The 71,567-nt window shown below is 47.3% G+C and overlaps 1 protein-coding gene and 1 pseudogene across 1 annotated transcript; one reads left to right on the forward strand and one right to left on the reverse strand.

Annotated features, from left to right (window-relative positions):
* Positions 1–11,237: 11,237 nt before the first annotated feature.
* CRABP1 (cellular retinoic acid binding protein 1) lies at positions 11,238–18,195 on the forward strand. Its single transcript, XM_065906633.1, has 4 exons — positions 11,238–11,417; positions 11,958–12,136; positions 14,152–14,265; positions 17,923–18,195. The coding sequence occupies exons 1-4, from the start codon at positions 11,348–11,350 to the stop codon at positions 17,971–17,973; spliced, it is 414 nt and encodes a 137-aa protein (XP_065762705.1). The 5' UTR covers positions 11,238–11,347; the 3' UTR covers positions 17,974–18,195.
* A 9,591-nt stretch (positions 18,196–27,786) lies between these two features.
* On the reverse strand, positions 27,787–30,007 carry LOC136146947 (POU domain, class 5, transcription factor 1-like; annotated as a pseudogene).
* Between the last annotated feature and the right edge of the window lie 41,560 nt (positions 30,008–71,567).

The raw sequence follows: 71,567 nt of genomic DNA on the forward strand, positions 1-71,567 counted from the left end.
AATAGTCCCTTGATATCTCCAGTTTTATTGAACAGATCTTTAGTCTTTCCCACTCTATTGTTTCCCACTATTTCTTTACCTTCTTGAATGGGTAAAGAAGTTGTGGTATATATACACAATGGAATATTACTCAACCATAAAAAGGAATACATTTGAGTCAGTTCTAATGAGGTAGATGAACCTAGAACCTATTATACAGAGTGAAGTGAATCAAAAAGAGAAAGACTCTAACACATATATTCAGAATCTAGAAAAATGGTACTGAAGAATGTAATTACAGGTCAACAATGGAGAAACAGATATAGAGAATAGACTTACGGACATGGGGAGAGGGGAGGAGAGGGTGAGATGTACGGAAAGAATAACATGAAAACTTACATTACCATATGTAAAATAGATAGCCAACAGGAATTTGCTGTGTGGCTCAAGAAACTCAAACAGGGGCTCTGCCTCAACCTAGAGGGGTGGGATGGGGAGGGAGATGGGAGGGAGTTTCAAAAGGAAGGGGATATATGTGTACCTATGGCTGATTCATGTTGAGGTTTGACAGAAAACAGCAAAATTCTGTAAAGCAATTTTCCTTCAATAAAAAATAAATTAATTAAAAAAAGAGAGAAAGCCTTCTTATCTCTCCTTGCTATTCTCTGTAACTTCGCATTCAGTTGGGTATATCTTTCTTTCCCTTCTCCTTTGCTTTTTGCTTCTCTTCTTTTCTGTTATTTTTAAGGCTTCCTCGGACAACCATTTTGCCTTCTTGTATTTCTTTTTCTTTGGGATGGTTTTGGTCACTGCCTCTTGTACAATATTAGGAACCTCTATCCATAGTTCTTCAGGCACTTTGTCTAACAGACTGAATCCTTTGAATCTACTTGTCACCTCCACTGTATAATCATAAAGGATTTTATTTAGGTCATAGCCAAATGGCCTAGTGGCTTTCCCTACTTTCCTCAATTTAAGACTGAATTTTGCAATAAGTAGCTCATGATCTGAGTCACAGTCATCTCCAGGTCTTGTTTTGCTGACTGTATAGAGCTTCTAAATCTTCAGCTGCATAGTTTGATTTCAGTATTTATCACTTGGTGATGTCCATGCGTACAGTCATCTCTTGGGTTGTTTGAAAAGGGTATTTGCTACAACCAGTTTGTTCGCTTGACAAAACTCTGTTAGCCTTTAAGGCCAAACTTGCCTGTTACTCTGAGTATCCCTTGACTACCTACTTTTGCATTCAAATCCCCTATAATGAAAAGGATATAAATATATGTGTGTATGTATATATATATATATATATTAGTATATATATATATATTTTAGTATTAATTCTACAAGGTGTTGTAGGTCTTCATAGAACTGGTCAGTTTTAGCTTCTTCGGCATCAGTGGTTGGGGCATAGACTTGGATTACTGTGATGTTGAATGGTTAACCTTGGAAATAAACCGAGTTCATTTTGTCATTTTTGAGACTGCACCCAAATACTGCATTTCGGACTCTTTTGTTGACTGTGAGATCTACTCCATTTCTTCTAAGGGATTCTTGCCCACAGTAGTAGATATAATAGTCATCTGAATTAAATTCACCCCCTCCCATCCATTTTAGTTCACTGATTCCTAAGATATCGATGTTCACTCTTGCCATCTCCTGCTTGACCATGTCCAATTTACCTTGATTCATGGATCTAACATTCCAGATTCCTATGCAATATTGTTCTTTACAGCACTGGACTTTACTTTAACAACCAAACACATCCATAACTGAGTGTCATTTCTGATTTGACCCAGCACTTCTGTCTTTCTGGAGCTATTCGTAGTTGCCTTCTGCTTTTCCCCAGTAGTATATTGGACACCTTCTGACGTAGGGGGCTCATCTCCTGATGTCATATCTCTTTGCCTTTTCATATTGTTCATAGGGTTCTCATGGCAAGAATACTTGGGTGGTTTTCCATTCCCTCCACCAGGGGACCACATTTTGTCAGAACTTTTCACTATGACCTGTCCGTCTTGAGTGGCGCACAGCATGGCTCATAGCTTCATTGAGTTATGCAAGTCCCTTCACCACGACAAGGCTATGATCCATAAAAAATAAATGGATACAAATAAATAAAAACATTAAAATCTGATGTCCAAACCACATCCTAGAACAATTTTATCAGCACTTCTGAGGGAGGCACCCAGGTATTAGCATTCACTTGGAGCCCTAGATCTCGATGCATAGCCAGATTAAGAACCAGGGCTTCTTAACCTTGAAAATGATGCCTGGGAATCTTGTTCAAATGCAGACTGTGATTCAGCAGGTTACACTGGGGCCTGGGATCTGCATTTTCCAAAAAAGCTCCCAGGTGCTTCTGATGCTACCGGTTCTCCGACCACAGGGCTCAGTCATTTAGGAAGTCCCTTCAGGCTCAGACGATCTAATGAGCTCATTCCCTTCCTTCCAAGGACTGACTGTGAAACCTCACTCTCATGATGGCCCACCAGGGTTTTCCATCCCTCCGCACCTTCCCAGTGAAGTAGGCTATGCCAGTGTGTCCTCAGAGGCCCTGCATCACAGTGGGACAGACACTTGGGCTGAAAGACCGAGTCTCCACCTCCCCCATGGCAGGAACCAGGCCAGGGCAGGGACCAGACAGGGCCAAGGGACGGCTCGGCCAGCATTCATTCTCAGGCTGCTGTAACAATGTACTGCCACCGGTGGGCTTCAACAATAGAAATTTGCTGGGCACAGTTCTGCAGATGAGAAGTCCAAAATCAGGTATCGGCAGGGCTGGTTCCTTCCGGGGACTGTGAAGGGAGAAATCTGCTCCAGGTCTCTCTCCGGGGCCAGCAGATGGCCATCCTCCCTGTGTCTCATCACATCATCTTTCCTCTGTATGTGTGTCTGCATCCAAATTTTCCCCTTTTATAAGAACACCAGTCATCCTGGATCAGGGTCCCCCTAATGACCTCATTTTGACTTCAACATATGATTTCAGGGGAACATGATGTGTAACCCACAACAGCCTGTTATATAAGAAGTCAGCCCCAAGTTACAAAATCATTTGAGTTTTCAAGAGGAGCCAGAAGTCTGGATTTACGTGTGAAATCTTCTGATTTTTTAATGTTGGCAATGTCTTTGATTTTAGAGCAAACTGTGGGGACCTCATGGTCTACATCTGTATGGAGCATCTGTGCCTGGGCTGCTCACCTTCCCTCCTGTAGAAATGATGCCCCAGGACAGGCTGCAGCACCCTCCAGCACCTCCCTGCTGCCCTTACAGTCTATCTCCCAGCTCTCAGCTTGCCCTGCTCCCCCACCACAGCTACAAGATTCCCTCCTCTTACCCACCTCTCCTTTCTTTTCCTTCCCTTTGTTTCTCTGCCTTTCAAGCCACCAGATTTGTGCTCTTGCAGTTCCCTCTGTCTGAAATGCTCTCCTGGCAAATGAAGTTTTAAGCTTCAGCTCAGGGGGTCATCATTTCTCCAAAGCCTTCCTGGACTGCCCCTGGCACCATCCTCCCTTCCTGATCCTGAACCTCTTAGAACCGCCCTCTGCCCCGCTTCTACCATTGTCCCAGCTTCAGAGCACTTATTAGGCTTGCTTGCTGCTCTGTCTTCCCCTTTCCCCTCTATTCTGTGGCACCACGGGAGTTGGGAACCAGCCTCACTCATCAACTCCTAGGAGGTTCAGGCAATCACAGATTCAATTTCTGGCTCTGCCTGGCTTCAGTGACCTGGAACAAGTTACCCAACCTCTCACCCTCAGTTTTAAAATCTATAAAATGGGTATAACAAAATCCACAGCATTATTTTGAGAGTTTCAGAACCTGGTACATAACAGGTACTTTAATAAATATTTGATAAATAAGTGAAACAATCACTCTAAGGAGAAGCCCTCAGAGCTCCCACTGGGGCTGATGAAACACTAGGAGTGAGTTGAGTATAGATTCTAGTGGCCAACAACTGTTTCATCTTTTGAATTTCATAGTAATTCATTTTGCATTTTACAGCAGGTGTGGTTGGTATTCTCCCTTTCATTTTACAGAGGAAGAAACTGAGGTTCACAGCATTGTGTCACTCCATCTTGCACAGCCACTCCATGGAGATCCAGGACTAAAGCCCTGGTCGATAGACACACAGATCTACCACACCTGTTTCTCCTGGTCCCGGTTTTAGGCAGAGTTGTTCTCATCAGCAGTCATCTGGCCAGACATCCCAGGCTGCAGACAGTGCCACAAGCCCAAGACCCCTGGGGCTGGTGGGCCAGGATGAGGGCTCCAGCCTGCTCCACTGCTTGACCTGGGCCCAGGCAACCCTCTCTGGGCCTCTAGGTCCCCATCTGTGCAATAAACCAGCTAGCCCACGTGGGTTCACCTCTCAGGTCTATCTTAGCTAGCTCAGTGACCTTGAACATGGTGCTTCATCTCCTGTGCTTCAGTTCTCTCATCTATAAATCAGTACCTCTCACAGGACAGTGGCAAAAACATGAATGGTCATGAAGCACTTACTACAGTGCCTGGCTCATAGTAAAAGCTCAGGAAATGTTAACTACTTGTCTTTATTCTGTTGTGGGTCTCCACGATCCCCAGCACCCCTTCAGCCCTGGCGCTGCCTGCTCTCTGACTCCCAGTCCACTGCTCCTTCCACTCCATTAACCTAGAAGAAACCCGCCCAGCAAGGCAGGGGCAGCCCCACCCCCAGTCTTCCCCAGGAATCCAGCTCTTCTTTGTCCCATTCTGCTGACTCCCAGATCGTCCTGGCTGAGCAGCCCCAGCCCCCACTAAAAACGCTGTCCTGAAGACCCCCACTGGGACCCTGTCAGAGTCCCCAGCTTTGGGGGGTTGAACTCTGACCTCCATTCTTCCAGCATGAATTCAGCCTGCCTAAGGGCATGGGGCTAGGCCAGCAGGGCCCCTGGGAAGCTGAGGCTCTGGCATGACTCCAGGCAAAAGAAGCAAAGCTCAGCAGAAATACCCCAACAGGGATGCAGGTCAGTGGCCTGGGAGGAGCTGGCAACAAGGGGTCTGCAAAGGCAAGGGCTGCCAGCCAGGGAACAAAAGGGTCTTGGAGAGAAGGCCCAGGCTCCAGCCCCGGGTCCTGAGAAATCTACACCAGAGAGGAAAGGCCAGGAATTGGCCATATAGCATAGGCAACTTCAGGCTGCTGATGATGCCCACTTTTAACCTGGACTCTGGGACCCCTGGATCCTAAAGTGAGGCCATCTGCCTCTGAGGGAGAGAGACCTGTTTCCTACTGGACCTGTAAGGGGCTCAGGGCGCTGCTTGGCTCCAGCCCTTTGCCTCTGCTGTTTCTGCTGTCCTTCCCCCTTTGTCTGCCTGTTGAAATCTTCTTCACTCTTCAGAGCCCTGCTCAGCTTAATGCCACTTTCTCTGGGAAGTTCAGATGCCCTAGAAGTGAGATGTCCTCACCTGGGCTCCCAAAGTGCCTCCCCTCCCTGCTTCAGAGCACTTACCACATTGTCTCAAACTTTCTTGGGTGCCTTTATCTTCCCTACCAGACTGTGAGTTCTGGAACGTCTCTTCACCTCTGAACCCTGTGCCTGGTCCACAGTACTCTCTCCAAAGAGGCTGAGTGAATGAATCTACCGATGGGTCTTATGTTCCAAAAGAGTCTTTTTGCTCTAGAGATTCAAAGATCAAAACAAAAAGAGGACCTTGACTGTAAACACATGTGTGTGAACATGCAACATTTACACAGGACACCCTGGGAATTTGCTAGAATCCCATAAATAAAGAATTGACCAGCAGGGTGTAGCTGTGCTCAGCCAAGAAGTCACCTTTGTCTACCTGCCAGTGCCAGCTGAATCTCCTTGGACTAAGGAGTAAGGAGCCAGAGTTTGACCCCCTTTCTTGGCCACCCAGGGAGGGCACTGCTCCCTTCCCAGATCATTTGTCACCAGAATTCCATTTGGAATTCCAGGCCTCTGTCTCCTGGTCTCCTACTCCCCCAGCAGAGATGCACTCTGAAGCCTGAAATTCAAATATTGTGATCCATCTTAACCCAGACCTTCATCTCTTGTCAGGCTGTCTCTCTACCCCAGAGCCCCTACACTATGGCAAACCGAATTCTCATCCTAGAGGCCTTCCCAAATGCTCCCTTCTGTTGCTTTAATGGAATTCCACTTCCTAACAGTTCCATCTGCGCATCCCCATGAACCTCAAAGCTTTTATACCATCCAAGGTAGAGGTCAACATCCTTCCCATGAAAATCATCTACCACAGTCTGGATTCAGGCTCTCACCTTCCACGCCACCTCTAAGCTAAAAATCCCATACAGATATATCCTTCTTCAGCCACCTGACCCTACTAATTTACCTTTCTAAATATTTCTCAATTTGCTCCCTTCTCAGGCTTGAGCCCTCTTTATCTCCTGCCTGGACGGTTATAGTAAACTCCTCATTGGCTTCCATGCATTAGCTCTCAGTCACCTTCGACTCATCCTCCATACAGGTCACCAGGGGATCTGTTTAAAATGCAATCTGACCAAGTCACTTTTTCCTTAAAAATCTTCCATGGCTCCCATTGCTTTCAGAGGAATTGATCCAGTGGGTTTAGCACCACACCAGTCCTGCAGGATATTTCATAGACATAAGATTCAGGAAATGCTGTACACAATGCCCCTCTTTAAGATCCATAATGTACATTAGCATCTTGCGGATGGCTTCAGGACTTCCCTGATGGCTAAGAATCCACCTGTCAATGCAGGGAACAAAGATTCAATCCCTGTTCTGAGAAGATTCCACATGCCATGGACCAACTAAGCCTGTGCACCACAGCTACTGAAGCCCTTGTGCCCTAGAGCCCATGCTTTGCAATAAGAGAGTAGCCCCCACTCACCACAGCTAGGGAAAGGCCACAAGCAGCAACGAACACTCACTACAGCCAAAAATAAATAAATAAAAATTTAAAAGATGGCCTCATCGTCCTAAACTCCAGCATCTTGCTCTCTGACCATGCCCACCTTCTTGCTATCCCCCAGTACACATGTTCTTCAGCTTCACAGGACATCCAGAACTCAAGCCCTTCCATTTCTCTCTACCCCAGTCCTGTTAGACCTCATTGGAACCTTGCCTCATGCCCAGCATCACTTCTGTGCAGCCTGAGTCACCTCTCGCATTTTCAGAAGGGGCTCTTCTAAGTTTGCGGAAGACCATCTCCTACTTATGGGGCAAGGAGAGAACTTAGGAATTCCCTTCATGTCTGGCTCCCTTTCCTCCTGCCTCCCCCTGAAGGCAGACATCGCCACCTACATTCTGCATCTCATCCTCTTTCCCCTTTACCACCTGTATCCATCTTCTTTCGCCTATATCTTCTACCTTTGCTTTAGTCTCTACTTTCAGCCTATAAACATCAAACTCTTCCGTCCAACATGCAAACGAACCCCCCCAGTAGTCCTTTGAATGCCACCTCCTCTCATAACTGCTAATCCCTCTCTCCCCTCCCCTGTATAGCCTTACTTTTCTAAAGAAGAGTCTACCTTCTTCACTTCCATTTCACTCTTTCCATTCCAAACTCAACCCACTGCAGCCTTTCAGATTCCACCACCTTCTGAAACTGCCCTGGCTGCAGTCGCCTAGAGTTACCTGACTCACCCATTCACTGCCTTGCCTTCACGATCCTTCCTGGAGCAGCTGACACTGATGGCCTATCCTTTCTTTTGTACACGGCTGTGTCCTAGCTGGTAGGACATGAGCCCCTGCTTTTCCTCCCGCTTCCTTTGACTCTGCCCTGCTCACCTGCCCCCTACACGCTGAGAGCCTCCAAGCTCCACCTTGGTCATCTGCTCCTCTCTATGTGTGCCCTGTCCCTGGGCATCTCATCCACACTCATGTCTTCAACTGCCCCCCAGCATGCAACCACCCCCACACACACCCCTGTCCTCATCTCAGACCTCTCTCTGGAACTCTGGGACCACACTGCCCACTGTCTCCTGCGTCCTGGGCGTCCCAGACAACTCACAGCCAACACATCCTGAGAAGGACTCATCTCCTGCTTCTGTGCTCCCCCAGCAGCAAATGAGGCATCAAGTGCACAACCCAGACACTAGGGTCACTCTGGTCCCTTCCTTCCACTTCTCCTTCCGCTGCCAGGCATAGCTGGTCATACAGTATGGCAGAGCCAACCTGACTGTACACAGGAGAAAACTTGCCAAACACAGTCCCAGGGGCCCTACCCTGACTTACTGAATCCAAAGCTCCCAGGCTGGGCCTGGGAATCTGAGTTCCTAGCAAGCACCTCCAGCCTGCTGGGATGCCTGGCTCAAGTCCCAGACTGGCATTTAGGAACCACTCTTCTCTGATTTGTCCCCTGCCAGTCTCCACTGCCAACAGCACCTCTGCTTGCCCCATCTGATCCATCTTCCACACTGAAGCTAAAATGCCGTAGGACTATGGCTCACCTCTCCTAAAACCCTTCTATATGCGCCCCCCACCCAGGAGCCCTTCTTCATAGCCATGTGAACTCAGTGGAGTGACTTCTGCTCACCTCCTGTGTCACCTCCAGCCTCACACCTTCTCCTCAGATGATGCACTCCTGCTGCCCCAAAGGATAATTAGTCCCCAAATCCACAGCCCTGTTCTACAGTTCCTGGCTTTGCACACGTTGCTCTTTCTAATCAGACCTCCTCACTCCCTCAGCCCCTCTGGACTGACTCTTACGGCTCAACACAAGCTGGGCTTAGGCATTGTTAGCCCACATGGGGACTACAGATTTCCTAAGATTCCCCCCTCCCAGGTAAATGGTGGGCCCTCAAGACAGAGCCTGGGCTGTGATTGTTCACCATCTCCAGAGCTGAACCCAGCAAGATTAGTGGATGGAAGAGTAAAATAAGAGAAGGAATGGGAGAGAGCAGAGAGGCCCAGAGGAGTCAGGGTGATTCTGCCTATCTGTCCTTCGGCCCAGGCCACCAACTGACCTCTCCTTAGCAGGGACTCTGCTCTGGATCCTGAGGCTGGGTTCTCAGAAATACCACTCTTGTGGGGTTTGAGCTGCCCCCCCAGGCTCTGATATTCCCCTAGTAGCCAGATCGGAGAGGGAGCTGCATTCCCCCCTCTCCATGTGCCCTCTGATAATGTTTGGGGCATCTAAGAAGTCTTAGCTCCTTCTATCTGCCCTGGCCACCTCTGAACTTCATTAACAAGGACAGCGAGTTCACAGGACCCCAGGACCAACCTGACTCTGAACTTGCAGTCCCCTCCTCTTCCTGGACCTTCTCCCACCCTTGCTCAGTGCCTGGGCAATGCACCACGACTTCCCCATCCTCTTTTCCTTTCCCCCTCTTTGCCCATTCAGTGCCTTCTCTACAATACCTGCCAGTCACTTCCAGGCTTTCTCTGAGGCTTTGACTCCCAACTTTACTGCCCTCCACTGTCCTGCTTCGACCCCTCCCCCAGCCTGGTCTGAAGATGGCAGAGGCCATGTTGGGGAGGAGAGCTGGATGGGGACAGAGGTCTGCGTTAGTTGGATGGCACCCCCACTTTGCCCCCTCACTGTGCAGACACCAGACCCTCCATCAAGTGGGCTTGATTCTGTGGCAGCCCTAGCCTCTGCCTCCCACACTCAGGATCAGGTACATAATTTGTGGATCTGGTGCAGCATGAAAATACAGGACCCCTTGCCCAAAAGCGGTTAATAATTTCAAGATGGCAGCAGGAGAGCACTGAACCAAACACCAAGCCCTCCTAAATGCATGGCTCTGTGTGACTACAGAGGTCTCACGCCCATGAAGCTGGCCCTGCCCACACCCTTTCCCAGCTGGGGACAGCCCCTCTCCCCTCTGCTGTCCTCAGCTGTTTTCCAGGGCAGCTCCTCAGGGCCTGAGAGCAGGACCCCAGCCCCAGGCACCCACAGAGGCCAGAGCCCTGTTCAGCAGGCACTTAATTCCTGCAGTCCCTCAGGCAATCATCGCCCCCACACTACCTCTGGGCTGCGGGGTACATACACCCTCCTCAGATCAATGCTTATTGACTGAGCCCCACCTGGCTAAGCCTGTGGAAGAGAGCACCAGTTGACAAAGGCTCAATCACTGTCCTCCAGGAGTTCAGTTTAATAGCAGGATTAACAAGAGCAGGACCAAACACAGAATTCAGTGAGTTCAGAGAAAAATCTTCATATTTGATTAGGAAGCTGAATTTCAAAAGAGATGGCCTAAAAGTGGACTTCCATGAGTGGGCAAGATTTTATTTACCCGAGGAGGAAAATGGCTTTCCCCGAGCGCATTAGAGGTGGGAAGATGCCTGGCAGGTCCCAGAATCCTGCGTTGTGCAGCTTGCCGAGGCATATTGATGGCAGAAGACTGGGAAGAGACTGTAAGGGAATTTTAGGGTCTGCGTGCAAAGCTCTAAGAGCTGTGGTGAAGTGTTTGTACTTTGGTAGCGGAGGCACTGAGGGGGCGTTAGGTTTGGGCCGTATTTCGGATCAAAGGGAGAAAAGAGGCGATTTCCTCCACGTGGCCCTCCCAGCTTGCCGGCAAGTGCAAAGTCTCACTTTTCTGCAAAACAGGCCGCTGATATCCAGGATTCTGGAGCTTATACAGTCCACCCTTCTCTGAGCTACCCACAGGGGTGCAGCGGCTTGGGCTCCCTCCCGCCATACCACCGCGGAGGACCCGCAATATCGCGCGATCCTGGGTTCCCCGCAGCAGAGCCGCCCCGTGTTGGAGAGGTTTGAGGCTTTTCCGCCACTTCCTTCCGTGGTCCTGCTCGTGGTGGTGGTGGTGGAGGAGCGGAAGTTAGGTGGGTCGGTGGTGGTTGCGGAATAGGATCCAGGACTGGGAGTGGAGGAGACCTACTGGGCGCATCCAGAAGGCATGCCTGGGAGTGAGGACAGGGTGTCTGTCCTGGTGGACCTACTACCCACTTCTTTTATCTTTATATTATGTATATTCTCAAACATATACAAAAGTAGAGAGAGTGGTATAGTGATTTCGCCAAGCCCCACCGCCGAGCTTCAATAATTTTCTCCTCTTGGCCAATTTTGTTACATCAAACCCTCTCCCACCACCCACTTTAAAGAAGGATGTGGGTGGCCTGGGGGTGGCAGAGGCGCCCCCCACCCAGAGTTGTAGGAGAGCTGGTACCAAGCTTGCACCCCTGGCGAATGGACCGCCAAGAGGCAGAGCGCGGGCACAGTCGGGCTGGGACAGGGGCTCACGCTGGGTAGAGGCCGCGGGGGGCGGGGGCGGGGCTAGCGGGGCGGGGCTTGGAGCGGCGAGGGGGTTGGGGGCGCTCTCCCGGTGACTCAAGGCGCGTGGGGCTGGGCGCAGAGCTGCAGTCTCCGCCTTTGCAGCTTGGAGTGTGCCCACTGCGCCGCAGCTGTCCGTGCCTGCCGCCGCCTTCCCGCCGCCGCCACCTCTGCCACCATGCCCAACTTCGCCGGCACCTGGAAGATGCGCAGCAGCGAGAATTTCGACGAGCTGCTCAAGGCGCTGGGTAAGCTGGCCGGGCAGCGCGCCCCGACGGAGAGTAGCGGCCGGTGGCGCCCCGGGGCCCGCGGGGAGTCGGCTTTAGGGACCCACACCAGGCAGGAGGGAGCCGTGGGTGCCTTAGATCGGGGCGAATTCCAAGGAGCATCCCATCTAGAAGTGGCGAGGAGAGCCCGGGATCCACTCATCCAGCGAACGTTTGCTGGATCCTTGGCGCTTTCCCCGACGGCTCAGCCTTTATCTCGCGCTGGATCATCGCGAGGAGATATTATTACTGAAATCCTGGGAGGGTCAGGGACTTTAAATCTGGGGGCTCATTTTGAGACCAGGCCCTACCACGTGCTACAGAGGGAAAGCCATTTACCCTCTCTGAGCCTCAGTTTCGCATCATGAAAATCAGGGCGAGAGCGGGGGAGGACTGGTTTAGTTGTAAGTCCCTCTTCTATAGTCAGAGGGTTTGGGAAATGCCGGGCCAGTTCTGGGACAGTGGGCGGGTGACGAGACCCCGTGACCCGAACCCGGGTCGCCCTCGTTCTTCCCGGGGCAGGTGTGAACGCCATGCTGAGGAAAGTGGCCGTGGCGGCTGCGTCCAAGCCGCACGTGGAGATCCGCCAGGACGGGGATCAGTTCTACATCAAGACGTCCACCACGGTGCGCACGACCGAGATCAACTTCAAGGTCGGAGAAGGCTTTGAGGAGGAGACCGTGGACGGACGCAAGTGCAGGGTGAGGTCCCAGAGTCTGGGCAGCGTTCCCGGATCCCTGCTCCCTACCCAGGAACCGCTGCAGCCAGACGAGACCCCCGTCTCCTTTTGCAGCCTGTGGCGCGCCTTCCTTGCAGGGCGTGTGCACCGGCTGTTTGCCCAGAGGATCTATGCAATGCGTTGCCCTGGGCTCGGGAGAAAGTCCCACCCCAGCCCCTCCCAACCTCATCCCTAAATTGCCTCCCGGGGTGCTAACAGCCGCGCTTAAAGCGCGGGCTTTGGGGTTACACCGCGTTCCCTGCAGGGGTTTCTGCGGCATTTTGCAGCGATCCTCGCGCGAGCGCAGGCGGCTGGGGAGGAGGAGGTGGCTGGGCCGGGTTGCCCGGCCGTGCGGCTGCCACGTTTCCTGTCGCAGGTGGAGCCGCAGCTCTTGGCGTCCCGCCCTCCCAGGTCCCTGGGCCCTTGGGAATGCTCTGGATCTAGTTTCAGCAGTCTTGATGGCCCCGGTACCTCTCCTGCCCGCCCTCAGATAGGTTCCTTAAAGGAAAAGACGAACTCTTTCCAAAAGCAACGCAGATTCTGCCCAGAAAATGGACTGAGTGCCCTCTTTTAGTCCTCAGGGGCAAGAATTCTGTTTCCATTTATCGGCCCCTGGGATGAATCGGTGGACTAAAGCAAGGGGTTGTAAATTCCTTTTTTAGATGGGCAAAGTCGCATTGGTTGGTCTCTGGAATAGAATGGAAGGTTGGCTACCCATGTATTTTGAGGACAGACGGAAAAATCGCCGATGCTACCACTTATTTAAAAAGTGACAAAATGTCTCCCTCCTCTCCCCCAAGGTTTGAAAAAAGAAAAACTCATAGCATTCCAGAGAGTGAGAAATTGTTTTTCACCTTTCCGGAGCCCTGCCTGTCTGATCTAGAGTGAGACTCTCTGGGCATCGGATTTGGGAGGACATAGAAACACAGCCCCCCAGAAGCACCCTGGCCCATGAAGCAGTATTTGACCCCCAGAGTTGGCACAGCCTGAAAATGATATCTGGGCTTGGAGCTGGCAAGATCCAAGCCCTCAGTCACCGCTCTGTTTGCAGAAACAAAAGAGCAGGACATCTCTTCAGCGTAGACGGGAGTCTAAGGTGAAAGGCCTGGCAAGAGGCAGGACTCAGTTTGGGCACATCCAACAGTGGGTACTGCTGGAGGCAGTAATTCTGATCAGAAATCACAGGTTCACGGGACAGCCTGGGGAGCGGGGCTTTATCCATCCCCACGATGACTAGGGAACGTGTCCCATGTGTTAGTTAAAAAGTCAGTATGTGCACATTCAGTACAGCCGCCTCGCCCCGCGGTACAGCATTTGGCTTCGTGCAGACACCGGGGAAAGCTACAGGGGAATCCCTTCTTTGCCTCCTACCTCCGACAGCATGAAGACCTTTCAGATCTTTAAAAAAAATTTTTTTTTTCTAGAGAGATGTAACCTGGGAGGTGGCAGTGTTTTTATTCTCAGAGTCAGAGAAACTCAGGATTATCAGAGCAGGCTGTGTACTGCATCTGCTGAGTGCAAACAGAAAGAAAGGCATTATCCCCAAAATCCGTGCAAGGAACAGCTCCTGATTTGCTGACTAGATGTGGTCACAAACATGGTGTCAACCATTCTAAAATTTTGTATTTCTGTTGTGAAGCTCTTTGCCCTGAACAACCAAATTGCTTGAAGGGGGTGTCCATTTTGACATAAATGAATCATTGTATGATCTCAATTTTATTCCTGAAGATGTAAGGCATGCCTGAGGCTTTGCTGCTTCTGTGTGTGTGTGTGTGTGTGTGTGTGTGTAATATAAGGTATATTTTTACTCCCATAAAATCTGTGGTCAGCCCTCTGAATTTGGGCTTGATAAGGTGCAACAGAGCAGGTTCTGTGCGCTGCTGACAGGGACCATGTGTTGCTTCTCTGCACAGCAATTATTCTCCCGTGCTCATTGTTGTCTCTGCTCCCCGCTGCCAAGACTGTAATTAATGTCACTAATGGTCTTCCTGCCCGCAGAGCTTACCCACTTGGGAGAATGAGAACAAGATCCACTGCACACAAACTCTCCTGGAGGGGGACGGCCCCAAAACCTACTGGACCCGCGAGCTGGCCAACGACGAACTCATCCTGGTGAGTGAGACTGCCCCCCCAACCCTGAAAGGAGAGCGGAGGTTTCCAGATGCTGCCCGCAGCGGGGCCCACCAACATTGTCTTCACTCTCCCATTCAGGGAGAGACACTCTATGCCCTGGCTTAAAATGTGAGCAGAAAAGCTCAAAGTGACAGTTTAGGCCAGAGGAAATCACTGTTAGATGGTTGGCAGGAGAGCGGAGTGGCTTGGAGAGCGGAGTGGCTCAGGGGGCAGAGCAGGGCCTAGAGACATGCTGCGCTGCCGGCCACTATCCAAACCCTCACATCCCGGCGGTGACCTGCTGACTTGCTTAAGTCAACCTCCCCTCCAGTTGGGCTCAGCGTGCGTGGGCTCTGCGAGACCCCAGAGTTCACTCTGCGGAAGGGGTTTTCCTCACCTTACCATTCTCCACTTTGCTCTCTAGGAAAGATTTCAGAAATTTCAGTACACCCGCAGTGGAAGTCTTTTTATTCCCCCCCGCCCCGACCCCCGCCCTGGACTTACAGACTCCAAAGGCTTTCTGGGAGACAGACAAGAAATGCTAATTTAAGACAGTCTGAGGGTTAACTGGAGAGGGTAATCAGGGAATCAGATTGAAGTATTTTAAACATCCCTGGCCATGCAAAATATACCTGCTGAGGCCAAGTTAGAAACCTCTGTAGTTAAATCACACACCTCCTTCCCTTTTATTTGGGGGAGCATAGGAAGTGGGGGGGGGGCAGGGGTGAAGGACAGCTCCCTTATGCTCCCTTTGTGTTTCAGAACAGACCGAGCTTTCCTGACAACAGCCTTCCCTGCCCGCCTCTTCACTCCCCGCAACCACCCCCACCCCAGAAAACGGGAAAGCTGTTGTGGGTAGCCAGGAAATGATATCCTTTGTTCTCCATCAGGCCTGTTGTTAACATCTCCCCTCTAAGACTGCCTGCTTGTCCCGTCTTAATGAGCGTCACCCTGAAATGCTGGGAAAGGAGGTGGCAAGGAGTGCTAGGACAGGACTCACTGTGTGACCCAGGCCTGGCCCTTCCCTCCCCAAGCTGTAAAATGAGGGTTTGGACTAAAGCCTGGTTCCCCCCCATCCAGGTCCCTCTTGGCCCTTGAAATTATACGTTTATTCTGTAGGAAGACCCTCAATTGAGCTGTTTCTGTTACTCCAGTGGAGGCCACTTGATCTCACTCTTGCTTCTTGTCCTTCCCTGAGATGATTTCCCAGATTTCCTCCTTTCACAGAGAAAGAACTGGCTTCATTTGCAACCTGGTTAATGTTGTTTCCAGGGCACAAATACATTGATGGGGTTGGGGGAGCAATTTGAGGCTGAGAGATGGAAATTTAAGAGAAAAAGGGACATATTCATTGGGACCAGGGACAGCAAAGAGGGAGATGATTTTTAGAGTTCTTGAGGGTAGCTGAGGGTTAAGTAGGCTCGGTGTGCTTGGTGAGAAAGTGTGATTTTATTAATCTCTGTAGTATCTGAGCAGCCCGCACACTGGTTCAATTCTGTTAGGAGATTTCCCCAGCTCCCCCACTGCATCTCCACCCGTGCCTCTCTCCCTGGCTCAGCAGACATATACATACATACATACGAGCCTCAAAGGGAACATTAATTCTTGGCATTTGGGATCTAAAATATGGGCTTTTGTTCCAAGGGTTATTATCATTAATAAATCCAAACGTAGGGAGATGCCATCTCTATAAACAAGAGGCAATTTATTCTAATTAACTTGAAATAAGCTCTCCCAGCAACCCCGGGCTGTAACTTGCCTTCTTTTGAAAACTGAGTAAAGTCCCTTAAACCACTCTGGAACGCTGTTGGAGAGTTTCTTTCAGGAACCTCTCAGAATAGTTTGCGGGCTGAGAAGGACATTTCGAACGTGATTGGAAATGTAGCCATTTCTTCTTGTTTTGTGAGGTCATTTGATGCCTGGGTGAGGTGTCGATCATTCCAGCACAGGTAAAGAGTTCAATCCCCAAACTTTGGCCTGCTGTGGGACACTCCATGACCATAGAGCTGGAAGAGTTTTGGAAAACTGACATGGTTCTGAGAGGTCTGGACATTTGAGAGGTGAATTTCTATGGGAACCCCTGCCTCACCCTCCCCCAGCACCCAGCATCATCTGCTAATTCCTCACTAATGAGGAGAGGGAGGAAGACCGAGAAGGTGTCCAGAGGAGGTATAGCTGTGCCGGTATGATCAGCAGTTCCCTGTTTAGGCTGGTGATGAGCACTTGATTCCTTCATAATCTCTAATGACTAGTATTTCCCTGAAACACACGTTAGAATAACGTCCCAACTCATGTTCTCTGAGAACATCTCATGACCAACTGAATGACCCAGGGGAAGATACAAGTATGTTCAAGCTCTTGCATGCATGTGTGCTAAGTCGCTTCAGTCGTGTCCGACCCTTTGTGACCCCATGGACCCCATGTAGCCTGCCAGGCTCCTCTGTCCATGAGATTCTCCAGGCAAGAATACTGGAGTGGGTTGCCATTCCCTCCTCCAGGGCATCTTCTTGACCCAAGGATGGAACCCATGTCTCCAGTGGATCCTGCATGGCAGGGGGATTTTTTTTTTTACCACTGAGCCACCAGGGAAGCCCATTCATGCTCTTAGTTCAGGGTTTTTAACCTAAGGCCCTTTTGACAATTTGAAAGATAGGGACTCTCCCACAGAAAAATGTATGTCTGCAAACAAACGTACCTATGTCAGTCGACAGACTGGAGACATCCTGTTTGTTTGTCTTAAATTTTTTTTTTTTTAATATACATATGGCTTTTTCTGTCCCAGTTATCTGTGAGAGACCCAGGGGAGCAGGCCTGTGAGTAATTGCCAGTTTTTGGAAGAGTTGAGACAGCTTACTTACAGGGGTGTATTTTCAGAGGCCAGAAGAAAATGGTCCTCCTCCATTTGTGGAATGATTTGTGCCCTCTCCACAGCAAACAAACAAAGAGTCACAAAACTGTAGCTGAAAGAACTGTGGGATCATCTTGTTCAATTGCACTCCTGCCCTCAACTCCCTCCCGCTCCATCTCCAAATTGTCCAAGAGACCAGAGCAGTGCCCCAGCTCACCCGGCTGTGAGTTGCAGGCCTAGGTCTGGAGGCCTATGTCATGCTCTTGCAACCAAGACCACGTTTCTAGCTCACAGGTTCCTTGAGTATTACTGACACAACATCTCAGGTGTCAGGATGGACAGTCGCTTCCTAGAAGGCACTTCTACACCCTTTCCAAGGATATCCCACCTGACTGTTCATTACTGGATCCCAGGGCTCAGTGGCCCAAGCCCATTGTCCTCTTGAAATCACCTGAAAAGAGACAGAACCACTTCAGAAATGTCCAGTATGACATTCCACCACCCCCACTTCAGTTTAATTTAAAAAACCAAAGCCAGGAAACTTGCATTTTTTATGTCAGCACTCCCAGGTTCCAGAAGCAAAGGAAAACTGCACACAATATAATTCTATACCCTAGCTGCCTCTCTGCCAGTGCAGAGCTCAGGGGAGGAGAAAAAAAGATCCTTAGCGCTGAGCATGAACACACAGCACAGGAAATTGAATGTCTGTTACAAAGAGTTTTTAACAGGGCAGTAAGTGGCCTTATTAGCGATATGCTTTAAACATTTTTGCACAGGCATCTGCACTGATTGGTTTTCCTTCCCTGCAGACGTTCGGCGCTGATGACGTGGTCTGCACGAGGATTTATGTTCGGGAATGAAGGCGGCCAGCTTGCTCCAGCTTTGGGGGTGGGATGCATGTTCCCCCAAGGAATGTCATAGTTCTGAGCCGCCAGCGGACCTCCTCTTCCCCGGTATTAACGTTAGGTGATCCCGATGTCCCCCCAGTAATGCTGTAGTGTTTTCCCCAAGGCTCTGTGCCTCTGTGTCCCTGGCGCTCCATAGTCTGGCATCTGTATGGTTTCATCAGTCATTAAACTGGGTGTACACACCTCAAGGCTTTCTCCTTCTTTGGACTGCCTCTTTAGTTTTCACAAAGGTCTTGGTGATCCTGCTGACCCGAGCCCTGCACTGGTCTGCGTAGGGGCTTTCGGCTTCTACCTGCTGCTCTGGTGCAGAGCTTGGCATATATGGCAAGGGTGGTGAGCTGGGCTCCCTCTGAAAGGATTCACAATGCAGATCCATGTCTGCTTAGACCTCACTATGCTGGTGTTTGAATTGAATTAGTTGATATATTGCTGGTTCCCAGCAGAAAAGGGAGGGCACATTCGAAAGGGTTAATTGAGGAGTGCTCAGAATGAAGGGACTAATTACACAGGCCTTTACAAGGATGGGGTGAAGAGAACCAACAAAGGATGGTGAGGTACTCAGAGACCAGCAGTAGGGAGCTGGTATACTCCCCTAGAGAGACAGGCAGAGAGGTCATCAGACCACAAGAGCTATAGCTTGGAAGAGAGACCACTACGTACAAGAGTTGTGGAGTCCACAGAAGAATGTGGTCACTGCCAAAGCCCCAATATGTGGGCAGAGGGGGGTTCAGAGGCGGGGGGAGAGTCTCTGGCTTGGAACAAGGGGGTTAAATATACTGACCACCCAACTTTCTATCTCTGATCTTATTCTGTCCACTGGCCAAACCCATCTGGAATCTAGAGGGCAAAAGAGTGGGCAGGTGGGGGGAGGAGGGTACTGCCCACAACAGTTACCCTCCTAGGATATAACCAAGAGGAGAATGGATCCCAACATGCAAAAGGACAACAATCCACAGTCACCAACTCTAACATTCAAAAAATCAGGAGAATTCATATGAAAATCTGCATTTCTATTTCCTTAGAAAAATTGGGAAAATCTGGCATCTCTTACAGGGCAACAGTTGGCTTAGCACCTTCCCCCCTTTTTAAGTGGAACTTACACTCTCTGCCTTCCCATAGGCCGCACCATTGCCCCTGCCCTTATTTGCATTGCTTGCCCGGCTTCTTGTGCATCTCTCCCTGCCATCCTAGGCACAGGGGTTCTTGGCAGAGCCAGGCCAGAGTTGGCTGGGTGGGCATGGGTGAGGCCCAATTTAATTGACCGGTTTAAGGTGACCCTAAAGAGCTCACCCTGGGTGGCTCAGATGGGAAAGAATCTGCCTGCAATGCAGGAGACCCTGGGTTTGATCCCTGGTTGGTGAAGATCCCTTGGAGAAGGAAATGACAACCCACTCCAGTATTCTTGCCTAGAGAATTCCATGGACAGAGGAGTCTGATGGGTTACAGTCCACGGGATTGCAGAGTGGGACACGACTGAGTGACTAATACTTTCACTTTCAAAGAGTTCACACCCTGATGGGCAGACACCTAAGGCCCAGGTGCCACCACCTGTGTGTAAACGAGGCCACCTTTACCTGATTTATCACACCTCTGCAGTCCAGAACACTACTCTGCTGATGGGAACTTTGGCTGTTTCTCCAAGATTCTACTACCTACATCTAGGAGGAGTTGCCTCACAGTTTCTTGGAGGAAGGGGGCTGGAGTGGCACCTCTAAGGAAGGGGAGAACCAAGACTGTCTGGAGCACCACTATTTACTTAGACTCAGAGGCTGTAGCCTGTTTCTCTTGAATCCTTTTCTTCTTCAGTTTCCAGAGAAAAAGGAACAGTGTTTCTCATCCCTCTTTGAACACTGCTCACGAGACATTAGCATGGGACCCAATATGGGAGTTGCTGCTATAATTTTCAACCTTTAAATATTTGTGTGTACACACGTTGGTGGCTCAGATGGTAAAGAAACTGCCTACAATGTGGGAGACTCAGCTGCCATCCCTGGGTCGGGAAGATCCCCTGGAGAAGGGCATGGCAACCCACTCCAGTATTCTTCCCTGGAGAATTCCACGGACAGAAGAGCCTGGTGGGCTACAGTCCATGGGGTCGCAAAGAGTCAGACATGACCGAGCAACTCACAGACACTTTACACATGACATACAATTTACACATACATGTAGGACGAACACCTACACAAAATACCACTGTCATCAGAAAAACCTCACTATGATGCTGTTCTAAACACGTCACTCCTCTGCTCAGCATACCCATGATCTGCGACAGAAAGGTCAAACTCTCTGGCACCCTCCATGGCTTGGTCTCACCAGGTGAAGCAAAGAATGAGAGCTTTGGTGTCTGTCACACCTGGCTTCAACTCCTGGCCACACCTTTGGTTTGCAAGTACTAGAAACCCAACCCCAACCAGCCCCAGCATAAAGGAACATACTCTGCGACAACACAGCTGAACCTTGAAAACGTTATGCTAAGTGCAAGAAGCCAGTAACAAAGGACCTCAGAGTGTGTGGTTCCATTTCTATGAAATGTCCAGAACAGATAAATCCATACAGACACAGAGCGGATTGGTGGTTGCCTAAGGCTGGACATAACGGGAGGAAATGGGAGTAAAAAGTTTCTCTGGGGTGGGGGGGCCGGTGGTAATGAAAATGTTCTAAGATTGATGTGGTGATAGTTGCACAACTCTACAAACACACCAAAAAAACCACTGAATTACGCATTTTAAATGGATGAATTATATACGAATTATCTTAATAAAGCTATTGCTTTCTTTTTTTTTTAAGGAAGTGCTGACCTGGTTGTGAAGAATGCTGGGGAAACTCTCAGTATTCAAGCAAAAGCTTCAGGAGCTGGGCCTTAGGCCCTAGAATCTGAGGCAAACCCCTCTACCCCTCCATCTCTGACTCCATTTTGACTTCTTTATTGAACAGATGCAGGTCATATGGCCATCCCTGGACCAATCACAATTGAGGGAAACATAATACAATGATTGGCCAGGCCTAAGACATGTGACCTCTGCTTGGCTAGTGGGCAGAACCTTTTAGAAAAGGAAGAATAGGGGGGAAAGAACTGGGTAGGAAGGAGCTGATTAAGCCATCCTCCATGCTGGCTAGCAAACCTTTCACAAATTATTTAGTCCCTTGCTATGTAAAATGAGGACAATAAAATCCATTTGGCCTGGTTGGTGTGGAGAGTAGTGGAATTAAGGTTTGTAAAGTACTAAAAGTTTTATACTTATCTTCCCTGGTGGCTTCCGGTAGAGAATCTGCCTGCTAACACAGGAGACATGGGAGACACAGGTTCCATCCCTGGGTGGGGACGATCCTCTGGAAAAGGAGATGGCAACCCTCTCCAGTATTCTTGCCTGAAAAACCCCACGGACAGAGAAGCCTGGCCGGCTACAGTCCATGGGGTCACAATGTCAGACACAACTCAGCGACTGAACAACAAAAGAGCTTTAGAGATTTCTACACAATCCTGCCCTGTAGCCACATGGGTCCAGACCCTGATTCCCACTCCCCTGAGTCTCTCAGATCTTTATATTTTCAAGGCCTGCACTCACCTCCTCTAGGGCATCGTCTCTCTATGTCTCTTGCGCCCACATCAGGCTCACAATTACAGCCTGCCTTGTGCTTGAAGGGCTTCTATTGTGGTCCTGTGTTGTCATTCCACATCTCCTAGGTTTCTGACATTTTCTGCCAACCAGCCTGTGTGGTCCCTGAAGCCAGGAATGACTGCTTAACCATCTCTGCCTCCTCCCCCACCACCCCCTACTGCCCCACCACAGGGCTTGGCAAATGGGGAGAACTCTGTAAACATGTGCTGATTATCTGACTGATGAAGGGCCAACAGTTTTTATAAGATCTAAACCTTCCTGAATGGATGTCTGCAAGGGAGAGCAGACATATGGACACAAACAGCAGTACTCAACTCAAACACCATCCAACAGTAAGAGAAATCCCTCAGGTAGGTAGTATATATAATACACATAGCATATTATATCTCAGAGGCAGGGGGTTAGAGATCGCAAGACTCATTTAAAATAAAAGTACGAATAGTGCAGGAAACCCTGCTCAGGAGCAGGAAAACTTGGAAGAAGCAAACTTACTGATTGCTTGTCCCAGCACCCCTTCCATCCACCTCCTACAGTAGAGGCTAGGAAAGTCAATGCTTTTTTCCCCAGCCTGCATTGTAACTAGCGTTGAGCATGTAACCCAGTTCTGGCTAATGAAACATAAAGGTAAGTCTTCCAGAAGGTTTCCGGGAAAGATGTTTCCTTCCTGATAAGAGAGGAGAGCCTGAGAAGGCAACATCTTACTGCCTCTCAATATGGTATGTGATTGTGATGCCTGGAGCTGGTGCAACTATCTTATAACCATGAGGAAAGGAGATGTCAGCTCAGATTCATTGAGACAGTACAACCCCTACCTCTCTTTGGATGTATTGCTATGTGATCTAAAAAAATGAAAAAAGCCCTTGTTTGTTTAAGCTTGTTATTTCAGTGGTTTCCATACTTGCAAGTAAAAGCATTTCAAACTGATACACTGAGGTGATGGAAAGGACAGGGGCCTGTCTGGATTGCAGATTTCTAGGAAGTCTTGTCTTGATGATGACTACCACTGCTATGGAACTAGACAATGTGCCATCTTGCTCACAGGAAAAAATAATGTCAAAATATTCTGTGGCAGTTAAGATTCTGTGCATATTGTAACATCTTTCTTAATTCTCTTTTTTATTTTTAAAATTTTCAAATTTTATTTATTTATTTGGCAGCACTGATCTTAGTTGCAATAGGTGGGATCTTTTATTTTTTTAATTTTTTTTTATTTTTCAGTGGGTTTTGTCATACAATAGGTGGGATCTTCAATCTTCGTTGGGGCATGTGAACTCTTAGTTGTGGTATATGGGATCTGGTTCCCTGACCAGGGATTGAACCCAGGCTCTCTGCACTGGGAACGCTGGAGTCTTAGCCACTGGACCACCAGGAAGTCTCTCAAATTCCCTTTTACTTCATCTTCTTCTCCTCATCATGGCAGCCAACATTTCCAAGTGAACAGCAGATGTTATCAAGAAAACATAGGGCAACCAGCCTGCCTGTGCAACCTTTCGCACCACCAGTCTAACCCCACCCACTGCTTTCAGAGCCATCTGTCCTCTGGGAATATACTCCAGGGCTCTTCCCGCCTTTACTTTAAAGCTCATTGGTGTCTGGAAAGTCCTTGGATCTTCTCAAAAATGTCTCTTACATCTACATCTGCCCTCCCCAATGTCCAGCAAACCAACTCCTCTTAGATAAAAGAAAAGCAGTATATCACTGGGTGAAAAATTCATCTTTGCAAAGTCCCCAATGGTCAGATAAATGTGGGTCAGAGTAGATTTGAAGTCTTCTCTGACTGAAAACCCTTAAATTGGTTGGACAGTTGTGCTTATCCCAACTCATCAGGGCTGCTTTGCTTGTAAGCGCTCTCAACCGTGAAGAGATGAAACTCAGAGGAGAAATGATTTGCCCAGGGTCATCATTGTAGGTGCTTGTCAAGATCAGTAAGACTTCTTTCTCTGGATTGAGAGGTGTTGTTTTTTTTTTTTTTAACTCTTTATTATAGAAAATCTCTCGCATACACAAAAATAGAATTGTATAATGATTCCCATATACCCACCACCCAGCTTCAACAACCATTGTGTCCCATCTTGTTTCATCTACGCTCTCCTCTCCTGGATTATTTTGAAGCAGATTCTAGACATTTTAAGATTCTACTTACAAGTATTTCAGTGTATTGTCTCTGCTGCTGCTAAGTCGCTTCAGTCGTATCTGACTCTGTGTGACCCCATAGACAGCAGCCTACCAGGCTCCGCAATCCCTGGGATTCTCCAGGCAAGAACACTGGAGTGGGTTGCCATTTCCTTCTCCAATGCATGAAAGTGAAAAGTGAAAGTGAAGTCACTTAGTTGGGGCTGACTCTTCGTGACCCCATGGACTGCAGCCTACCATGCTCCTCCGCTCATGGGATTTTCCAGGCAAGAGTACTGGAGTTGGTTGCCATTCTCTAGATGTTAACAGTTACCTTAAAAGTAACTACAATATCATTCTCACATTTTGGAAATTAAAAATAATTCCTAATATCGTCAAATATCTTATCAGTGTTCGGAGATTCCTGTCTCATCATTTTTTTCTTCCTATTTGTTCAAATCAGGATTGAAATAGCCATACTTTCTGACTGATTGATACATCTCTTAAGTTTCTTTGAATCTGTAAGTTCCCCTCTACCTCATCTTTTTTTTTTTAAAAAAAACAGTGTATTTGTGGGAAAAACAGGTTGTTTGTCTTGAAATTTTCCTATAGTCTAAATTTTGTTGATTACATTTTCATGGTGTTGTTTAACATGTTTTGTTTCTCCTGTATTTCTTGAGAAGTGGTAGTTAGAGCCACAAGCTCATTTAGATTCAGGTTTGATTTTCTTGTCAAGAATTCTGCAGAGGTCATGGGTCTGCAGAGGTCATGACCCAGAGGTCATACGTCCCTCAGTGGACTCATGATGTCTGTTTGCCTCTCTGTGACATTAGCAGCCACTAGTGACCTTTGCCTAGAGTCATGGCTTCACTAGAGGTTGAAACCTGGGGATTCTACTTCTATCATTATTTCTTCACTTTTGAGCTGGAATATTTCCATAAAAGATAATTCCTTTCATCATCTATGTGATTATCATGAGGTATAGTTTATATAGAAAGTGAAAGTGAAAGTCAGTCAGTCGAGTCTGACTTTTTATGAACCCATGTACTGTAGCAAGCCAGGCTCCTCTGTCAATGGAGTTCTCCAGGCCAGAATACTGGAGTGGGTAACCATTCCTTCCTCCAGGGGAATCTTCCCAATTCAGGGCTCGAACTCAGGTCTACCACATTGCAGGTAGATTCTTTATCATCTGAGCCACCAGGGAAGCCCTTATATAGGAAAGGCAGAATCAAAGTTTGATTCTTTCGCTGTATTTACTAGTTTTCAAAGTCATGTATTGGTCCTCTTGACATCCTTTAAAAGAGAGCAGTGTATTTTTGATGAGTTTTTGTTTGTTTGTTTGTCTGTCTGTTGTTTGGTTGGTTTTGTTTTGTTTTGTTGCCACACCATGCAACATGTGGAATCTCAGTTCCTAACCAGGAATCATACCAGTGCCCCCTGCATTCAAAGCATTCAAGGTGCCCCCTAGACCAGGGAAGTCTCTGCTTTTGCTTCCTTTTTGAAAGTCACTATGAATTTGTGGTTCTAAACATAGCTGATGTGTTTTAATTCATTGCAGTTGCTATCCTTATAGATGCTGAAAGTGGTCCATCTTTGGCCAGGGGGAGCCTTTTCAAATTGACTCTTGAGTCCTTCAGGAGGGCCCTGGTCATCTTTGGTAAATTCCTTGGTATGACACGACGTTCCAGGCTCCTTCTCTGTGTTCCTGCTCCAGACCTGGAATCACCCATTTCCTGAAGAAGTCCAGTCCTTCTGGAAGGCAATGGGATTTATCAATAGAAGTCACAGTTTAGGAGCCAGGGGAGGGGTCTAGTTTGATTCTAAGGTAGAAGCCAGAGTTCTAGGACCCAAGAGGCAAGTACTAGACAGAAGAGTCCCTCTGTAATCTTATGTTCCCTTTATCTTTTGCCCAGGACAGTGCTAAACAACTTTCAGATGTTACCAATGCTGAATATGGTCAGTTTTCTGAGAATGACATCTTTTCCTTTTTACTCAGAAATCTGAGTAGTTTCTGACCAACCCCTTTGTAGTAGAGGCAGTAGATTGGGAAACATCTGTCTGCAATTCACCACCAAGCTCTGAGGGCATCTGCTTTAAAGAGCATGTGACGTGATGGGCAGGAGTCACTTCCAGTCAAACCTCTCTTTACTCCACGGGAGGCGGGATTAATGGTCCATCCTTTTGTAGGAAAATTAAGCACAATTTCTGGGCAAAGGGCAGATTCTCATAAGGGTTCTGCAAATATTATGCATTGTATTTGTTACAATTGGGTAATTTATCTTTCTGGGAAAGTTACCTTCAGGACTTGGAGAAATTTACTTAATAAGAAAATAGATGACAGTCACAATTGTATAATTCCATTTGTTTCCAGGAGAGGAAAATTCATCAATTATGGTGAGTGAAGGGGAGGGCCTGGGGGGTCCCTAAAGTGAAATTTCATCAGGGTCTCCAAGAATAGTCATACTCAGGGGAAGTGAGATTTGGGGATTGTAGCATTAAAAAAAAATTGGCTTTGCAAACAATGTGCAAGGAAAAATTATTGAATCATGGACTTTTACAAAGAACATAATGAAATGTGAAAACTCTGAGAAAGTTTGGGGGTAAACCCAATTCTCAGAAATACACAAAATTAACACTGAGTTTGTTTTTCTCTTCCTATCAGGAATAGGCTCAGAAAAATATTAAGTTCCCTTGGTCATTAAAAAAAAATAATAACTGTAATGACATAGTTCAATGCAAAGAGCACATGAGAGGATCATAATTGTAAGCCTGGCTTCACCACTAATTTGCTTTGTGAGTAAGTTGCTCTTGTTCTTGACATCCCGTCCCTGAGGCTCTGACTCCCCATCTGTGCAAAGCAGAGGTTGCCAAATGTGAACAGAGGCTGGACTGGCTGCATATGAATCACCAGGGGGAATCCAAAATGTCTACCAACAGAGAAACGGTTAAACCAACCACAATAAACCACAGCATGGAATTCTCTGCAGCTGTCAAGGAGAATGAGGTGCCTGCGTGTGTACTGATGTGAAAAGATGTCCAAGCTATATCATTTTTAAAAATGAGTGACGATCTTGTTTAATGGGAAAAATATAAACTACATGGTCAGCTCTTTTCAGGACAAATACAAAACCCTCAAGGATACACACCATACTGCTAAATAGCAGTTACCTCTGAGAATTGGCTGTTTTTAACTCTCATTATTTCTGTATTGCTGGAATTCATTTAGAAAGAGTATGGATTACTTTTGTAATTTAAAACAAATTTTTGTTTAAAAAGTAAGAGATCCTGATTCTCGTCGAAGTTTGGGATAGAGCCCAGGAATCTGAATTCCTTTGTGTTTCCCCAAGTAGTTTCTAATAGAAAAACTGAACCCATGATCTCAAAGGTCTCCTGACTCCTAACACTATGAACCCATGAAGTTTTTTGCCTCATGGCTTTGGGGAAAGGAAGAGAAGGACCAAAGAAAAGAAAAGAAGACAGCAAAGAGGCACAATATTGGAAGCAGAGATAACGATGACCAAGGTGTATGGCTCTGTACAGTTTCCAGTACCGCTTCACACATGTATCCTTTGTGACACGCACAGCAATCTTAGGACATAGGCAGGTCAGGTAATACCATTTTATAGGTGGGAGCACGGAGGTTTAGAAAGGTAAAGATCTTGGAGTGAGTTACCCAGTTTGTAAATGGCAGAGCTGGGATTACAATCCTGGGCCGTCTAACCCCAGAGCCAATGCTTTTTCTACCACTGGTGACACAAAATGTTTCCCTTACTGTGATCACCAGAGACTGTATTCATTTTTTTAGGTCCCAGCCTTCTTTATTGAAGAACATAGTGATGACTGATGTGGGGATTAAAATCAGGAGCCATCACTGAACTTCACCTTCCCTTCAACCAGTTCTCCCAAACTCCCTGCCCCCAAACCCTTTGTATTCCCAGTTCCTCTCTTAGTGAATGAAGAACTTAATCCCCCACCCCAACTACAAACAGACAGGGTTCTCTCCCTAGCTCTCCTGTTCCTCTGCCCCCTATTCCTAGGACAGGCAGGCCCTGTGGTTTGAATGCACGGAAGAGCCCAGAGCAGTGACAGACTCCTGGGGGAAAGGCCTCACCTTCAGGGAATGGGACCAAGGGGTACAGACTAGTGAAGTGAGGGGTCCGATGGCCTGGGGTACCAAAATGGGGCCCTGCACCACAGGAAAGGATATTGGGCCCCCTGAGAAAAGAGACCTCAAGGATTTTGCAGCAACCTCAAAATCCTCTCCTTGGGAATGAACAGTCATTGCTTGCTTGTTAGCCCTTCTGGCGATGGTTGCAGAACCACATCCTTCTCAAGCCCAGAATGCTGGGCCGCTAGGCTGCTGCAGAGTGGACTTCGCCACTGCAGGAAGCCTCTGTTCTTCCTGCTGTCCAGGTTGCCTCTCACTCAACTCTCGATACTCTTCCAGGCCTGCATGGGTTTCTGCCTTGCGTATCTCCCGCAGATTCTCATTCTTTTTTTTCTTTTTAGATTCTCATTCTTGTCAGTTTTCCGTCTACCCACCTCTGCAGCAGGGGCCACAGCTTACACATGTCCTTGAAACTGAGCCTCAAAGCCTTGAAACGGCAGATTGTCATTTAGCTGAACACCTTCCCAAAGAGAACCCTAGGGTGAGCCCCGCAGCAGCCTGAGTAGATTCCAGGGTGATCCTCTCCTGCTTGACGAGCTTGGCAGACTGTTCGGGGTTTTTCTGAAGAGCTTTAATGTCTTGGGACTCCTTGGGGTTCAGCTCCAGCTTCTTGCGCAGCTTCACGGCGCCAGCGGGGGCGGTGCAGGGCTCCGGGAGGCTCCCTTGGAGTTGGGGTTGCTCTCCATCCCAGCTTCTGTCTCGCCCGCAGGCTGAGGAGTCTCTGGGCCACCTTGGGGCACCAGCTCCACTCCAACCCGAGGGGCACATGCTGTTCCTCCACAGGAGTCATAGGCCGAGAGCGCAGGGTAAGCCCCCACATCTCAGCACCAGGCCCAACCCCCGGCCCCATCTCCCACCCAAGGAAGCCCCTGGAAGCTCATCCAGGTTCCTAGCCTGGCTTCAGCCCTCTCGGCCTGTCGCCTCCACCTTGTGCTGGGGTGAGAAGGCAAAGTCAGGAGCCAGGTATCCTGCTGTGGGGGAGGAATGTGCCCCAAGCCCAGGGCTTAGGAAAATGAGAGCTCTTCAAGGGACTACAAAATAATGTTTATAGTTTAATGATACCAAATGACTTCTCATAGAAAAAAAAAAAGACAGTATAACAATAACTGACATTTAATAAGGGTGTGCTCTGTCCCAAGGCGTCCCAGGCGGTCCTAGTGGTAAAGAACCCTCCCGCCAATGCAGGAGACTTGAGACTCGGGTTCACCCCCTGGGTCCGGAAGATCCCGGGGAGAAGGAAATGGCAACCTACTCCAGTATTCTTGCCTGGAGAATCCCATGGACAGCAGAGCCTGGTGGGCTACAGTCCATGGGGTCACAAAGAGTCGGACACAACTGAAGCGACTAACAGGACACACGCTGTCCCAAGTTCTGTGCTAAGCACTTTTCAGGCAGTGTCACTTTTAATCCTACAATAAACTAATCAAGTTGGCACAATTTTTATCCCCATTTTACAGATGGTAAAACTGAGGCTCAGAGAGGTTAAATAACTTTACCCCAAATGGACTAAAGTTGGTAGTAGGATTGAACCCAGGCCTTCTAACTGAAGAAAAAAAAAAGCAGACAAAGAGAAGAAGGGGGAAGCAAGTGACAGAGCAGTGGGTGTGTTCCTCCAGTCTCCAGTTTCTTAGAGCTGTCATCACCTCACATAGCAAGGGCTCCTGGGGACCTTTCAGAAGGAAAGCCCAACCTGCTGCCCAGCCCAGGGCTGCCGGGCTGCTGGCCAGATTCCCTCCCTCCCACAGTATATTTCCTTTGCCTCCATTGATAAGTATCTAGTTTCACCAAAGGTTCCAAGCTCCTGGATCTGGTTTTAATCAGGAGCTAGAGCTGAGCCCTGGAGCAGTGGCCTGGCAGTCCTCGGTGAGGCCCCGATGGAGCCCAGCCACCTTCTCTTCCTCAGAGGCCTCCTGGAGAAAGGTGCTAGATTTCCGGAGCCCCTGCCTTGGGCGGTGGTCTTGTGGACGCACCATTCGAGGCCCCTTCCTTTGCGCAAGGTTTCTGGGGGCTGGGAGAGGGGAGAAAGAAGACTGTTGGCATGGGTCAGGCCAACAGTCATTTTGTAACCAAAGTGCCAGGCCCGCATTCCCCTATAATTGGCTTCTGCAGCCACAGCTAGGAGAGAGGCTAGGGCAGCAAGGAGGATGGTTCTGGTCTCTTCCTATCCACTTAACAGATCCCACCTGTGCAGCCCTCCTGCCAGTCAGGGAGGGGAGATCACACCCACTCCCTGTTTTCCTGGAGCCCGTCTTTGGCCCAGTGAGGAGATACAGATGAGGAAACACAACTGTTCAACTGTATGACCCTGACTGAGGCAGAAGGCATAATTCTGAGAGCCTGTGGGGAATTCAGGTTGGGAAGATCCCCTGGAGTAGGAAATGGCAGCTCACTCCAGTCTTCTTGCCTATAGTATCCCACGGACAAAGGAGCCTGGTGGGCTACAGTCGATGGGGTCGCAGAGTCGGACACAACTGAAGCAGCTTAGCACACATGGGGAACTCATGATTCATCACAGCCAGTGCAGGGGGGAGAAGGCATTTGCACAATGACATGAAGGAGGAGGAGGGATTTTCCAGGCAGTATTTAAACACTGGAAAATGGAGAGTGTGTGGTTGACTTTGCAAAGCCTGGCAGTAGTCCACATGTCCACTTTTGTGTGAATTAGAAAAAGAAATGCTCTCTGGGCAAATACAGATGGCACCCCATCCTCCCTTGCACAGTGCACAAACTGGGCAACTGTTCTAGTGGTCCTGGGACCATAGCAGCTAAATTTTGCCTGCCCTTCACATTTTCCTTTTCCATGCTAGTTAAAGAAACCTTATATTTTGAAATGAAGTGATTCTATGTGGTTACTGCAGGGGTAACCCTTAACCCCACTAGGGGTTAGCTTGATTCAGTTATAGCTAGTCAGAATACTACATGTTCATGGCCCCAGTGATTGGTTCTGGCAAGGGGCATGTGGTCGGATCTGGGCCAGTCAGACCCACTTTGGAAATGAAGGGAGCCCAGGGAAGAGGAACCCTCTTTTGGCTGGGTTTTCTGGTTCTCAGAATTTGTTAAGCCTAGAGCTTTCAAGCCAATGGTCATTACTTTTGTGGAGATGCTGCCTGAAAATGGTCAACACAGAAAAATGTACAGCTAAGAAGCTTAGAGGAAGAGATAGAATTCTGATACTGTTTAAACTCCATAGTTCACTTCTAGAACATTTTAGTTACAACAACCAATAATTTCCCCTTTTTGTTTAATCTAGTCTGAGTTTTTATGCCTACAATCAAAAGGAATAACCATTATGGAAAGAATTGCTGGGATTCAAGCCAACAGACACAGAGTCTTCAGTGCTTTAAGAAACCAAACCAAGAAAGCTTTGGCTGAGCTGCAAGGGCTTCTAAATCAAGAGCTTAAGATGAGAACATGCGTGTGGGGAATGGCTAGACTATATTCAAGCCTCTTCCAGGTAGCATCTCCCTGAATACTCACGATGGCCTGGGGAGTCAGGTGGGACCACTGGGATGTAGATATGCCATTTACATCCCTAATTGAGATGAACCCTCAGTTGGGGAGCTAGTGTCTGAACCCTGGGGCACAGTGGTTCCTGGCAGTCTGGGGAGGACCAGCAGAGAATAGCTGCCTGGTGAGAGACAGGCAGGGTATCTTGCTGAGTTCCTAGGAAATCTGATTTATTTCATGTAATACAACCCACTCTTGTGCCCCTGGGCCTTTGCATATGCTGATATCTCAGTCTGGGACACCCTCCCCACTTTGTCTGTCTGGCTAATTTCTACTCTACGTTTAAATTTTAGCTCAGAGTGTCTCTTTCAGAAAACCTGCTGTAGCAGTTTGAAACACAGCTGCAATTTTTTTTTTTTTTTTGCCTCTCCTCCCATGAAGAAGTGGATTCTATGACTCCATCTTATGACCACTTGACCCATAGAACATTTTGGGAGTAATACTGCATTCCTTTTGAGGCTAGGTCATAAAAGTCTATGAAGCTTCCACCGTGTTCACTGAGAACACTCACTCTGGTACCCCTGAGACACCATGTAAAAAGCCCAACGACCCTGAGACCACCATGCTGGAGAAGTCGCAAGTAGATGCTCTGGTCAACAGTCCCAGTTGAGCCCATTCTTCAGCCAGCCCAGCCCAGACACCCAATCTTCACGTCACGTCCAGCCTTTAGAGTCACTCTAGCTGAAGCCCAAGGTATCATAGAACAGGGAAGTGCTAGCTCCACAGCTCTCTGTCCAAATTCCTGACCTCTAGAATCTGTAAACACGCATGGATTTTTGTGCCACTAAGTTTTAGAGTGGTTTGTTTTGGAGCAAGAAGTAACTGGAACACCACCCTTGACTCCTCTAAGTGAACTTCAATGCTTCTTCCCTTATTTGTTTTTTTTTTTTTTTCAAAGTTCCTCGTGCATTACTCCAACAGAACACTGGCCACCCTGGACTGTAGCTGTCTCATTAATGCCTGTCTCTTCTGCTAGTCCTGGGGACTTAGGGCACAAGGGGCTGTATCTCCCTCATCTCCAAATTTCCATGCCCAGGAGCTGCACAGAGCAGACATTAACAGATGAGAGAGAGGGAGAATGAGGATGGCTCGGGTAAGTGTTTGCTTCCCCGAGGAAGTATAACAGTCCCAACTGTTACAGGCAACAAGGGAAGTCTAGCCACATGAGCAGCTGCAGGACGCTATGGGAGCTGACACAGTAGAGGTAACACTCCAGGTGGGAGGTCACAGTGAGGGCCACAGCAAGGATGATCTGAAATTAAGCCACCAAGGTAACTAGCAGCCTCGGGCTCCTTTTGTTGGTACAAACCGTTGACAACCTCAGTCTCAGAAGCTGGAGAGGGGCTGAGCCCATGATGAAAGCTGGCTCCATCATAAAGAAAGGAGAGTTCTGGGGCCAGGAGCCAGGCCTGGGACATTCGCCAGGGAGACTCATCTTAGAAACACAGGTATAAGTCATTCCATTCAGTAATAGATCTGGTTGCTTGTTTAGACCATCATGATGGGAGGTAGGGTGGGGAAAAAGGGGCAGATATGGGGGAGCTGAGCAGAGTCCCAAAGAGTCCATCTGCCAGAGAACCCACTTAGCCCTGCCTTTGAGGAGTGGGAGGCTCAAGATGACAGAGCATTTTCATTTCTTTCTTTTTCTTTTGGAAAATTGTTCAGAATTTACTTGGGAACACAGTCCTGGAAATGTTAATAACAGGGGAAGTTAACCTAACTTTTGCACTCCCTGCCTCGAGTTAGGATGGCAAGCCAAGCGAATCTGGATCTGGGTTTCAGGGCAGAAGCATCCAGGATGCAAAGCCCAGCTCCCAGGCCTGCCCAGGGGTTTTGGCAAAACCCGAGGCTTCTGGAGGGAGGGCAATGTTCTTGTCTGAGCCTCAAGCAATCTGTGAGGTTTCAGGACAAGCTAAAGAGAAGGAAGAAGGGAACTCGTATTTGTTGAGACATATGTGTCAGAAGCATTACTGTCTTCGGCAAACAATCCATATCAAAACCTTTTAGATGTGTATTAGTGGTCCCATCTTATAGCCAAGAAAACTAAGATTCAGAGAGCTTGTGAGAAATTGCTATTGTGGTGCTGGAGAAGACTCTTGAGAGTCCCCTGGACTGCAAGGAGATCAAACCAATCAATCCTAAAGGAAATCAACCCTGAATACTCATTAGAAGGACTGATGCTGAAGCTGAAGTTCCACCTGATGTGAAGGGCCAGCTCATTAGAAAAGACCCTGATGCTGGAAGAGATTGAAGGCGAAAGCAGCAGAGGATGAGATGGTTGGATGGCATCACCGACTCAATGAACATGAACTTGGGCAAACTCCAGGAGACAGTGAAATTCAGGGAAGCCTCGCATGCAGCAATCCATGGGGTCTGCAAAGAGTCAGACACAACTGAGCTACTGGACAACAACAAAAGTGTCAAGAGAGGCAGCAGAGAAGGGCACAGACCCTGGGCCAATGTCTCTGTGACTTCCCTGGTGGCCTTGGAGTTCCTGTCCTTCAGTGAGAGGGCTGAACTCATGATCCCACCCAGGATCGGCTTGTATCCTGCCTCTGCCACACTCAAGCAGTGTGACCTCAGGCAAGTCACTTACACTTCGTGTGCCTTTGCTTTCCTGTCACAGAGTTCAACAAAGGTAAATTTTCAGAGAAGAAGGGGTCCCTCCCTTCTTCCATTGCCCTTCTTTATGGAGTATTGGATGTAGAATGTGGCATCCATCAAGGGCAGAGCCCAAGAGCACAGGGACCTGTGCCATCCCCCTGTGGGCATCTGGGGCTTTGGCGGCAGCAGCCAGTGTGTGCTGTTCCCTGGGGGAGGGTGAGAGCCCCACTCTGGAGCAGCCGCCACTGCCAGGAGGTGGTAAGCCTGGTGCTCTGGCAGGCAGGCGCGGCTCTAAGCCGTGAGCTGAGGTCTTCCTGCTGGCAGTTTTCTAAGTGGCTACAGCTGTGATGTGAGATCATGCAGCCGGCCAGCTGCTGATGAGAGGGAAAGATATTCCCCACGTCTCTTCACTCTCCCCACCACTCTGCCGCCGCTCAGGGCCACACTTCTTCCTTTCAGGGATGGGGCTGTGAAAGGAGGGATTGGAAGAGGACACTTGTAAGAAAGACCCACAGAAAAAGGGCTGTGCTCTCTTGGCAGGGGGTGGGTGGTGTAATCACAGGAGATTTGGGGGTAGATTTTGCTGGCACTATTTTTCTGGGACATTTTTCAATGAAAAAATTTAACAACCTTGCCCTTTCTGATGTACAAAATATTCCCTGTGCCTCCAGGGAATGTCAGGCAGGCATCTTGTTTCAAAAAAGCAATGCAAACACATGGTACAAAATTGAAAAGTACCGGGGGAACTTAATATAAAGTTTCCCTCCCAATCCCCAGCAGCTAGAGGCCATGCTGTTGCTACTTCTTATGTGCATTTTCTAAGCACGTGCTGGTGTGGCTCAGATGGTAAAGAATTTGCCTGCCATGCGGGAGACCTGGGTTTGATCCCTGGGGAAGGGAACGGCTACCCATTCCGATATTCTTGCCTGGAGAATCCTGTGAACAGAGGAACTCGGCAGGCTACAGTTCATTGGGTCACAAAGAGTTGGACACGACTGAGCAACTAATGCTTTGATCTTCATTATGCTCATCCCTTGTTAGGCTAGCCCACAAGTCCGCGTCTCGCCTCCCCTTCTCTTCTCTGTACTGGAAGACCCTGTTCCTCACAGGCTACCGTTTCTAAGATCCTGAGTTGGCTGTCTTCAGGTTGAGCACAAGTCAAGAGCAGGCACCCAGCAGGAAATAAAGGGCAGAGGGGTGAGGAAAAAAGGTCCTCTGTTCCCCTCTCTCTCTGCCGTGTGTGGATTCTCAGCAGCAACTGTGTCTCTTCTGTGGATGTGGGATGCATCATTTAGGGTTCCAGACCCACTGGGACTCCAGCTCCTCCAGCCCAGGAAGAGCCTCATCCCTTGGTCCTTCCAGGGGACAGGTCCAGCCACTTCTTTGAGTTGATAGTTTCTGGGCTGCCTTGCCTTCACCTATTTGACTTCTCAGCTCTTACATCACTTGTTTTCTAGTCAATTCCCTTACTTAAATTCTCTCTGTCTGAGAAACCTTTGGTAGTTTGTTTTTCTAACTGGACAGACTCTCCCTCATTAAAATGAAAAACTCTTGGGCAACTGAGAACTCATGCGTACATGCTCAGTCGCTCAGTTGAGTCCGACTCTTTGCAACCCCAGGACTGTAGCCCACCAGGCTTCTTTGTCCATGTAATTTTCCAGGCAAGAATACTGGAATGGATTACCATTTCCTCCTCTCCTCCAGGGGATATTCCCGACCCAGGGGTTGAACCCACCTCTCCTGCACTAGCAGGCGGATTCTTTATCACTGTGCCACTAGGGAAGCCTGAGAACTCATGGATCCACATAAATATTTCCCCCTTTTCCTACCCCAAATTTGACATGTTATATATGGTTCTGCATCTTCCTTTTATTATTATTTTTTGTTTACTAATATGTCTTATAGTGTTGTTGTTGGGTTTCTTCATATGTATACATATACAGAGCTATCTCTTTTTAAAATAGCAACATAGGATTCCTTTGTGCACACTACATTTATTCAACCAGTCTCTATTGAACACTGAGGTTTTCCAGTTGTTTGTTACTATAAATAATTTCTTGGTGAATATCCTTTACATTTGTCACTTCACCCACATGGAGATCTATCTGCAGAATAAATACCTAGAAGTAGATATGCTGAGTAGGTTCCTTTATAATTTTGATAATATTGCCAACTTGCCCTGCAGAGAAGTTGTGCCAACTCAGTTCCCTATACAGCCTCCTGTACTGAGAGGTTTGTGAGACCCTGGACTATAAGCGTCCTGAGGGCAAAGACTATGTCTCTTTTGCTCACCAGTGGACCCCCAGAGCCCAGTGTAGTACAATTAGTAAATGGAAATTTGCCAGTGGACTTGGCCAGATCAGCAGCCTCCTGGCCTTGAGCAAGTCCCTTGGATGCCAGGATCTCAGAGCCCACCCTCCACCCTTCCAGTTCTGGGATCAAGGACTTCCAAACTGGGTAGAGCTTCAGAATCATTGGAAGAGTCCAGGAAGACAGGTCCTGGACTCCATGCAGGGATCCAGCTGCCGTGGGCCTGGGGTAGAGGCCCTGGCGAATTGTGAGCCATCACCAGGTCCCCTCAAGGATGGGTGGCTCCTGCTGGCAGGGAGCCCTCAGCTGCAGGTTCCCTTTGGAAAATGTTATGACTGGAAGAGCAGCCTTGCCCAAGGTCTTATCCCTTTCCAGGAACCACTGCTTCTAATAACTAGTCAACAGTTGGCTTGGCCCCAACACCCCAACTCAGGACAAATCTGAAGAGTCATCCCAGGCCCAGAACTGCACAAGAGGCAGGCCGAGACCTCTATGGAGACTACATTTTTTCCCTCTGCTCAATCCCTCTTCCTTGCTCTCCCTTCCTCAGGTATGGATCCCAAAGGCACTTCCTTTTGAACTCTGAACTCTAAACCCCTTCTCAGAGTAAGCTTCCCAGAGAATCCAACCTGTGAGTCTGTATTCTAACCCCTCCCCCTTGGTGATGTGACCTGTAACTTCTGTCCACTGTGAAGGTTACTTTGGATGTATGAGATCTTAATGCTTTTATTTTCTTGGTGCCATAGACCCCTTCTCAACGTAATGTCTTTAAATACCTAAAATAAAGTACATAGGATTGCAAATGAAAATCAATTATATTGGAATATGGTAAATCAAAATATTTTTTGCATTCTGAGATAGTCATGTGTGTTTCTTTATTAAGTCATCCACTAGGACCTAGCATTGCATCCCAACAACTACCCCGATTTTGAAGTAGTGAAGAGCACAGACTGTATCTTAAGATACCTGTGACCACTGTAATATGCTATGAAAATATGGGTGATTTCTGTGGGGACAGAATTCCAAGTGCTGCTAATATTATTGAGGTTTGTTGCTTGCATTCACCATAGGGCGAAATGTTGAATTACTTTTAGAGGTTAGGGAAAATAAAGGTGTCATTTTTGTGTGTCTAAGTCTACAGACCGCTCTGAATTCTATCCGCAAGTCTGTGGTCCAGTGAGTGACCTGTTCCAGTGGGTCACTTGTCCAATCATTGCAGCAGTTCCCAACCTTTTTGGCACCAGGGACTGGTTTTGTGGAAGACAGTTTTTCCATGGACCAGGGGAGGAAGGGATGGTTTTGAGATAATTCAGGCACATTAAATTTATTGTGCACTTTATTTCTATTATTATTACATCAGCTCCACCTCAGATCATTGGGCTTCCCTGGTGGCTCAGTGGTAAAGAATCCACCTGCCAATGCAGGAGACGGGGGTTTGATCCCTGGGTCTGGAAGATCCCCTGGAGGAGGGCATGGCAGCCCACTCCAGTATATTTGCCTGGAGAATTCCATGGATAGAGGAGCCTGGAAAGCTACAGTCCATGGGTTTGCAAATATTCAGACACAACTGAAGTGACTGAGCACCTACAGATCATCAGGTATTAGATCCTGGAGGTTGGGGACCCCTGGATAGGGTTCCTTGGTCTGTTCTCACTACAAGTCTTCAGGTGGGATCTATTGCCAAACTGAGGGCAGAAGATTTTCAAGCAAAGGGTGGGTGGGATGCCTCTCTAATCTCTGCCCTTCATGAGGTGCAGATAGAGAAAGCATCACTAAATCAGCATTGGTCAGCAAAGCAGGGGCACCCCAAGCCTCCCATTTGAGCAGTTTCCAGTTATACTGAAACAAAGTCCCAAGTTGCTTTCCATGTCCTCCAACCTGGCTGCTTATTCCTCCTGTCAATGCAGTTGAGCTTCATCTGCTTTTGGCCCTGATGCCCCATGAAAGGCCAGCCAGCTGCTGCCCTGATGGGACAGCCCTCAGTTTAGTTCTTGTTCATTGTTCAGCCACTCAGTTTTCTCCGACTCTTTGTGACCCCATGGACTGCAGCACGCCAGGCTTACCTGTCCTTCACTATCTCCTGGAGTTTGCTCAAACTCATGTCCAAACTCATGTCGGTGATAGCATCCAGCCATTTCATCCTCTGTTGTCCTCTTCTCCTCCTGCTCTCAATCTTTCCCAGCATCAGGGTCTCTTCCAATGAGTCATCTCTTTGCATCAGGTGGCCAAAGTATTGGAGCTTCAGCTTCAGCATCAGTCCTTCCAATGAATATTCAGAGTTGATTTCCTTTAAGATTGACTGGTTTGATCTCCTTCAAGTCCAAGGGGCTTTCAGGAATCTTCTCTAGCACCACAACTGAAACCATGTGACTACTGGAAAAACCATAGCTTTGATTATGTGGACATTTTTTGACAAGGTGATATCTCTGCTTTTTAATACACTGTCTAAGTTTGTCATGGTTTTTCTTCCAAGAGCAAAAGTCTTTTAATTTTGTGGCTGCAGTCACTGTCCACAGTCATTTTGGAGCTCAATTAAATACAATTTGACACTGTTTCCACTTTCTCCCCATCTATTTGCAATGATGAGACCAGATGCCATGATCTTAGTTAGTTTTAAGTCTGTTTTTTTACCCTTTCACCCTCATCAAGAGGCTCTTTAGTTAGACCCACAGCAAATGTACTGTCCTGTTCAATTAAAGGCAAAATTCATTCAGAACATGTTAATTCCCTTACTCCTTTGAGTAAGCAATTGTGATTTATCTGCCCTGAGGCCTGTAATGTGGAAACTGATGTAATGATGGTTGGGGGCAGCAGGGAGTGTTTGCTGAGTGTCTTAGAGGTGTGATCCATCAGAAGTGGAAAAAGTGAGAATGCTGAGGAGGGTAGGGAGGGGTGGAGAAAGTGGGTAGCTTTCTAAAAAGGAACCACCTAAAGGCTGGGCCTCTGGTAGCAGGTGACAAGATGGAAACCTTGCCTGCTGAAATGCCCGCCCCATTCCCTGCCCCAGGGCCACCTTCCACTGAGTGATGTCACACAGGTGGCACTTCTACATCCAGCCCCAGCACGTACTAGCCCACTGACATTGGCAAGTCATTCATGCCTTTTAGCTTCAGTTTTCTCATCTCCAGAATGGGACAGTGGTACCAACATGGCCAATGTCTCAGGGTTGTTGTGAGGACTGAGTGAGAGGATGTGGGGGAAAGCTTTGAGAGTTTGTAAAGACTGAGCATCTGTGAAATAAATTCACATATGGTGGGAGTAGGGGGAGATGGATGCAGCTGGGTGAGCAGGGCTGCTGTGTCCGAATCGACATGTTGTTGACTCTTCAAAGGAGTCTCGCCAGACATCCAGCGTCTGCTGCTTGCCAAGCCATTCGCCCTGGCACAGGACCAGGGAGGGCATGCCTTTTTATGGTGCAGTGTCCCTGCCTGCCCTTGCAAACCTAGGCCACGTCCAGCTAGAGAGAAGGAAATGAACCTCCACCTTTTCTCTAATGGACTTCTGTGGAGCTCTTAGATTATAATCGTTTAATGGACACATAACTGCAACAATCTCAACTTGTTTCTGTTATTATCTACAGAGATAATTTTTTAAAAAAACAGTAGATAGGTTTTAACAACTTAATACACAGTAAACGCAGCTGCAGTCCAGACAGCAGAGTGCCCAGTACTGAAGAGAGGTGGTCGTGTCCTGGCTGTGTGGCAGGGAAATGTCACACTTGCTTTGTGGACAACCCACAGGCAACGAGAGCATCAGAGCTGCCTTTAACTTCTCCCTCCTAACTTCCTGAGTCCCAAATATATGACAGTTTTCAGTATAAAAATCCTAGTTTGGGAGGTTTGCCCAACTTCCACTTGCTTTCTCTGATCCCAAACACAGAACAGACTCAGTCCCCCATGGTTATAAGGGTTGCGGTGGTTGGGAGAAACAGCAGCTGGCACTCAGCAAGGGGTGATTCCTTGGGTCCCAGGGGCTCAGGGGATTGGGAACTACAGTAGATTGAATGACCTCCCCCCAGATATCCATATCCTAATCTCCGGAACCTGTGAATGTTACCTTTTATGGCAAAGGGAATTTGAAGATGTGATTACATTAAGGATTTTAAGATGGGAAAATTATCCAGTTTATTCAGATGGGCCTGATGTAATCCTATAGGAGGACATCAGAATGAGTGGGTGAAAGGAAAAGGTCATGTGAACGTGGAAGCAGAGATGAGAGGGATGAGGCCTTGAGCAAAGTAGTGCTAGAAGCCACCAGAATGGGAAGAGACAAGGAATTTATCCTCCCCTGGTCTGCAGGAAGAAACAGCCCTGGTGACAGCTTGATTTTAGTGATGGAATTAAAAGACGCTTGCTTCTTGGAAGGAAAGCTATGACAAACCTAGACAATGTATTTAAAAGCAAAGGCATCACTTTGCCGACAAAGATTTGTATAGTCCAAGCTCTAGATTTTCCAGTAGTCATGTACGAGTGTGAGAGTTGGACCATAAAGAAGGCTGACAGCCAAAGAATTGATGGTTTTGAATTGTGGTGCTGCAAAAAAATTCTTGAGAGTCCCTTGGACTGGAAGGAGATCAAACCAGTCAATCCTAAAGGAAACCAACCCTGATTATTCATTGGATGGTGTGATGCTGAAGCTCCAATACTTTGGCCACCTGATGCGAAAAGCTGACTCACAGGAAAAGACCCTGATGCTGGGAAGGATTAAGGGCAGGAGGAGAAGGGGCTGACAGAGGATGAGATGGTTGGATGGCATCTCCTGCTCTATGGACATGAGTTTGAATAAACTCTGGGAGACAGTGAAGGACAAGTAAACCTGATGTGCTGCAGTCCATGGGGTTGCAAACACCTGGACCCAAGACATAGCAACTGAACAAGGCTCATTCTGGACTTCTGAACTTCAGAACTGTAAGAGAATACATTTATGCTGTTTTAAACCACTAAGTTTGTGATAATTTGTTACAACTGCAATAAGAAACAAAAACACAGTGATAAACCTGGCTGCATGTCATGATCTAAGAGGTCAGAGGTAGTATGACTTCAGGAACAACCATGGTGGCCCTATGCCAAACCTTCACTCTCCATGTCTAAAATTCGAAAGTTAAGGCTACCAGGAAAAATAGCTAACTTTAATAAGCACTTACTCTGTGCCAGGCTTGTGGTTAAGTGCTTTAATTTAAAGCCTGTCTTCTTTTGGTAGTTCAGTTCAGTTCAGTTCAGTTCATTCACTCAGTCGTGTCTGACTCTTTGCGACCCCATGAAACACAGCACGTCAGGCCTCCCTGTCCATCACCAACTCCTGGAGTCCACCCAAACCCATGTCCATTATGTCGGTGATGCCATCCAACCATCTCATCCTCCGTCGTCGCCTTCTCCTCCTGCTCTCAATCTTTCCCAGCATCAGGGTCTTTTCAAATAAGTCAGCTCTCCGCATCAGGCGGCCAAAGTATTGGAGTTTCACGGCTTCAACATCAGTCCTTCCAATGAACACCCAGGACTTGTTTCCTTTAGGATGGACTGGTTGGATCTCCTTGCAGTCCAAGGGACTCTCAAGAGTCTTCTCTAACACCACAGTTCAAAAGCATCAATTCTTTGGCACTCAGCGTTCTTTATACTCCAACTCTCACATCCATACATGACCACTGGAAAAACCATAGCCTTGACTAGATGGACCTTTGTTGGCAAAGTAATGCCTCTGCTTTTTAATACGCTATTTAGGTTGGTCATAACTTTCCTTCCAAGGAGCGTCTTTTAATTTCATGGCTACAATCACCATCTACAGTGATTTGAGAGCCCCCAAAAATAAAGCCTGATACTGTTTCCACTGTCTCCCCATCTATTTCCCATGAAGTGATGGGACCAGATACCATGATCTTAGTTTTCTGAATGTTGAGCTTTAAGTCAACTTTTTCACTCTCCTCTTTCACTTTCATCAAGAGGCTTTTTAGTTCCTCTTCACTTTCTGCCATAAATGTGGTGTCATCTGCATATCTGAGGTTATTGATATTTCTCCCAGCAATCTTGACTCCAGCTTGCGCTTCTTCCAGCCCATCGTTTCTCATGATGTACTCTGCATAGAAGTGAAATAAGCAGGGTGACAATATACAGCCTTGACGTACTCCTTTTCCTAGTTGGAACCAGTCTGTTCCACGTTCAGTTCTAACTGTTGCTTCCTGACCTGTATACAGGTTTCTCAAGAGGCAGGTCAGATGGTCTGCTATTCCCATCTCTTTCAGAATTTTCCACAGTTTATTGTGATCCACATAGCCAAAGGCTTTGGCATAGTCAATAAAGCAGAAATAGATGTTTTTCTGGAACTCTCTTGCTTTTTCAATGACCCAGTGGATGTTGGCAGTTTGATCTCTGGTTCCTCTGCCTTTTCTAAAACCAACTTGAACATCTGGAAGTTCATGGTTCACATACTGCTGAAGCCTGGCTTGGAGAATTTTGAGCGTTACTTTACTAGTGTGTGAGATGAGTGCAATTGTGCGGTAGTTTGAACATTCTTTGAGATTGCCTTTCTTAGGGATTGTAATGAAAACTGACCTTTTCCAGTCCTGTGGCCACTGCTGAGTTTTCCATATTTGCTGACATATTGAGTGCAGCACTTTCACAGCATCATCTTTTAGGGTTTGAAATAGCTCAACTGGAATTCCATCACCTCCACTAGCTTTGTTCATAGTGATGCTTCCTAAGGCCCACCTGACGTCACATTCCAGGATGTCCAGCTCTAGGTGAGTGTGAGTGATCACACCTTCATGATTATCTGGGTTGTGGAGATCTTTTTTGACAGCTCTTCTGTGAATTCTTGCCACCTCTTCTTAATAGCTTCTGCTTCTGTTATGTCCCTACCATTGCTGTCCTTTATTGAGCCCATCTTTGCATGAAATGTTCCCTTGGTATCTCTAGTTTTCCTGAAGAGATCTCTAGTCTTTCCCATTCTATTGTTTTCCTATATTTCTTTGCATTGATCACTGAGGAAGGCTTTCTTATCTCTCCTTGCTATTCTTTGGAACTCTGCATTCAGATGGGTGTATCTTTCCTTTTCACCTTTGCTTTCGCTTCTCTCCTTTTCACAGCTATTTGTAAGGCCTCCTCAGACAGTCATTTTGCTTTTTTGCATTTCTTTTTCTTGGGGATGGTCTTGCTCCCTGTCTCCTGTACAATGTCACGAACCTCCATCCGTAGTTCCTCAGGCACTCTATCAGATCTAGTCCCTTAAATTGATTTCTCACTTCCACTGTATAGTCATAAGGGATTTGGTTTAGGTCATACCTGAATGGTCTAGTGGTTTTCTCCACATTCTTTAATTTAAGTCTGAATTTGTCAATAAGGAGTTCATGATCTGAGCCACAGTCAGCTTCCAGTCTTGTTTTTGCTGACTGTATAGAGCTTCTCCATCTTTGGCTGCAAAGGATATAGTCAATCTGATTTCCGTGTTGACCATCTGGTCAACACCCTTTGGTAGAGAGGTCCTCAACTTTGAATATTAATTAGAATTCCCTTAAAGTGTCAAAAGAATAGATAGACATGAGGACCTCACCCAAGACTTTCTGAATCAGAATACAGAGGTATAGCCTGGGTATCTAAAAGTTTTAATTGCCCCCACAGATGATTCTAATGTGCTCCAAAGGTTGAGTCAATGTACACTTATAACAAAATCTATAAACTTTGTTAAAACTTATAACAAAAATCTATAACACAGAGCTTTCATACAAACATGTAATGGACATATGTCAAGGATTTGTTGAATTCATGAATGAGGGCAATGGCAGCAGAGTTGAACCCAGCAGAATGGCAAAGCTGGTTCAAAGGAGGGCACTAGACACTGGGGTCTATATAGTTACTGAAAGAAAGAAAGCTGCAATAGGATGGCTAAATTAGATACAAAACTGGTTCATGTCCCACAGGACAGTAAAACTGCAACCTGTAGCGCTGTCCTTTTCTGAATGTCTGGAAATCCTTTGTAGCTTATCAATTTTTTACAGTTAACATCAATATTTACAAAATCTGGGCCCTGACTAATGGAAAATAGTAATTCAAATGAGGTTACATCCCTAGAGACAGTAACCCTTAGGCAATCCTTAGAAAATGCCTTTTTTCCTTATTTTTTTTAATTGAAGGATAATTACAATATTGTGTTGGTTTCTGCCCTCTATCATCATGCATCAGCCATAGGTATATATATGTCCCCTCCTGCTTGAGCTTCCCTCCCACCTCCCACCCCTGTAGGTTGTCACCAAGCCCAGTTTGAGTCCCCGGGTCATACAACAGATTCCCACCAGCTGGCTATTTTACATGTGGCAATGTATATGTTTCCATGCTAATCTCTCCATTCATCCCACCTCTCCTTCCTACCCCTGCCCCCTTCCCAACCCGTGTCCATAAGTCTGTTCTCTATGTCTGTGTCTCCATTGCTGCCTTGCAAATAGGTTCATCAGTACCGTCTTTCTAGATCTAGGAGGACTTTTAAAGGGCGTTTTTTTGTCTTAATTCCAGGTTTTGGATAATTTCTCTAATTTAGGGTAAGTGGTGATCTCCATTAAAATACAAATACCTCAGGACCAGAAATACTTCTGACTGATTTTAGAAGTCCACTCATGCCTTTATTTGGCCAGTATGTATTCATTGAGCACTTGCTGTGTGCCTGGCCCTTGGGGGTAGGGAGATGGATAAGACCCTACACATACACTGTCCAGAAAGAGAAGGCCACACACACAGATCATCCACACTTGAGGCAGTGAGTTAAGGGTCCTAAGAAGGTCAGAGAAAAATAGCCCTTCAAGATCCCCTGCAGAAGGAAATGGCAACCCACTCCAGCATTCTTGCCTGGAAAATCCCATGGCAGGCTCCCCGGGGTCACAAAGAGTCGGACACAACCGAGCAACTAAACAATAACAACAACAGGTTTGAGAGCTGGAGGAAAAATCCATGAAAGGAGGCAGTGCCAATAAAACTGGACTTTGAAAAGAGGGTAAGATTTCCACAGAAGATGGGAATGGAGGGCATTCCAGGCAGAGGGAATAGCGTGGACAAAGGCTCAGAGGTAGGAAAGCAGCAGGAATGTTTAGAGGAATAGTAAGCAGTGTAATTTTGCAAAGAGCTTGTTTAAGAGACTGGGGAGAGAGACAAGATAGGACAGACAGTCAAGGATGGGGCCAAAGAGCAGCGTGAATGCCAGATTGAGATATCTGGACTAGTTGACAACCAACAACCACTGCTAGTTTGGGGACAGAAGTGGGCCTGTTAAGCTTGCTAAGAAGGAATTGGATGGGAGGAAAGTGCATAGAAGAGGAGCCCCCACGGCCCCTGACACAGGTTTCGGGCTGTCAGCTCAGGCCATGACCTGACTTCTTTAGAATCTATGTTTTCTGCACCCAAATGAAGTCCTTTGGGATAACCCCCTAAAAATCCACTCCAGTTTTAAGACCATCAGAGGCCAGAGTGAAGAAGGGCCTGTGCTTGTGCAGTTAGCATTTCAGAAAAAGAGGCCTCTTCTCCTGGGTTCTAAGTGTTACCTCCTCCCAACTCTGCCCCCAAGGGCCAGGGGTCAGGGGCCAGGAGTCAGGGGTCAGGGGCCATATTCTCAAGGGGCGATCACCCTGCTGGGCCTTTTCCCCCATGTAGGACACACTGCTCAACCAACCCCACACCTCGGGCACCCTTTCCCAAACCATCCTGGTGGAGGATGTCGTTTCTGAGAATATCAATCTTGAGGGCAGATAAATTAGGATTCAAATTCTCTCTTTAGCTCTCTCTCACCAGCTTCAGTTGTCTGAGTCTCCAGTTCCTCAGCTGCAAAATGGTAACAAAATTGCCTCCCTCCGGGCTCACATGGGATTATGGAAGTAGGTGTATGAAGACACCCAGCGCCAAGCTGGCACACGGCATGTGCTCAGTACAGTGTTAGTAGCAGACCCCACCTACTCCTGGAAGCCTTCTCCTTTAGAGTTTGGAGAGGAAACCATCTTGCATTTGAAGGAAAGGATATCTGGGTTTTAGTCTTTTGGTGGGGGAGAGGCCACTACTTCTCCTTGAGGCTTGCTCATGAAGTCCCATGGGGGACTTCAGCGTCTTTGTTTGGGACACTTGTGGATGGTACAGGTCAGGCCAAATGACCCCTGGGTCTTTCCAGGCATGTGGGTTTGTTTCATTCATGTCTGTAAACCTCTGTCCTTTTGACAAGTGGTTATTGAGCTAGGGTTCAGCAGTACATGAACTGAGAATTTCCAGGTGCACAAGCTGGGTTTCAAAGAGGCAGAAGAACCAGAGATCAAATTGCCAACATTCATCAGGTCAGGAAAAAAGCAAGAGAATTCCAGAAAAAAATCTACCTCTTCCTCATTGACTATGCTAAAGCCTTTGAATGTTTTGGATCACAACCAACTGGGAAATTCTTAGAGAGATGGGAGTATCAGACCACTTTACATTGGGAAACCTATATGCAGGTCAAGAAGCAACAATTAGAACTGGACACCGAACAATGGATTAGTTCAAAATTAGGAAAGGAGTACAACAAGGCTGTATATTGTCACCCTGCTTATTTAACTTCTATGCAGAGTACATCATGCAAAATGCCAGACAGGATGAATCACAAGCTGGAATCTAGAGAAATTTTATTGCCAGGAAAAATATCAATAACCTCAGATACACAGATGATACCACTCTAATGGCAGAAAGTGAAGAGGGACTAAAGAGCCTCCTGATGAAGGTGAAAGAGGAAAGTAAAAAAGCTGGCTTGAAATTCAACATAAAAAAAAACTAAGATCATGGCATCTGGTCACATCACTTCATGGCAAATAGAAGGGGAAAAAGTGGAAGCAGTGACAGATTTTATTTTCTTGGGCTCCAAAATCACTGCAGATGGTGACTGCAGTCATGAAATTAAGACACTTGCTCCTTGGAAAGAAAGCTATGACAAACCTAGGTGTGTGTGCATGGTCAGTCATGTCCAACTCCTTACAATCCTATAGACTGTAGACTGCCAGGCTCTTCTCTCCTGGGATTCTCCAGGCAAGAATACTAAAGTGGGTTGCCATTGCCTCCTCCCGAGGATCTTCCTGACACAGGGATCAAACTCACATCTCCTGTGACTCCTGCATTGGCAGATGGATTCTTTACCACTGAGCCACATGGGAAGCCCATGACAAAACTAGACAGTGTATTTAAAAACAAAGACATCACTTTGCTGACGATGGTCTGTACAGTCAGAGTTATGGTTTTCCCAATAGTCATGTATGGATGTAAGAGTTGGTGCATAAAGAAGACTGAGCACCAAAGAATTGATGCTTTCAAATTATGGTACTTTAGAAGACTCTTGAGAGTCCCTTGGACAGCAAGGAGATCAAACCAGTCAATCCTAAAGAAGATCAATCCTAAATATTCACTGGAAGGATTGTTGCTGAAGCTGAAGTTTAATACTTTGGCTACCAGATGTGAAGAGCTGACTCATTGTAAAAGATCCTGATGCTAGGAAAGATTGAAGGCAAAAGGAGAAGGGGGTGGCAGAGGCTGAGATGATTAGATAGCATCAGTGACTCAATGGACATGAATTTGAGCAAATTCTGGGAAGTAGTGAAGGACAGAGGAGCCTTGCGTCCTACAGTCTGTGGGGTTGCAAAGAGAAAGACATGACTTAATGACTGAACAACAACAACTATGGTCAGGCCCTGTACTGGGCAATGGGATATGGCAGACAACAAGGAGGGTATGATCTACCTATGGGGTGCAGAGCCGAGGCCCCCTCCAAGATGCTAATATTCTCTCCTTCCCAGAGTCACTGGACAGCCTGGCTGTGGGCAGCTAACGCAGGTTCCCAGGAAATCGGGTTTCAAGTCTGTACCAGGCCCAGTACCAGGTGTTTAGGCTGCTCAGGTAGGAGGCAGGGCCCCTATCGTTGAGATGGCTCACAGTGGAGGGTGGGGTAGGGACATGTATACAAGGTTGCACAGTGATAGGGAACCCGGAGGAGAGCATCGAGCTTCCATAGGAATGGGCTGTGGAAGGTTCACAGAGCTGAGCCCCTGAAGGCTTGGGAGGTTTCCCAGTTGGAGAGGGAAAGGGAGTTCCAGGCAGACAGGACACAAAGGCCTGGAGGTGTTCCGTGCAGGGGAGGATCTGGAGAGTGGTAAATAAAATCTCTGCAGATGGTGACTGCAGCCATGAAATTAAAATTGCTCCTTGGAAGAAAAGTTATGACCAACCTAGACAGCCTGTTAAAAAGCAGAGACATTACTTTGCCAACAAAGGTCCATCTAGTCAAAGCTATGGTTTTTCCAGTAGTCATGTATGGATGTGAAAGTTGGACTATAAAAAAAAGCTGAGTGCCGAAGAATTGAAGCTTTTGAACTTTGGTGTTGGTGAAGACTCTTGAGAGTCCCTTGGACTTCAAGGAGATACAATCAGTCAATCCTAAAGGAAGTCAGTCCTGAATATTCATTGAAAGGACTGATGCTGAAGCTGAGACTCCAATACTTTGGCCATCTGATGTGAAAAACTGACTTATTGGAAAAGACCCTGATGCTGGGAAAGATTGAAGGCAGAAAGAGAAGAGGGCAACAGAGGATGAGATGACTGGATGGCATCGCCAACTTAATGGGCATGAGGTTGAGTAAGCTCCAGGAGTTGGTGATGGACAGGGAAGACTGGCGTGTTGTAGTCCATGGGGTCACAAAGAGTCAGACATGACTGAGTGACTGAACTGGACTGAAATAGAGAGGAGATGGAGCTAGAGAACCCTGAATAGCCCTGGGGTGGAATTTGGACTTTATCCTGCAGGCTCTGAGGATCAGAGAAATTGAAGAAGGGGTGTCAGGTGACCATATTTACATGTTGGGATGATCACTCTGGCTGAAGTGTGGAGGAGGGGTTGGCTAAGGCAGGAGTATATGCAGAGGCAGCTGAGGCAGACACCAGGAGAAGGACTGAGATGGTGGGGAGGAGAGGGTGTCCCAGACCAAGGGTGGCAGTGGGGAGGGGAGGGTGGGTGTGAAGTGGATGTCAGGGCATGATGGTGTGTCGGATGTGTTGGGAGGAGTCCAGGAGTATTCCAGGCTCGAGCACAGGGTGGAGGGTGAGAATAGTCACTGAGGCAGAGAAGAGGAAAAGGAGCAGGTGGGGGTGGGGTGGAAGGGATGGATATGATGGGTATGTCTGAAATATGGAGACTGGGAACATGAGATTTCAAGAGGAGAGACCCGAATGGGTTACACGTGTGCTGATAGCAGACAGGTAGGAGTTGAAACCCAGGTCTGAAAGGCTCGGCACAGGAAGGGAATCTTGCAATGAGAATAGAGGACTGAGAATGCCAAGGGCCCCCACCACTTTAAAAAACCCTCCATTTTCTTCTGATTGTAAGAGTAATCCATGCTCCTTTTGACAAATGTGGCCAATGTTTTGGTATCTCTCCTTGTTGATGAGGGGCTTCCCTGGTATCTCAGATGGTAAAGCATCTGTCTGCAATGCGGGAGGCCCGGGTTCGATCCTTGAGTTGGGAAGATTCCCTGGAGGAGGAAATGATAGCCCATTCCAGTATTCTTGCTTGGAAAATCCCATAGACTGAGGAGCCCGGGGTCACAAAGTGTCAGATGCAGCTGAGCGACTAAACTTTGACTTTCTTTCATTTGTTGGTGAAGAAATAGTTTATTCATTCAGTATTTGTTTATTGAGGACCTGCTATGTGCCAAACATGATACTGTCATTCTTTTTGTTTTCAGTTTTATTGAAATATGTTTTTCATACCATGATGCTTATCCATTTCAAATATACAATTCAATATTTAGTAGATTTAGTGAGCTGTGTAACTATCAACATCATCCATATTTAGAACATTTTCATCACCCCCAATAAGATCCCTCTTGCCCATTTACAGTTAATCTCTGGCCCCACCTCTAGCCCCAGGCCACCACTAAGCTATCCTGTCTCTGTAGATTAAACTTCATTCTGATCTCTTTCTTCAGTGTCACAGTTTGGGTTATACCTCATAACACTTGTTGTCCCTCAGGGCATCCATAGCTATTCTTGCCCCTTTAACACCCCAGTGGCAATACCTCTCTGCCCACATGCCATCACCACCAAGCTAGCACCAATATCCAAAGCCAGCACTCCCAGATCCACACATCCATCCCATTACCAATACATCCCACTGCCCCATCACCAACAGCTCTTCCAGGAACTAGCTGGTCCTTTGCTGCCAGCTGCTCTTCTAAATGCCTGGTAATCCCAGCTCTGTCATTCATGTGCTTCCATGGCACCCCTCTTTCTGACAATTCCTCCCCACCAAAAAGTATCCAAGGTGCCAAAAGAGCACAGATGAAAGACTTCTCTGCCAAAGAAGAATCAAGACAGGCCTACAAATGCAGAGGGACCCAAATGAAGTCATTCTACCTCCTTGCTCTCAGACACACCTTCCCCTCAACTATTTCACTCTAGTTTTATGACCCCAGACTTCAAGTGGGTGCTCAATATTGCCGAACAAACCTATTACTGTTGTCCTTGGGAACTTACTTTTCCACTACCTTTCATACATTCTTCTTGACCCTCCAGTATCTTCTCTCACACCCCCCATCACCCTTAACTGATGGTCTCACCACCCTCCCACCTATTCATCATCTCACTGTGCTTAAACCTACACCCCCACCTTCCTTCCTGTTCTATGAGATGAGCTGTCAGTCTCAGGCCGGCTCCCACTACCTACTTACCCCTCGTTTTAAAGTTCATCTCATTGCTGTGGCCTCTTTAAGGATCCTGCCCTTGCAGCCATCCCCTCCCCTTCCTGTCTTACCCATTTCCCACTCTCTGCTTGACCACGCTCACCAATGTATAAACATCCTCTAAAGAAACCTTTCCTTGACCCCACAACAACCCATTTTTCTCTTCCTTCTTGCAGCAAAATATCTCCCAAGTGTCATTTATATTTGATATTGCCAGTCTTGTTTTACTGCCCATTCTTTCCTCAATCTGCTGGGGCATTTTGAATAGGTGCTTGTAACAAGGGTATAAAACACACAAAGTGATATCTAGTGAAAAGGAAGGCAGTCCCCTTCCCCTTCTCCCAACAACCCAGTTTACCTCCCTAGAGGCAACTGACAGTCCTCTCTTCTTATTCCTTGTAGAAGAAGTAAATATTAATACCTCAATTCACTCTAAATCTGCATTTATGTCCACCCATAACAGTGACCTCTCTCAGGCCAGAGTCAAAGACCAACTCTGTCTCCATCTTACTCAAGTTCTCAGCAGCATTAGATGTGGTCTACTAGTTCCACTACCTTTTCTCCCTTTTCCTCTCTGGCCATTTTCCCCCCAGTCTCCTTTGCAGGCTCCTCCATCTCCTTTAGATTTCTAGGTGGTGGTGAGCCCCTCGGCTCAGCCTTTAATCTCATCCCTCTGGAGGCATTTTTTGTTTTCTAGTAGTCCTGTAGCTCCCAATCTTTTCTGTATTCTGACTACGACCACATTTTAAAAATCTCAAGAACTTGAGCGCCAGACTCCTAAATGTTAATCATCTTGGATATCCTAATGACATCTCAGACTTAGGGAAACACTGATTTCCTCTTCCAAACATTTTCCTTTCAGGATGTGGTGGCATCACTCACCCGTTTACTCAGGCACCTGAGCTTGACCTTCCCACAAGCATCCAGTTCACAGAAAGACCTGTCTGCCCCTCTTTCAGGATATATCTTGAATCCAGCCTCTTCTCATACTTCTACTATGAACCCTCAACCCAAGTCTCCATCCTCTGTCACCTGAAACACAATAGCCTCTTCCCTGTTCTCCCTGCTTCTGCTCTTCCCCTCAAAGTTATAGTCCTTTCTCCATATGGCAACCACAGTAAGCTTAGGAAATATCACTCCTCTTGTTAAGACACAAGCCTTCTAATGATTTCCTACTTTGCTTAGAATAAAATCCCACCACTCTGGCCTGGCATGATTCACTCCATCCCCCCAACCCCTACCCCTATCCTCCTATAAGTGCCTTTCCCTCAGACCTTCAGGGACTGCCTTCTTCTCACTACCTCTAAGGACACAATGCAAATGTCACTTCCTCCACGAAGTCCTCTTGGATCACTGTCATGCCTCTCTACTAATTTTATCCTCCTGACAACCCTTCTCAGTTCCTGAAATTACTTGTGTATATGACTGTGTCCCACAGATGTAGACTCATTGAGGACAGGGGTCTCTGATTTGTTTCATACTGTTTAATCCCCCACCACCTAGAATAGTGTCTGGCACATGGAAGGAGCTCAATTCGTCTTTGCTGATAGACTCCTGGAATGAAAGAGCAAGCTTATCAGTGAAGGGAAGGGTCTGTGAGGGCTGGGAGCCGTTCCTAGCATTGTCTGATCATCTGTGGTCTCTTTAAAGTTAAAAAAATTTCTCCAGTGCGACCCTCCCCATGAGTCCCTCTGGAGACTTGGCTGAGGTCAGAGAGGTAAGTCCTATTTAACTCCTTCCCCCAGCGTCCTCACACCCACAAACCAAGTAGAATCTGCATCTGGCTGCATCGTATCACAGGCTTGTAAATATAAAGCCTCCTTTCCCCCCACCCCCCACCCCGCTCCTATCCATATTTCCCCTGTGATGTCAAGGGGGAACTAGCTGGCTTCACATCAGACCCAGGGAAAGTGGGAAAGACTTGTCCACTAGCTTATCTCCCCTCAGGGAGATGTAAAACTTTCCCATAAATAAAAGATTTTATTATTTAGCTTGAACATTAAATTTCATCGGTCTACAGCATGTGTTTCATTACCAGCAGACACTAACATGTACTTAAAAATGAGATTCTGAAATGCTGCCCTGGCTTGCAGAATTCTAGCCGAGAGACTCCAGTGTGGTCTTAGGGAGATGGTCCAGACCTCACCTTCCCAAATGACACTGGCCATCATGATCCTTATATTCACAGGCACTTTGTGCTGATTAAACAAGTGGCATTAGAGGCGGCAAAGGTGCTCCTATGGTGCCTCTACTGCTGCTTCCAATCTACTGCAGACTGGGAAAGAGAAAAAAATCCCACAGCCAGTGCTGTTAGAATGAACTCCAAAGTAAGCATCAATACCCGCCAGATAAATGCTGTGTGAAAGACACAAAGGTTTCATGAGAGTCGTTCTTTCTGTCTGCTAGTTTATTCCTTGCTTTCTGTTTTCTCACTTCCTTTGTTCTTGACTGTGCTCCACAGAAACCTTTCTCAATTGCTAACGTGCATCACCTGGGATCTTGTTACAATGCTCCTCTGATTCAACAGATCTGGGATGGGGCTTAGTTCTAATAAGCTCCCAGGTGATGCTGATATTGCTAGTCATTAGAACCACCCTCTCCAATATGATAGCCCCTAGCCACGTTTGGCTATTTAAATTCAAATGAAAATTAATTGAAATTCAAGATTTAGTTCCTCCAGTGCACTAGCCACATTTCAAGTGCTCAGGGGCTGCATGTGACCAGGGGCTTCCATCCTAAGATGACACAGATATTGAACATTTTCTTCCTCTCACGAAGTCCCATTGGACAGCCCTGCTCTTCAGACAGGAAGGTGTTGGAAACACAATTACCTGCCCCCCCCCAACCTCGCAACCTGTGATGTATGACTTTCCCTGACACCCCTGGAGTGGCCATGGGCAGATAAAAATCTACTTGAGATCAAATGCGTAAGCATTAAGTATCATTCTTGTCCAGATGAAGTCCTTGGTCTGACATTGCAGGTTTCTCTTCCTCATGGCCAGGCCCACTACTGTGGATGCACCTTGGTCATGACCATGGCCATCACTTCTGGGAGACATGAAGCAGGAATTCAGTGCAAAGATTTGCAACCTGCCCACCCTCCTCCCCAACCCCAGTCTCTTCCTCACCCTCTTTATTTGCTAGGAGGTCTGGAATGTGCAGGGGAGCTTTACAGCAGTGGTCCCAACCTTTTTGGCACCAGGGATCAGTTTTGTGGATGACAATTTTTCCACAGACCAGGGTGGGGGGGATGGTTTCAGGATGATTTAAGTGTGTTACATTTATTGTGCACTTTACTTGTATTATGATTACATCAGTCCCACCTCAGATCATCAGGCATTAGATCTTGGAGGTTGGGGACCCCTGTGTTACAGGACAAACTGCGAAGAAACTGAGGCTCTTTGTCTACTGCTTCCACTGCTCTGAGCATCTTCATTCCACGAAGAGGTGGGGAGAAAAGATTGCCAGAAAACTGAGTTGATTCCGCACACATTGGAGCAATAAAGCAAGGAGAAAGCCCAGCCCCCTCCACTCAAACCCATCCGGGCCGCCAATTGCTGCAATAACTCACAGCACAAAATTCTCCAACAGGGGATGGAGGGGAGGGCAGAGAGATTTTTCAAGAATGCCTTTCATGTGGACCCAGAGCTGTCATTTTCCCGGCAATTCTGTGAACCAGGACCTGGGGCAATTGACCAAAGTGCAGTTGGTGAACATGTGGCCAGCTGGAGCCATCACCCTCAAGAGGCGCATAACCCGGGGCCCCGGAAATGCCTGCCTCACCGCCCACAGAGTTCATGGCCCAGCAGGGCAGGAAAGGACCAGAGAACGGGGCTGTCTGGCTGGGGAACTGCTGTCTCCAGCTAAGCAGGAAAAGACTGGCCTGGAGCTGAACCCAAGCAGCCTCCTTCCTTGGGCAAAGATTCTGCTAATTTGCATTGGAACTGCAGCCTTATCTCTATAGCTTCATATGCAAGATTGATGTCGTCCATTCCAAGTAGTCAGGTCAGTCCTTCAGCCAACCGGTAGAGAGGCAGCGGAAAGAATGCTGGTACCTGGGTCAGAAGAACTGGATTCAAAGCCTGCCTGTGGCCCTTACAAAGCATGAAATTTTGAACAATTCTCCTTTCCTCTCTGGGCCTCAGTTTGGGGGGTTTACTCAGCCTTTGGTACACAGGTCCAGGTGCTCAGCGAAGGTTGACCTATCCATTCCATACTTCCTAAGTGCCAGGAGCTAGGCAGGACAGTGGGGGAGATGGTGGTAAGTCCTCCTAGACTTGGCAAAGTGGAGAGGGAGACAGACATTCATCAAAGAGGCACATGAAAAAGCGTAAAATGACAACCGTGGCAGATTCAACAAGGAAGGTGACAGCCTGGAATGAGAATCTCTCTTGCGGAAACTGGCCTAATTAGGGAGGCTGACTTCTCTGAAGATGTGATGACTGAGCTGAGAGCTCAGAAGTTATAGAGGTTAACTAGGTAAGTAAGGGAGGGAGGACACTCCAAGCTTAAGGAAGGTATGTGCAAAGGCCCTGTGGCAGAAGATTGGCAGTCCAAGGATGGTTGAGGCAGAGGATACATGGAGGGATGAGAGACTGGAAGGGGTGTTGAGATCAAAGTCTGCATCTGCCTCCTGCGGGCCTGTGCTAGGTCTTGGAAGTCAAGCCAATCATAAATATGTCGGCCCTCAAGGAGCTTACAATCTACTAAAACAGGATGATAACTGCTAAATGTTTCCTTTCAGTGTTCTTTGGTGCAGGAAATACATTATTGCATCTTGGCCCATGGCTTGTAACAAATTAAGATGATGTCAAACTCACCCACTTAGAATTTCTAAAACTCCTGACCTTTTACACACACACATAGCTCATATGCAGAGAACCAAGAATGAATCAGACCCTGCTTCCCAAAGAAGTCCAGAGATGGTTGCAGGAGAATGAATTCAGCCTGACTGGAAATGTCCCTTTTCTGCAAAATGCCCTGCCTTCACTTTATTGACAGCAGGCCTCTTAAAAAAGAAGCTGGAAAGTCCATGTGAATCACGTCCCATTTTCCTTCTGACTACACAAGTGGTTTGCATTAAGCGACCATAGTGCTTTGCTGCCTTCATTCTTTCCAGATGAGGGTAGAACTGCAGGCATAATTGGATGAGTGAGTGGGGTGATTGATGGCTCCAGCCAATCAGAGAACACTTTCTGCTGGAGTCAAGAGAAATGCCCCAACCTTGACCCACTTGAAATGGCTCAACCTAAAAATCAGAAACCCTTGACCAAGGAAGAGGAAGCTGCATGCCCGGTAGTGGGTATCTTTTTTCTTTCCCTAGGTGAGGTGGCACCCTTTCCTGCTCCTCCGCAGGTGGCCTAATGGTGGTGACAGTGGTGGGAGAAGCAGCAATCGCAGGGAGTGGCACCCCAGTCCTAGGAGGTTATTGTAATGAGGATGAACTTAGTCCACTGACAGTAGTAACTGAACTAAGTTTACTGCTGAGTCCCCTTCTATCAGGTGGTAGAAATTTAATCTCAGTCAATTTGGAATTTTCTCTCCCTCTTTTATTTGAATGGTGCCTAAGCTCTGGGGAGGTTTATGGAGAACCAGTGGGGGAGGGGGTTGGTATGGAATCTGACCCTCAGTGTGGTCAAGAATCCACGTGGGCATCATCCAACAAGGTGGCCTGATCTTAGTGATATAGTGGAGTGGTTATTAAGGGAACAGATTCCAGAGCCAAACTGCCTGGGTTCAAAACCTAGCCACATCACTGACTGGTCCTGGGACCTTAGCTAAGTTGTTTAACTTCTCAGTTTCCTCATCTGTAAGATGGGGATAATAAAGTGCCTACTTTACTGAATTGTTCTGAGGACTAAATGAGTTAATGCTTTAGAATAAATGCTTTATATAATAAATACTCCTCTTTATATGGAGGTTTGACATTGATGTGCTCCCACCATTCCTGGTGGGTCTTTCTGGGTTCCTAGGACCCCACCCAGGACATTTTTTAATCATACAGGACTAAGTGTGGTACCAGCATCAAACTGGACCCAGAGAGCTTGGGGAAGGCTCTCCTGAACCCCACTTGCCCTGGACATACCCCACAGTCACCCACATTTGCCCCCATTCCACACTGGGCACTTGATCTAGAGGAGGGCAGAATGCAGACTCCTTTCAATGGCCCCTTCCCCGCCCCCCCCCTCCAGTATCCAATCTTCATTTTCCTCTCCCTTCCCTCCCCTCCCACCTCCCAACCATGAACTTATTTCTCCTCCTTCATCCTTATGCCTTAGTCCCATAAATATCCCCAGGACCTTAGTATTTGTGACTCAATAGCTGAAAGGACTGTTTTGGGGGTTCTACTGTATCTTCTCTTCCATCAGCGAGCAAGGGAGAAATCCTTTGACTGGTGGAAAGGGGAAGGATCGAGAGATGGAAGGAAGTGTTGGGGGTTGGGGAAAATGGGGCCCAACTGTGATGTCAGATGTTTTTCTCCCAACCTGTGTCGTCCCCTTACTGGAGATTCCACTCAGGGCTAGTGTCTGGTTGTGGAGATAGCACTGTTTGTGCTGGAGGCCTGCCGTTGCTGGACCATGCTGTACCCCGATACACTCCAGATAAAGCTGCATGGCCCTTTAGACCAAATGCAGGAGCACTTGAGAATCCCTGCAGTCCGTGTGTCAGGAAGCATGCTCTCAGCACAGCCAATTGGTCCAGCTGATTGCCGCCAGGTGCCCTGGGCAGTCTGCCAGCTGCTGGTGCTAGCATTGTGAGTGCCTCCTGCTAACAAGCCCTATCAAGCTGATTCTGATTGCACAATGGTACTTACCCCTGACAGAGAGAGAGCCAGCTATATACATCCTCCTAGATCTAGTTTCTATGGAAACCTACTGCTCTTCCTTTCTAGGAAAGGAAGACTGTCCTCCTTACTGGGTCTTGAACACACCAAGCTTGCAACCACCCCAGGGCCTTTGCACTAGCTGTTTCTTCTGTTCTATAGCTCTTTCCCCAGGTATCCACATGGCTGAGTCCTTCAGATCTTCAACCAATTGTCATCTTATCACTGTCTTTCCTTAATTATCCTATTTCAAATTGTTATCCTACCCCCTATTCTCCATTCCCTTCCCTAATTTATTATTCTCCAAGGCATTTAGTACCATCTGTCCTATTTGCTTATTCTGTTTCTCCCCAGCCCATGAGGGCAGGGATTTTGTCAGTCTTATTCACTGCTCTAGGAAAGAAAGACGAGATGAAAGGGCCTCACAGGAGCTCTCTGCCTTCTCCATGTTGGGTACACAAAGCCGTCAAGCCCAGAGAGGTTAGGGGACTTGTCCAAGACCACACAGCCTTTAAGAAAGGAAAGAGAATGTCTCCTAGTTAATTTCTAGTGAACTTGTTCCCTGAGTATCTCCTGCTTTTTCCAGCCTTCCCATGGGTTTCTCACACAGTGCCAGTGCCCTTAGTCCCGCCCTTTCCATCTCTAGCTGTGGAAACCCATCATCTCTCCAGGCCCAGCTCATGGCCTTCTCCAGGGAGCCTTCCTGGGTGCACTAGCTGGGAGCAACGCTTTCCTCCTGGGAACTCCTCGTTCTCTTTCTCTGCCTCATGAAGGCACTTATCAGAGTCAGCCTTGTATTGTAGCTCTTCCTGTTCTTACTAGGCCTTGTGCAACCCCAGGCAGGGGCTGTGCTTCCCTGCTCAGAATCTCCTGTCTGCACCAGCCCCCAGGAAAGGAGTGGAAGTAGGAAAACAGACTCTCTTCAGCTTCAGAATTTCCACATCCACCCCCAAACTTACCCATTTCCACCTGAGGCTTGAGGGAAGGACAGAGCCTTGGTGACTGATTACTTACCCAGAACATAAAAGAATGAACAGAGGGATGACTCTCTCTGACCTCTCTCTAGATTGTTCTTTCCTTACAGGCAGGATCTGTGTGTCATAATTCTTCCCCCAAACCAGTACTTGCCTCTGGCTTTGTGAGAGGCATTTCACCCTCTTTATGAAAGGAAAAATGGAAGAAATGGTAGACAGGATTGCAGACCCATTTCAAGTTCAGTTCTAGTATGGTGAACACACTGTCAAAGAGCTCTTTGCTGATGAATCCCCTGCTCTGCCCCGCAGCCCCCACCTCCCAGTGGGAAGGTCAAGCCCAAGTCAAATGCTCCACCCCCCCAACACACACACCCCCCCACCCCCCCCACACACCACCCCACACCCCCGAGCCCAGCGGGGCTGGCAGGCCCGCAGCAGGTGCTCCCAGGGGGCGGGACCACCGCTCTGGGGAGACTCCAGCGGGGCCAACATCAACAGGGAGAACATGAGGGAGGGGGTTGCAAGCAGACCTTCCTGAGCCTCAGCCCTCCTTTCTCCCCCCTGGAATAATTGTAAACAATTCAAGCACCCGCTGACAGCTGAGATGGGAGAGGCAAACCCCGGCTGGGGCGTCCAGCTTAGATTTCACATAATGAGCCTCTGGAATCCGGGAAGTGATTACCAGCCCACTGGGGAGGGACCACCTACAGGTCCTGAAACCTTTCACCGCTGTCCCACATGTGGCTAGAAGGATGTCGGGCTCACCAGGAAGCTGCACTTAGAGGAAAAAGATGCAAAACACAGATTCCATCAGAGCACAGTTCAGCAGGGCGGGGCTTGAGAATTCTGTGATGGGGATGGGGACCCTGAAGGGTGAGCCCAGGGGAAGAGAGATCAGGTCTTAGTTTTTTCAGCATTCTCCAAGAGGTGAGGCTTGAGAAGGGCCCAGAATCCACCCTAGCAACCCCACATCTCGTGCAAGGCCCATCTCCCCACCTGAATGTGTTTATTGAGTTTACCTATTTTAATATCACGGAGCTGGAGAGAACTTGGGTTTCACAGTCAAGCTGCCTCATTTACAAGTGAGATCATCAAAGCAGTAAGGGTGGGGCTCAGCCAGGCCTGGGTCTCAGGCCCTCTGTCCTGGTGGTGGTAGCCCACCCAGCCATCCTTAGCTGGTTTAGTGCCGGGAGGGAACCAAGCCGGTCTGGAATTGCACCCACTCATTCCTTGTCTGAAGAGCTGAGCCATTGGAAGCCTAGACCTTGATGGGGGCTAGGGTTGGGTTGTGGGGACCAGTGACAACCCTGTCTGCTCGTCACTGTGCCCCGTCCTTCACCACATCCTCTCACTCCCTAGACTGCGCCCGGAAGGTGGTGGGAATTGTGTTCTTTATTTTACAGACAAGGCGGCTGCAGCTCAAAGAAGTCTCTTGCCCAAGGTCACACAGCTGAAAAGCAGTGAAGAAGTGATTTGAACCCAGGCCAATCTGACACCAAGCCTTTGCCCTTCCAGTATGCTGGGCTCAGGAAAGATAGCCTGGTACAGTTGAGGCAGAAGCTGTCACACAAAGTTAGGAAGAACTTTGGGAACTATAGTAAGGAAGAGAGAGAAGATTGCATCCTTGAGGCCAAAGATTCTTAGTCACAGAGATATGGCTACCAGATCCCCAGACGGCCATGCAACCTCCCTGGGCAGTTTTTTCTGCTCTGACTACAAACACAGAAATGGATTCTCCAGACAAGAAAGGCCAGCTCGTAAAACAGAAAGCTCCACAGAGACGGGGCTTCAGGGAAAGGTCAGAGGCAATGTCCTTGGATTCCTCCGGGGAGGCAGAGGAGTTCAGGGATGCTGGCAACAAGATAATGCCAGCCTGGTATATAGGGGGTACTGGCCAGGGTCTGGAAGTTCAAGGGGGCAGGCAGGGCTGGGGACGTGGATGCCTGCCAGAGTCCAGCTTAGCCTTGGGCCAGGCCCAGAAACCAGTCCTGTTAAACAAAGGATTGCACAACCACCTCGTAAATGACATCAATTGAGAAGGTCGAACTAACTCGTTCCAGCTCTGTGAGGCTCTAGTCAGAGGGGGCAGGAGAGGGCAGGCTCCTGAGTTCCGGGGCAGTATGTCCATGCTGGTTTAATTAACAACATGATTTCTGCTTTCCTTGGGCACAGCCTCGCATGCCAGGCCCCTAACGGCTGCCTAGTGTCCTTAGAGGAACCAGGAAAAGGGAGGGGGGTACCCTAAGGCAGTGAGCGGGGTGCAGACAGGAGAGCGTTGCTTGCCCAGGGCAGCCAGGGCAGGAGGTCTAGGGGTGGCAGAGCAGTGATACAAAGACCAAGACTGGAGGTGCTGTTGTAGGGCTCAGGTCAAAAGGACCAGGAGAGGCTGTCGTGGGAAAAAGAGGCCAGCAAACTTGCAGAGTGTAAGGCAAATCAAAGCAACCAGTTCAAGATAGGGTCATAACAAACACAAGGGCATCACTGGCCAAGTTTGGGGCATTGCCGGCTATGCATATGACAGACTAGTACCACTAAATTGTCACAAGCAGGTAGGACTACAGACTAAGTAACAGAACTCAGAAGATATCAATATAAGTTATGAAAAGATTGGGAGACTTTGGTTCTCAAAGTGCAGTGCTTAAATCTGCAGCATTAGGTTCTCCTGAGAAATTCTTAGACATGCCAAGTATTAGTCCCACCCTAGGTCTACAGAAACAGAAAATCTGGGAGTGGGGCCCAGCAGTCTGTTTTACACCAGCTTACAGGTGATTTGGATGCATGCTAAAGTCTGAGATCCATTGGCTCCTCAAAGTGTGGTCCACGGACCAGCATCATTGGATCACCTGTAAGCTTGTTAGAAATGCAAAAATCTCAGGTTTGACCCCAGACCTGCTGAATCAGACTGCAATTTAACAAGATCCCCAGAAGGTTCACATGTACCTTACAGTTTGACAGTTGAGCTCCAGCCCTTGGATTCTGCAGTCTGAGTGTGCACGGGTCTGTAGGACAAATAGATGCTGGTGACAAGTGGGCCACACAGTTCCCATCATAAACAAGGACTGTCCTTATCTCTTCATGAATCCATGCTTCTCCCAGAAAATGTCACTGAGAAAAACAATGGCTTCACCAAGCCTACAAACATGCCCCATCTAGACATTGTGCAGAAAGCAGATTGAAAAGGTGACGAGACAAATAGCCTGACAGGCACTATTCATAGTCCACAGGAGACAGCTGGAGCCTCTGAGATGCAGGCAGGCTCCCAACCCTCTGCGATGCAGAGATGATTTAAGGAGAAGCAGCTGAGGGTGGCTGCAAGTAAGTGAAAGACCCACAGAGACACTCCTGAGAAGACAAACTGCTGAGACAGAAGGCTGGATCCATGACCTGTCATCCCATCTGCCCAGGGTGACCTGGGCTCTCATTCTTTCCAGGGAAACCAGCAGGGCAGCAGTGGTGATGAAGTACAGGAGAAGAACTCACCTCCGATCGTTCTAAGCCAGAATACTTTATCCTCATGACACCAGAAAGAATGGCTTTCTCCCCCATCTTCCTGCTGGCTTCCCAGTGCCTGATTCTACCAGACTAGCCTTTCCATGTTATTGTTGTTTAATCTTTCCATACCCATTAATAACATCTGATAATTATTATTTAGTGAGGGTTTACTACGTGCCAGGCTCTGGGTTAAGTACTGTGTACCTACTTTTTTCACTTAATCCTTTTTAACAATTCCATTAAGTAGGTAGCACTATTTGGGGTTTTCAATAATAACTAGGCATTTATTAAATCCTATTAGGTATTTGCTACTCGTTTATTGTTGTTCAGTTGCTAAATCTCTGTGACCCCATGGACTGTAATACGTTAGGCTCCTCTGTCCTTCACTACCTCCCATACTTTGCTCAAATTCATGTCCATTGGGTTGATGATGCCATCCAACCATCTCATCCTCTGCTGCCCTCTTCTTTTGCCTTCAATCTTTCCCAGGATCAGCAGTCTTTTCCAGCAAGTTGGCTCTTTGCATTTACTGCAACTACTCAGATGGGGAAACTAATGCTAGGAGCAAGTAAGTAGCTTTCCAAAAGTCAGCTGGATAGAAAAGTGGGCAGACATCCTGACCCCAGAGTCTCCACCAAACCACTGTCTGTCACTCAGAGTGTGGTCCTTGGACCAGCAGCTTCAGCATCTGTTTGGAAGCTCATTATGTATGACCCAGACTTACAAACTCAGACTTGGCATTTTAACAAGATCCCCCAGGATTGGTCTGGGCATTATAGTTTGAGAAAAATGTCTGGTTATAAGTGCTGCCTCCCTTGCAATGAAGCAAATCCCCTTTGAAGGAGGAACACAGCTGACATCAGTCAGAGACACTCCAACAGGAGTGAGTTTTAGCTTGTTTTGGGGAACAGGGTGTTAGGAACCCGGAGAGGGCACCAGGTCCTAAGGGACCACGAGGGAGGGGAAGAGAGGGAGCAGTGTGTGCCTTCCTTAGAAGCACACTGGCCTAGAAATCCGCCTTCCCAGGGTGAAGTTCTGCCTGCCTTGTCTCCTGCATGTTGCAGAGTCTGGAGAACTGACGGCTCCCAGACTCCAGTGAGAGAAAGCCACAAGAAAACATGTCTGAATTTCACTTTCCTTGGGCCTCAGCAGCCTTCTCTGATGAGGGTCATAATCTTGCCCACCTCCCTCGCAGGTGTGATTTAAGGCCTGCCAGGATTTGCAGGATTCCAAGTAGACCACAAGTCTAGGCACAGTCCTTACTATGAGGTCGACCAGGTGTCTGATCCCTCTCCCCTGCAAGGCTACAGCATGAAGTCTGCTGAAAAGTCAGACCTGGATCCCTCTCAGAGCTCCTCCCAACCTCACTCCCCTCTTCTCTTCACACTCACTCAAAGACGTTCCTGAAGCAGCTTCCTCTCTTCTAATACTTGCACTAAAATAGCCTCTGCCCATTTATGATTCTGCCCTTTCTCATGGAACGCAGTCCCTCCAAGGCCTTTCATGACCTTGCCTATGTCCTTCATAGTCACTGCATTATAAATCTGATTCCAAAGATCAGGGTTATGTGGTTAAGTGTTCAAGGTCATCAGGGCTTAAATCCCAGCTTCCCCATTTATTAGGTGTATGATCCTGAGTGAGTTTCTTTTTTTAATTAATTTATTTTTAACTGAAGGATAATTGCTTTACAATGTTGTGTTGGTTTCTGCCATATATCAACATGAATCAGCCATAGGTATGCATATGTCTCCTCCCTTCCACCTCCCACCCCATCCCAACCCTCTAGGTTGTCACAGAGCCCTAGTTTTTTAATTCCCTGAGTCACAGCAAATTCCCACAGGCTATTTTACATATGATAGTGTGTATGTTTCCCGGTTACTCTCTCCATTCATTTCACCCTCTCCTCCCCACTAACCCCATGTCCTTAAGTCTGTTCTCTGTGTCTGTGTCTCCACTGCTGCCCTGCAGATAGGTTCATCAGTGCCGTCTTTCTAGATTCCATATACTATATTTGTTTCTCTCTTTCTGACTTTGAGTTTCTTAATTGCTCTGTGATTCAGTTTCCTCATTTGCAAAGTGGGAATAATAATAGTCCCTAATTTACAGGATTACTGGGAACATTAAATCAATACTACATGTTAAATACTTAATGAGTGCCAACATTTAGTTGATACCCAATAGCTATTATTTATTAAACCATATTTCAAAGTCTCTCAAGATGCATCACTTGTGAGACAAATCTGTAATTTCAGAGATGTTAAAAAAGTTTTATCCGTTCCACAGGGAAAGTGTTCCAAAACCAAAGATGTTTGGGAAATGTCATGTTTCTTTCCTGCCAGATATCTCCAAACCTTCATATGCTACCTTCTAATGTGATTACCAGGGTAGTTATGGCATTCAGTGTTCCCCAGACTTAGTAGACAATGGAACCCCTTTTCCATGGAGCATGTGGAACATTGTGTGGAATACAGTTTCAGAAGTGCTGACCTGACCCAATGCATTAATGTCACAGATGGGGAAACTGAGGCCCAGAGAACAGAGGAGGCTTCCTGAAGGTACTCAGCTGGTTAAATGATGGAGCCTAGGCCACTGAACAGCCCAACTGGAGCTTCCTCTGCTAAACCAACTACTCCCCACTTCACCTGTCACCCGTGGCACTCCTCACACTAACCCTGAGAGGTCCCCAGGAAAGGGACCCTCCCCATTGAACAGATGCAGTTCCCTGGTCACTGGATGATGGGCAGAGTAGAGCCCAGATTGGATTCCTTGGCTTCCTGCTGAAATCTGTCTATACCCTAAAGACTGTGACTCTAGAGGGGTGGAGGTACGTGACTAGGAGGGAACAGGTGAGCAAGGAAGGTCTGGAAGTCCTGGGGGAAGAGAGGGTCTCAGTACAGTCAAGCTCCCACCCTGGCAAACCTCACTTTCTGAAGCAGCCTTGCTAGCCCAGTCCTGGCCTCTCCCCTGGTGGGCTGAGAGGCAGGCCATCAACCATCTGCCCACCAATCTTGGTCAAGCAGTGGGGGCGGGATGCAGGAGGAGGTATCCCAGAGGAACTGCCAAGGCCCTTCATATCACACCTGCCCACATGCAGAGCCCATGGAATGCAGGGCGGACCTCCAGGCTCAGTGTGATTCCATTGCCAAGGCACAGCCGCGGGGACCCACTGCGCAGACTTCAGACCGCATTTATGAAGTCCACGGGGAAGTTCTTTCAGCACAGCAGTTAATTTGATGACTGCTTTGTTTTAAGAGCAGTTTGTGTTTCACTGGCTAAGGTGAATTACTCTGAGGAGCTGTTAAGCAATTCATCAACTTTTGAACCTCGGTATGATGTTTGTGGTCAAACATGACTATTCTCACAGACCGAGTGACTCCCAACCTTTTCCCCTTTGAGACACACATGATGGATGTTGTTTATCCACACGCTGGACCCACCCGCAATGGGAAAAGACTCCCTCAGATCAGCAAAAATGGTAAAAAAAAAAAAAAAAAAATGTCTGCACCAAGTGTTGGTGGGAAAGGTTAACTTTTATACATTGCAAGTGAGAGTATACCTGCCTGGAGAATCCCCACGGACAGAGGAGCCTGGCCAGCTACAGTCCATGGGGTCACAAAGAGTTGGACATGACTGAGCGAATAAGCGCAACGCAGCACAGTGAGAGTATAAATTTTTTTAAATATTTATTTTTATTTATGCACTGATTTGGCTATAATGGGTCTTAGTTGCAGCATGCAGGATCTTTAGTTGTGGCATGTGGGATCTAGAGTTCCCTGAGCAGGGATCAAACTTGGGCCTGCATTGGGAATGTGGAGTCTTAGCCACTGGACCACCAGGGAAATCCCCAAGAGTATAAATTCATATAAAATAGAGAACAATATGGCTGCACCTGATGAAATGGAACATGTATTTCCTATAAGCCTGCAATTTCCTATAAGCCTGCAATTCTATCTTGAAGGATGTGCCAGAGAGGAGTTCAGCATGTACACAGGAAATATCTCCAAGGATATTCACTGCAGGATGTTGGTATTCTTGTCAAACTGGAAACAACTCAAATGTCCATCAATAGGAGAGAGACCAAGCAAAATATAGTATCGTCACATAATGGAATATTTCACAGCAGTTAAAAGGAATGGGTTAAATATACATGTGTCATTTTGAATAGATCTCCAAAATATATTGTTGAATTAAAACAAAAATTGATATTTGGTATAAAATTTAAATTGTATTTATATAAATTTTCAAGTAGAAAAATCAGTATTATGTATTTATCACAGATGTATATAAATGTTAAAAGCAAAAAAAAACAAAAACCAGACTGAAAGGAACATACCACATTCATGGCAGTGGTTGTCCTTAAGAAGGGGGAAAAGGAGTGAGGAGGGGTTTTAAGGACAAAGGGAAGTTCATTTTCTCTGGAAGTGACGCTATCATGTCAGTTGCATCTGATGCATCTCTGAGACTCTTTTGACTTCCCCGGTCTCCCGAACTCTTAGCCACTTGCTCTACCGTTGGCACTACACAGCAATTGACCCTCCACAGGTCCACACAGTTCTGCCTGAGGCTGACTGGTCACTTGCCCAGAATCTTGGGTTCTCCTGTCATTTCAGGGCTTGAATGAAACAAGACTTGGGATCTGGCTTCCTCAATGGTGACCTGAAGGGACCAGATATAATGCAGTAGTTCTCAACTGGGGCAATATTGCCCCAGGGGTCACATCTGGTAATGTCTAGAGACATTTTTGGTCATTATCCCTGGGGGTGTGGGGATACTACTGGTATCCAGAGGGAAGATTCCAGGGATGCTGCTAAACAGCCTACAAGGCACAGGACAGCCCTCCTACAATCAAGATTCATCTAGCCCAATGTCCACAGGGCCAAAGCTGAGAAACCCAGTCTAGTGGTTAAGAATAAAGACTCTAGAAAGGCAAGCTGTGTGACCTCAGCTGAGTTACTTCACCTCCCTGTGTGTCCGTTTACAGCTTTCTTATCTGTAAAAGCAGCATAACAATTGTAGCTACTTCATATGGTTGTTGTGAGAATTAAATGTATTAATAATTAAATACATTAATAATTTATGTCAGTGAATGGCACTCAGAGAATGTTGTGGAGGTGTAATAATAATAGTGGTAGTAACTCTGCCATGAAGAATAGTTATATTGAACACAGTGATATATTTTAAGGAAGCCATTCACAAGTTTCAAGCTTCGATAGTTACAAATATTTCACAATACACTTCACAACTGACTGTAACACATTAGGAATACCAGAGGTTATGAATTCTCAGATGCACACTTTCCCCACACTTTGATGTCTCTGCACTCTGGATACATCATACAATCACTGTTGGCAGGCCATTACACACAGCTCTCTCTGTCCACACATGTACATAAACCTTAGGCATGGGGATGCCTGGCTTGGAAGGAAATTCTGGAGACAGTAGAGAAGATCCCCCCCCACCCCCTTTTAAGAAATGGTGTGTCACTCACTCTTGATGGCTCAGAGGACAATATTATGTGCAAATATGGTCATTAGTGATGCTGAATTAACAAGTGACTCTCTTCTGAAGGGAATTCATTTTGCTTACTTTTTTCCCCTTATGTCGGTACAAAAGTAATATATTATCAAACATCCATGTCTAAATAAATGAGAGATTTTTTTATTATAGACATGTTTAAAAATTCTACATGAGAAAGCCTTGTGTTAAAGGTAAAATTTCTTTTTTTTAGTGGTACGGAAAATGGTGCATCTTACAATTGATGACATCACTGCTTTGATGAAACATGTGTAATCATACTGTAATTTTCTGAGTCCTCATAATGTGCTAATCAGATTACTTATATTATCTCATTTAATCCTCTTAATAGCCCTATAAAATATGTGCTATTGTTGTTCATATTTTGCTATTGAATAAACAGATTCAGAAGTGAAGTAATTTACCCACGGTCAACAGCTGATAAGCAGAACTGGGACTCCAAAGCCTCTGGGCTCAACCTTTGTATCTTGGTGGAGAACTACAGTCAAAATCTGTATTTTTTTCCCAGGTGTGAGCAACCTAAGGAATGGATAGTAACAGCAGAAGGTGGCTGAGCCAATGTTCAGCAATCTGTGGGCTGGCTCTCCTGCTGCCATTTCTCTTTCCCTACCCCCATTTCTCACAATATACTTCACAACTGACTGTAAAGCACCACCAGACTTTGCCCAGCAGAGCTCCCTCACCCAGTCCAGTGGTAAAATATAACCAGAACTGTGACCAACGTGGAGATCAGCACATTTCAGAGACTGCTGGTCTCCAAACTTCCCTAAGGAAGCAAAGTGCATGTGTTGCACAGCTGAGAGGGGTTTAAAAGGACAGAGATGTTTTACAAGCTCTGGGTAAAAATCACATGGTCCTAGGCTAAACCACATCTTTGGAATGTTTCATTTATCTCCTTTATAGTAAAGTTCTGTCTCTGCAGATTCCAGCAAATTGTGGAGCAAAAAACAGAGTCATGTAACCAAATATCCAAAGGTAATTATACAAAGGCAGATGTATCCTATTAGCATCACCACGACTTAACTCCATTCTGTGTCTCCTCTCCAGGCTGATAGGCCTTCCCAAGTCTCCCTGTGGGTTGGTGGGAAAGCAAATTGGCTGGTCGCAGGGGGTGTAGGGAGATGGTAAGAATTGCATTGGGAATCTGTGTTCAAGTCGTAACGCTTGTGCGAACTTGAGCGAAACACTTGACTGTCTATGCTTCATTCTCCCCTTTAAACGCGCGCCCTCCCTCCCTACCCCAGGTTCTAAAACTAAATGGCAGCTCTAGCTTACTCCCTCCCATAACCCTGTGGAATCTGGTTTTCATTCTCATCATCTTTCAGGGCCTCTCAGCAGTTCCTGTGCCCTGTTTCTCTCAACAAGCATAACTACTTCCACCTGCCTTCATAATTGGTTCCTGGGACAAGAAAAGCCTCTTGACAAGCTGGACTGCCTCACATGTGTTGGATAAATACTTGAAATATGGGCTTTCTCCGCCCTCAGCCACCCGTCCCCAGGGTTCAGGACTGAATGCATCTAGAAGTGCTGCTGTTTTGTGTTGCAGGAGCAGAGGTTTTGCTTTTTCCTCTGCTTTGCAACTCACTCCCTCTGATGAGTAATGAAAGAGACTGGGGTCTAGACATTCTTAGATTATTGCCTGCCCCATTCTCCTACTCAGGTCACGGAAGTTGGCAACTCCAACCACTCTTTGCATAGAGGCCTGGAGGGGGGACAAGATTTTCTGCGTTTTGCAGCAACTGATGGCTAAACTGGGATGTAAGTCCTGGTGGTCTGACTCCAAGTCCGACAATCACAGTGAGAGAGAGTCAGAAGATTCTGGGCTATGGATTCCAGTCTGGGCTATGGATTCTGACCTGAATTTAAAGCCAGCATTGCCACTGGCTTACTGTGTCTCCTCCACTTCCTTATTCCTAGAATGGAAATAATAAACACCTCATAGAACTGTGAGCATCAGGCAGGATAACGTACATGACGTTAATGCGGTCTTTGGTTTAAAACCAGAAAAGACCCAAGTGGCAACTGCTGGCACTTTAATGGGGATAAAGAGGAAGTGTGATTGTCCCACACAAATGGGGGATTTGTGCTAAAGTAAGATACCAAGCAGGACTCTTTTTACTGAAGGGACTTTAAATGCCCGCCCCCATCATTTAAGCATATGAAGATGTGGAAGCCACACTTGAAAAGAGGGAGAGTGCATGTGTGTTCAGCCATGTCCGACTCTTTGCAACCCCATGGACTGTAGCCCTCCAGGTTCCTCTGTCTATGAGATTTTTCAGGCACGAATACTGAAGTGGGTTGCCATTTCTTCCTCCAGGGGATCTTTCCGACCCAGGGATGGAAACTGAGTGTCTGTGACTCCTGCATTGCAGGTAGACTCTTTACAACTGTTCCACCTGGGAAGTCCATTAAAAGTGGGAAGTGTGAATCAAAACTACCCTGAGTATCATATGTAAATTATACCTCAATAATGCTGATTTAAAAAAAAATTATCCCAAGATCGGAAAAGATAAAAAAACCCCTGAATGACAGTGGGTATCAAAGAGTGTGGGAGCATCTGATGCAAACTCTGAGGAGGGCAGCTTGGCAAGATTCATCAAAATCAGTAATGTACATGCCCTTGGGTCCAGCAATTGCTCTAGCCATAGCCAGTTGTAGATGGCCTATCTTCCAGTACAGTAACCACCCCGGGGGTTCTTAGTATAAAACACAGCAGGCCCACTTGAGGGCAGAGTGGACGAGAGGCCGCTTCACTGAGAACTGGTTGTGCTGTGGGTGAGGCGACAGACATCATTAGTACCTTGAGGGGAAAGGGTTCTAGGCCACTAGAGTTGCAGAGGGGTTGGGGTGGAGAGCAGCTCCTAGCTTTGAGGGCATCACTCCCGTAGGGCTTAGAGCCTGGCAGATCTGCTCTGCTACCTACTAGCTATACAGTCTAGCGCAAGTCATTTTGAGCTGCTTTCCTCCATCTATTCGCTGAAGATGGTAGCACCTTCTATGAAGAAGTGACATGAGGATTAAATGAAATCCACTGGATGACCTGGCTCAGTGTCTTGTGTCTGGTCAGCAAACAGAGCAAGTTTTCTCTTCTCCAGTTTATCCTTAGACCCCTCTTCCTATTTTTGTCTCTTCACCTCTCCGCTGCCTTTTTCAAGTTGTAGCTAACACACCCCTGCACCACACCCCAGCAGCCTGGAAGAGCAAACTTCAGACAGTAGTGGACCCAGGAGGGAATTGCTCACGTCTCAGCCTGAAGCTCCAAACTATTCTGCCCTCCCCTCCTCCCCCAGTCCTGAATGCCCGGCACACTTAGTTGGCTGGATCCTGGCTTTAGGCTCCTGGATTTCCTCCACTTCCTGACACGGCCCCCAGCCAGCTCCCCAGTGTGGTTTTGGTTAAGCTTACACCTCTGGTGTCAGCTTCTTCCTTTCTCTGATTGTGAACCTCCCCCAACCACACACCTTAAGAGGTGGGAATTCAGTCTCCACTAGTCATATCAAAAACAATGCGTTTTAAAAACAAAGAAGCAAACAGACAAACAAAAAACCCTTTTATTTTAAAATAATTGTAAACTCACAGAAAGTTGCAAAAATACTGCAGAGGTCCTGTGTACCCTTCCTCCCATGGTAACATTCTACATGTCGGCAGCACGCTTCTAAAATATGTTTTTGGTACTTGTGCCATCTGGCAA

The sequence above is a fragment of the Muntiacus reevesi genome, chromosome 15, assembly GCF_963930625.1.
Source record: "Muntiacus reevesi chromosome 15, mMunRee1.1, whole genome shotgun sequence".
NCBI lineage: Eukaryota > Metazoa > Chordata > Mammalia > Artiodactyla > Cervidae > Muntiacus > Muntiacus reevesi.

Bases quoted from the DNA above. Each gene is read 5' to 3' on its own strand.
- CRABP1 (XM_065906633.1), top strand. From the start codon at position 11,348: ATGCCCAACTTCGCCGGCACCTGGAAGATGCGCAGCAGCGAGAATTTC. The intron at 11,418-11,957 runs GTAAGCTGGCCG...TTCCCGGGGCAG, and splicing joins CGAGCTGCTCAAGGCGCTGG to GTGTGAACGCCATGCTGAGG. The intron at 12,137-14,151 runs GTGAGGTCCCAG...TCCTGCCCGCAG, and splicing joins TGGACGGACGCAAGTGCAGG to AGCTTACCCACTTGGGAGAA.